Source organism: Rhinopithecus roxellana, chromosome 20 (assembly GCF_007565055.1).
Source record: "Rhinopithecus roxellana isolate Shanxi Qingling chromosome 20, ASM756505v1, whole genome shotgun sequence".
Lineage (NCBI taxonomy): Eukaryota > Metazoa > Chordata > Mammalia > Primates > Cercopithecidae > Rhinopithecus > Rhinopithecus roxellana.
The window spans coordinates 31,349,784-31,421,872 of record NC_044568.1 but is presented as its reverse complement, the minus strand read 5'-3'; the positions used below and the strand labels follow the sequence as shown (position 1 = coordinate 31,421,872).

Below are 72,089 nucleotides of genomic sequence, written 5' to 3'. Positions count from 1 at the left end.
CACTGCACTCCAGCCGGGGCAACAGAATGAGACTCCATCTCAAAAAAATAAAAAAAGTGAATGGGTCCTGGAGCAATAACTGGTGGTGCTGAGAAGTCCAATGTTAAAATTCAGATCACTCCTGTCAAGCAGTCAGATGGAGGTTGCTGCTAAAATTTGCCTCCATCCTTTTCTCACAGCAATCAATTTGCAATGTGAACCCAAGTGAAAAAAACAAAATTGCCTTACTGTACTGCATGCAGCTGCACTACAACACAGATTCTTACCAGCTCCACAAAGATCAGAGATTATAAATGGTCAAAACTGACTCTTTTTTTTTTATTCCTTTGACTCAAGACAGCTAACTTCATTTTCAGAACGGTTTTAAACCTTTGTTTGCTGGTTTATAAAATAATATGTGTAATCCTTGTTGCTTTCCTGATACCAGACTGTTTCCTGTGGTTGGTTAGAATATATTGGCCAGGCAGTGGCTCAAGCCTGTAATCCCAGCACTTTGAAAGGCTGAGGCAGGCAGATCACTTGAAGTCAGGAGTTCGAGACCAGAATGACCAACACTTCTCCTGTTGTCCTTCCCAGCCACTCCCCCACCTCCCCTTTTTCCTAGTTTATAAAACAGGAGAAAAGGGAGAAAGCAAAAAGTTGGAAAGAAACAGAAGTAAGATAAATAGCTAGATTACCTTGGCACCACCACCTAGCCCTGGTGGTAAAATAACAATAATAATAAGAATAATAATAACAAGAAGAAGAATAATAAATATTAATCCCTAACCAAAACCACTGGTGTTATCTGTAAATTCCAATGTATGAGAAAGCACTGTAAAACTTTTTGTTCTGTTAGCTGATGTATGTAGCCCCCAGTCACGTTCCTCACACTTACTTGATCTATCATGACCTTTTCACATGGACCCCTTAGAGTTGTAAGCCCTTAAAAGGGCTAAGAATTTCTTTTTCGGGGAGCTTGGCTCTTAAGATGTAAGTCTGCCGATGCTCCCCGCCAAATAAAAACCTCTTCCTTCTTTAATCTGGTGTCTGAGGAGTTTTGTCTGCAGCTCATCCTGCTACATTTCTTGGTTCCCTGACTGGGAAGCAAGATGATTAACGGACGGTCGAGGCAGCCCCTTAGGTGGCTTAGGCCTGTCCTGTGGAGCATCCCTGCAGGGGACTCCAGTCAGCTTGAGCAACACAGACTGTGAGAGCGCTCCTGTGTAGGCAATTGCCCCGGTGGAACGCCTCTTCAAGGCAGTGCACAGCAGGCCCCAGTGGAGGATCAACACAGTGGCTGAACACCAGGAAGGAACTGGCATTTTAAGTCTGGACATCTGAAACTTGGTAAGACTGGTCTTTGGAACTTCCCCACTCCATTTGAGTGGAAGCGTGGCCTGATCACCCACGGTGTGCCTGTACTGGCACTTTGGTTTTTGTTTTTGACTTCGCTTAAATTGCTTGATACTTTGGTTTTCGTTTTGACCTGGCTTGGATTTCCAGATACTCTGATTTTGGTTTTGATTCTGGTTTGGTGTAAACTGAAATAGTGTGTGTGTGCCTTTTTCACCCATTCTTTGCTCTGTGGTGTGTGCCCCGTGTGAGTGTAGTGTTTTTTCTCAAGGAAACATGGGTCAAACACAAAGTAAGCCCACTCCGTTAGGAACTATGTTGAAAAATTTTAGGAAGGGATTTAATGGAGACTATGGGGTTACTATGATGCCAGGAAAACTTAGAACTTTGTGTGAAATAGATTGACCAACATTAGAAGTGGATTGGCCATCAGAAGGAAGCCTGGATAAGTCCCTTGTTTCTAAAGTATGGCACAAGGTAACTGGTAAGTCAGGACACTCAGACCAGTTTCCATACATAGACACTTGGTTACAGCTGGTGTTAGACCCCCCACAGTGGCTAAGAGGGCAGGCAGCAGAACTGCCAGTAGCAAAGGGACAGATAGCCAAGGAAGGATCCTACTCCACCCACTGAGGGAAATCAACTCCTGCAGTTCTGTTTGACCCAACATCAGAAGATCCATTACAGGAGATGGCACCAGTGATCCCAGTGGTGCCCTCCCCTTACCATAGAGAGAGGCTCTCCACTCTTGAGCCCACAGTGCTTGTGCCTTTGCAAGACAAACATATCCCTAGGTCACCCAGAGTAGACAAGAGAGGAGGTGAAGCCTGGGGAGAAACCTCTCCCTTGGTAGCTCATTTACGACCCAAAACTGGGATATAAATGTCCGAGAGAGCAGCGGTATACTGGAATAGATGGTGAAGAGGCGTGTTTTTGTGTACCAGCCCTTCACCTCTGCCGACCTTCTCAACTGGAAAATCAATACCTCATCCTATACTGAAAAGCCACAAATTCTAATTGATTTGCTCCAAACTATTTTCCAGACCCATAACCCCATTTGGGCTGATTGCCACCAGTTGCTCATGTTCCTCTTTAACACAGAGGAAATGCTTAGAGTGCTCCAAGCAGCAACTAAGTGGCTAGATGAACATTCACCACCTGATTACCAAAACCCCAAGAGTATGTAAGGACCCAGTTACCAGGAACTGACACCCAGTGGGACCCAAATGAAAGTGAGGACATGCAAAGGCTAAACCGATACAGGGAAGCTTTCTTGGAAGGATTAAAGAGGGGAGCACAGAAGGCCACAAACGTTAACAAGGTCTCCGAGGTCATTCAGGGAAAAGAAAGTCCAGCACAATTTTATGAGCGACTGTGTGAGGCCTATCGTATGTATACTCCATTTGATCCTGATAGCCCTGAAAATCAGCGCATGATTAACATGGCTGTAGTTAGTCAAAATGCAGAAGACATTAGAAGAGAACTGCAGAAACAGGCTGGGTTTGCAGGGATGAATACATCACAGTTATTAGAAATAGCTAACCAGGTGTTTGTAAACAGGAATGCAGTAAGCCATAAAGAAAACCGTAAAGAGAATGAACGTCAGGCCTGGTGAAATGCCAACCTGTTAGCTGCAGCAATCAGAGGGGTCCCCCCAAAGAGGCAAGGGAAGGGGGGCCCTGGGATAGAAACTCAGCATGTCTGTCAGAGCTTGCGGCATAACCAGTGTGCTTATCGTAAAGAAATAGGACACTGGAAGAACAAATGCCCTCAGCTAAAAGGAAAACAAGATGACTCAGAGCAGGAGGCCCCAGACGAGGAGGAAGGGGCCCTGCTCAACCTGGCAGAAGGGTTCTTGGAATGAGGAGGACCGACCTCAAGTGCCCCTAAACAGCCTATGGTGAGGATGACAGTTGGGGGTAAAGACATTGATTTTCTTGTAGATACCAGTGCTGAATATTTGGTAGTAACCACCCCCATCGCCCCTTATCCAAAAAGACTATTGACATAATTGGAGACACGGGGTTTTCAGCAAAGCAAGCTTTCTGCTTGCCTCAGACTTGAACTGTAGGAGGACATAAAGTGATTCATCAGTTTTTGTACACGCCTGACTGTCCCATGCCCTTATTGGGAAGGGACTCCCTTAGGAAGCTGAGAGCCACTATTTCTTCTACAGAGCATTACTCTTTGCTGCTAAAGGTACCCGGAACGGGAGTCATTATGACCCTTACGTTCCCCCGAGAGGAGGAATGGAGACTTTTCTTAACAGAGCTTGGGCCAAGAGATAAGACAAGCTCTGGCTAAGCGGTGGACAAGAGTGTGGGTGTAAGACAACCATCCAGGGTTGGCAGTCAACCAAGCCCCTGTACTTATAGAAGTTAAGCCTGGGGCCCAGCTGGTTAGGCAAAAACCAGTACCCGGTCCCCAGAGAAGCTCTTGAAGGTATCCAGGTCCATCTCAAGCGCCTAAGAACCTTTGGAGTTATGGTTTCTTGTCAGTCTCCATGGAACACTCCCCTCCTGCCTGTTCCCAAGCCAGGGACCAAAGACTACAGGCCGGTACAGGATTTGCGCTTGGTTAATCAAGGTACAGTGACTTTACTTCCAATAGTACCTAACCCGTACACATTGTTGGGGTTGCTGCCAGCTGAGGACAGCTGGTTCACCTGCTTGGAACTGAAAGATACTTTCTTAAGCATCAGATTAGCCCCTGAGAGCCAGAAGCTGTTTGCCTTTCAGTGGGAAGATCCAGAGTCAGGTGTCCCTACTCAGTACACTTGGACCTGGCTTCTCCCAAGGGTTCAAGAACTCCCCCACCATCTTCAGGGAGGCATTGGATTGAGTAGTCCAGAAGTTTCCCACCAGAGACCTAGGGTGAAGCTCAACTGTCCTTTACAAATGTAAGAACAGGTTTGTCTTCTATATGTTTTTCCAATTATAGAGGGACATGAGTCATTCAGACACAAGAAAAAAGCTTCTTGGGTGAAAGAACAGAAAAAAATATATAAATAGGAAAAACCAGAGCATGCCCAGCAGCCTTTCCACTGAGTCAGGCACTAGGGATCCATTTTTCATGTTTTATGTCCTTCATTCCTCACAAAAACCATATGAGGTTCATTGTACCATTCCCTTCAGAGATGGAAACTGAGGCTCATAGAGATGCATTGTTATTCTGAAACACAGTAGCTGGCAGAGTCACCACTGTGCCTTGGAGAAAACAGATGCTTGCCTACTGAACAGCTGGTCTGGGAACTGTGGAGTGGTGGTGAAGTCCTGCTAAAAGTTCAGGAAAATGAAAAAAATAGTTCGACCCTGGAAAGCTGCTGCCAGGGACTGCATCAGCTTCTCCCTTGTGCCTGGCTGGGGGGTTGGCTTCATTCAAATCTGTAGGTTCAGGATACATTCATATTTTTACTTGGGTGTGTTGGGGGGTGGGTACAAGAAGGAACATACAGTCAGTGACGAGACCATGAAACACCAGAGGACTGGAATGTGTGGCTCAGACCTGGAGTTTCCCATCCTTTGGAGACTTGTGCATGTGGAGGACATAGATGTTTATGGTGAAGAATTTTTTAGGCTTCCAATGTTGAATTTGATGTGGAGGTAAAGAATAATTAATCCATTAATACTTTCAAGGCATCTTCATCATACTGTATCAGCTGTAGGACAACAGCACTCACCTGTATTAATAATCTTTATGAAGAGCGCTATCCCAGAGAGTTCCCAAAAATCATTCTCAATGTAGAAATGAGAAAACACAGGCTTTGTGATGTCAAATGGCTGCTCCAAAACACACGGGTCAGAATGAGAATCTTCCATGGTGAGGGTTGCATGAAATTTCCTCTAAGCTACCTGAGGCTCAGTCTGTTCCTGACATAGAGGGGAAGAGCATGGAGAAGCCACATTTTCTCTCTGTTTATTTATTTATTTATTTATTTATTTATTTATTTATTTTTGTATTTTTAGTAGAGACGAGGTTTCACCGTGTTAGCCAGGATGGTCTTGATCTCCTGACCTCATGATCCGCCCGTCTCGGCCTCCCAAAGTGCTGGGATTACAGGCTTGAGCCACCACGCCCAGCCGTCTCTCTGTTTTAAAGACAGGGCACAGGGTAAGAAACCCTAGCACAACCCTTTTGACTTAAAAAAACATAACTGGGTTTTCTAACCTCTAAGGGAGAGAAACAGCTACAGCAACCCCACACCTGGCAAAAGCATCCATGCTGGGAAACTCCAGGGTGGGAGAAAGCCTGTCAGAGGGCCAGGGAGCTGAGGAGATAACTCAGTGAACAGAAAACCCAAATAAGTATAAAACAACTGAAAGGTAACTCAAACATAGCAGTTGGAAAAGTGGAAATACAAACATAATTTTCTTTGACATGTGGATACAAGCTTGTCAAATAATTCAAAGAAGGTTAAGATCCAGGGAGTCTGGATCCAAAATGGCAGATACATTCAGAAACTCCTGTTAGCAGTGCACCTGTCACAGCCCTTCTGGAACACAATCCGGCTTTAGCAATTCACACTTTACATATGCCTGTTCTTTCACAGAGTCATTTCTTTCCTGGGAGACTGTCATCTGCCAGGGATTAACATATGTCATGAGCTCAATTGTGTTCCCTTCCCAAAATTTATACGTTCATGTTTTCACACCTGGTGCTTCAGAATGTGACTATATTTGAACACACAGTTTCTTCAAATGTAATCAAGGTTAAGTGAATTCATTGGGATGCATCCTAATTCAACATGACTGGGGCCCTCATCAAAAGAGGCAGTCAGGGAACAGAAAAGCACAAGAGAAGATCTTGTGGACACAGAGATAGAAGATGATCATCTGCAAGCCAAGGAGAGACCTCAGAGAAAACACCCAGCCACCAGCTTGAGGTTGGATTTCTAGCCTCCAGAACTGTGAGAAACTCAATTTGTGTCGTTAAAGCGATTCAGCCTGTGTTACTGTATTATGGGAGCCATAGCAAACTGTCATAGCCTATTAGGACACATGTAAGATGTTCCCTGAAGCATAAGTGAAATGGAAATAGAATTTATTAGGTCAGGTTCCATCAGCATTAAAAGGCTAAATTACTGAGAAAAAGGCTCTCCCTTATGAAATATTATGAAGACATATGAGGGCACAGCTCCTGCCCTGAAGGGGCTATACGGATGAGTTCTGTGAGATGACTAATGCATAGAGTAACGTAAGACTCTTTCTGTGTAACTCCCACTATTTGGATAAAACCCTTCTCTAGTAAGTGTACATTTTTAAATCTTAGAAAAGTGCTGGCAGGGAGGGCATTGAAGCTGCCTGCTGCAGGAGGTATCTGGGGTGGGTAGTTAAAACAATAAACATAGTAGCAATCTGCAAAGATACTCGTAGCCTTGTGTAAAGTAAAAACAACACAAAAGTGTTTTCTTTGATATTCCTACAAGTATATGACTGGCGACTGTGCACCTAAGTTGCTATTATGAACTAATAGATGCCAGATGCCTTTGGGAAGGGATTGTGGGACACTTAATTGAGAAAGCTCTAAAACATTTTCCAGGGAGTCCTAATATTTGGGTCTGGATCTTCCGCCTTCCCTGGTCTTTTTGGTCTCTTTGGAGACCGCACTGTGCCCACTTTCACCCCAGACCAACCCTGCCCATGGTTGTTAGCATGGTGCATCTGCTTTTTGCCAAATGAGATAAAGTAGCTGAACTCATCAAGCAGCTCCTCATGGATCTCCTGCATGGAGCTCTGCAAAGAGAGTGCCTTTAAGCCTGGCCAAGAAGTGTCAATGGCATGCCTGGCTTTCCCCGCAGGGGACACCCCCATTAGAAATTCTGCACCCCAGATCAGGCACAAAGGAACATTTGTATTGATCTCCTGCCAGGGAGAAAACCAGATGACAGCTTGAAGTTTTTGAATAAACATCTGAACAGACAAAGGTGGTCTCCAGCACTCAACTTTCTATCCTGCCAGCCATAATCTGGCGTATAAATTTGACAGACATGTTAGATTCTCAACAGCTGGAAACCTGCTCCTGTTTAATATGTGTGACACAATGACATTCAGATTTTGTGCAATTCTCTGATACGGCAGATGAATAAGAGAATGCATTTTCCCTAGAGGCAGTCAGAGCTAATGACCCTTTCATTAAAGATCTCTATACATGGGAATAACCAATCAGCCACATGCAGAAGGCATACATTTTTTTGAGATGGAGTTTCACTTTTGTTGCCCAGGCTGGAGTGCAATGACATGATATCCACTCACTGCAACCTCCACCTCCTGGGTTCAAGTGATTCTTCTGCCTCAGTCTCCCGAGGAGTTGGGATTACAGTGAGCTATGTGATCTGTACAGAGTGACTGTCTGAGTATGTTAACTGATTCCCTTATGTTTATGTTTCTGTGTGAGATTGTGTGTCTGTGTGTTTTCATTTTCTATTGCATACCAAATATAGTAGTTAGACAGTATACCTTCTGGCCGGGCATGGTGGCTCACACCTGTAATTCCAGCACTTTGGGAGGCCAAGGTGGGTGGATCACCTGAGGTCAGGAGTTTGAGACCAGTGTGGCCAACATGGTGGAACCCTTGCCCAGGTAATTTTTTGCATTTATAGTAGAGATAGGGTTTCACCATGTTGGCCACACTGGTCTCAAACTCCTGACCTCAGGTGATCCACCCACCTTGGCCTCCCAAAGTGCTGGAATTACAGGTGTGAGCCACCATGCCCGGCCAGAAGGTATACTGTCTAACTACTACATTTGGTATGCAATAGAAAATGAAAACACACAGACACACAATCTCACACAGAAACATAAACATAAGGGAATCAGTTAACATACTCAGACAGTCACTCTGTACAGATCACATAGCTCACAGTACACAACACCACAGTCCTGGAATGTTTGTCACTAAGCCAAGACAAAGACCATCACACTACCAACAGCAGTCAGCCTCTTATTTCACACTGATTATGAAGAAGTACAGGAGTGTCAACTACAATGAAGAAAGTCAATAGAAGGAGATGAGACAGGACGTCCTCAAGCAAATGTCTTTTTCATCATAGCAGCCTTACAGTCTATGCATCCAAGAATGGTTAAATTACTTTGCCCAAACAATAATTAAGCAGCCAACCGTGCTAACCCTTCACTAAAATAAATTATCTAGTATCGGTCACTGATACCCCTACTCAGGCAACATGTTTTATCCATTTCAAAAAGATTCCCTGTGGACTAATAATAAAGAGAGAACCTCATGTGATTGTTCTTTATCAGAAAAAAAGAAGTTAAGAAAAAGGCAAAATGAATTTTTAAATCTTTCATCAAAAAACAAAAACTCACATTTTCAATGTGACAAATATAACTTATACTTGCAAATTTGGAAAAGTAAAATTAAATATAAGAATTGTATTTCTTATAAAGTTTATTGTAAGCAATACATAGTTCAGAAAAAAATGAACATAGAATAATTATGGGCACTCAAGTAAAAGAAGACAGACTTTTTGTAATTCTCAGATAGTCTCCAAAAGAAATCAGAGCAACTGAATTGTTACTCACATGCTCCAGAAGTTTACAAACAATGATGTGTTTATATATAAAGTAAAAGCCCATGGATGCCATGAATCTTTTTTTTTTTTTTTTTTTTGAGATGGAGTCTCACTCTGTTGCCCAGGCTGTAGCACAGTGGTGCAATCTCAACTCACTGCAACCTCCGCCTCCCGGGTCCAAGTCAATCTTTAATTCAGTTGCAATTCTTTCAAAACCATTTAAGACCAGAAGGTGAATTAAACCATTTTAAGCACTTGAACATGTGATTTCACTAGGAGCTGATACAGGGATATACTAAGAGTAAACTCTTACCAAGTACTGCTGGTCAGGGTCCTCAGAGCGCAGCAGATGAATGAAGCGGCCCACAAGGCTCTGCTCATCAGCAAAGTCTTCTGGATCAGGGTCCTCTACAGGCTTATCTGGCTGATCTTGAATCAGTGTGGATACCAAATTCATGATGGAATCCCCTTGTAACATGTGAGGCACAAGAAACCCACTGATGTGAAACCATTGGCATATAAAGCCACTGTCAAAAGTGTTTCCAGTTATAAAATTACAATAGAGTATCAACAAGATATTCCTTTTTTTGGTTAGAAAGTCGATACACATGTATGTCATACACACATATACAGATAAAGGTCTGGAAAGATATGCACAAAATGTTAATTAACAGTGGTTTTTCTCTATCTGGTGGAATTAGAAATATTTTATAATTATTTATACATCTCCAATTTTTAATTTATATAATGAACAAGTTACTTGTAAATTTTCTTTAGTATTGAATTACCCTCCCCTCCCATCTCAGGTATCTAGGTCCAAAGTCTAAAATTGTAACACTGTTTCCCTAAAATAGCATGTAGGTATTCTCTTACCTGGTCTTGAGAGACAAATTCTGTTATAATCCAGAACCTCACTAAGCACATAACAACTCATGCTCTTTCTGGACTCATAGTCAAAGTACTCAAAGAGTGGGTGAAAATGTTTTAATTTCAAGACTGTTAAAATATTGTTGTAAGCAGTCAACTTGTATTTTCAAAAGTCTGGTGAGTTCCTTTGAAACTGCACTATTGGTAGCAATACTACAAAAAGAAAAACAGAAGTCTTAATGAATAAAATTAACTTTCTCGATGCACAAATAGCACTTGTTCTATAAGAATTTGAAATTTTTCATTACACATTAAAGGAAATGGGTCAAGTAAATCATACCACCACAGAAGACTGTAACAACTTCCTTTCAAGAGGATAAAAATGCTTTTCTAAACACAAATATATATTCATCTATTATTTTTCTGTTGATACAAAACTAGATACAGTTTTCAACTCATGAACAGATGGTATAGCTGGAGTTAAGACAGCTGCCTAGAATTCGATGACATTTCTCAGGGAAGTATTTTAAGTGGTAGTTTGGTTCCCAGGGGGCGACCAACAAGTGTTGTATATTCACAATGAAAATAAGTAGGAAAAACAATCCATGCAAAACCAGCAATTCAACACAATAGAAAAATACATAAACTATTTCTTCTGCATCAGATGTTGGTGATTAAGGAAAAGCAGGCTGACTGATTTTTAGGTAGTCACTAGTAAAATCATTCTGTAGATATTGAGGCATACTGGACCATTTATTTTTAATACATGGACTCAAGCAAGCCTCCCTCCTTTGCCTCCGAAAGTGCTGGGATTACAAATGTGAGCCACTGTACCCGGCCTCCTCAATTCATTTTTAACTAAACAGTTTGGCCAATGCAACCTTTTTTCTTCAGCATTCTTATTTCATACCATACTAAGTAGATTTTCAACAAGATAATTCTCTCAAACTCTTTGAAGCATAATTAAGTAGATATGGACAGAAATGCATTAAAGTGACAAATGTATTCAACAACCATGATGTAAATAAATAATCCTTAAAAAACAAAAGTACATAGACTTTTTAAGATACTGCATTTTTACTAAAGTTTGAAATACAACTAAGTCTAAAATTCATAAAATTAACTTTTATTTCCCACATCATAAATTACTCAAAATAATGTCTGGTTCATTATCATTATCTGTCTGCTGGAGTCAGAACTACATCCACATTTTGTTATGCCCGGAAGCATCACTACTGACAGAGATGGGTAAGTGACATTACAGGCAACACAGGAAAATCCAGTTACTAGTTTCCTTTAAGAGTGGGTCCAATTAGTATGGAATTTTTGCTGCCCAGGATTGAGCTGATAATTTGGAAAATTTTGTTATCTAAATTCTCAGACTTTAAAATTAATGACTTAGTTTTTTAAAAAACATACAAAAGGTATCTACAGAAATAAGTCTTCACTTAGCTTTCCTGTTTCATGACAATGCTTACAAGTAGTAGGACAGACATTATGTACTACTACACAACATGGCTGCAAAAAAGTCACCTATTGGCCAAGCACAGTGGCTCATGTCTGTAATCCCACCACTTTGGGAAGCTGAGGCAGGCTGGTCATTTGAGCTCAGGAGTTTGAAACCAGCCTGGCCAACCTGGCAAAACCCCATCTCTACTAAAAATACAAAAATTAGCCAGGCATGGTGGTGCATGTCTGTAATCCCAGCTACTCGGGAGGCTGAGACACTAGAATCCCTGGAACCTAGGGGTTGGAATTTGCAGTGAGCTGAGATAGCGCCACTGCACTCTAGCTTGGGTGACAGAGTGAGGCTCAGTCTCAAAAAAATCTAAGAAAATAAAGAAGTGGATGTACTAAACATATTTGACACTTAAAATTTTTTATTTAAGAAAATGTGATAGAATGATTACTTGAACATTTTCAATCGTCTGTATCTTATGGCTACTCTAAATCAAATGAGTTCCCACTGCAAGATGCTTACATCAGGTAAAAAACAAATTTTGTTCTTCAATCTTTGGATTTGTACAATTTAAAAAATAGGTCTGTACAATGTCTTTAAATGTCAATTAAACACACAGAATAAATATATTATCTTCATGTCTCTGGCACATTTAAGTTAAGCCTCTTTCGTGTCTAACCAAGGCAAGTACCTAGTACTCACACTCACAAAGCTACACTATTTATAGTATAATTAAATTAAGATCATTGTTGTGATAAAGATGGAACAGAAACAAATAATTCAAAAAATGTTTAAAATTCATTATTCCCAGGTCTGAGCATGTGTCCTCCGGTGTTGGAAGGTCTTACGTATCAATTAAAGCAATGGTTATGTTTTTCACGTTTACATTCTGGTGTAACTCAACACAGGTCTGAAGAAAAGGATTCAAAGTCGGGAGGTGAAATTCATCGGGAAAACCTGAAAATCAAATGATCAATACAAGTAAAAGTATTTCACATAATATTTTGAACTCACATATGGTAAAGTTCACATTTGTGGGGAAAAAACACTGTAATCTTATACAACTAAATTCAAACACATTACTTCTGAACCTCTCTACTAAACACAAGCTCAGACAGAAATATTCCAGTAAACAAAGTGCACCTACAATTAAACTAAAGTTACGGAGACCGAGAAAACTCAGATGACTCATTCCTACAGTTTGGAGGAAAACAAACCACACTGATACAAAGACCAAGTTATAAGTCAGAAACAGAAAATCCTGTTTTTAAATTATTTTTAGAAGAAGCAAGATTACAAGAAAAAAAGAAGCATAAAAAAATAATTTTAATTTTTTATAGAAATGGCATCTTGCTATGTTGCCCAGGCTGGTTTTGAACTCTTATAAGTCACCTTTTCTGCCCTGGTGAGTCTTCCCTCAGGTTAAGAATCTGTTACTTTGATACAGGATTTTTGACATGGTTGGGATCTGGTTTGAATAAGGCTACTTTAATAAAAGACCATCTATCCCTCCTAGCATAATAAAAGGGCTTTTGTCTGTTCCGGTAAGTGCTTTCTGCAATAAAGACAAAGATCTTTCTGGATTGAGCGCCTTGTTTTGTGCCGAACTTACCTTCTGTCTGTGAAGCATTTATTTTCTGGCTTGCACACCTAGTTTAATATTTTGCTTGATTTACGAATTTTTGCGAACATTTTAATCCTTTCCAAGTTCTTAAAATATATATGACAACTTGCTGTATTTTTCTCCATAGACTTCTCGTATTTTTTAATTAAAAATAAAAAATTTTATTTTTCTTTGCAATAAACTTCCGTTTCCAGAACACAATCAGACTCCGGTCCGCGGGACTGGCAGCCCAGCCCCCAGCCTTCAGGCCCTCCCAGGCCTGAAGGTGGGTCCTTACTGGGGACCCTCCCCCTTTGGCCCAATAATCAATCCATCTGCCGCACGGCTCGGCCCCAACCCCTGCTCTGCAATCGGAGTAGGCGACAGGAGCAGTGGGAGGCCAGGCACAGTAGCTGACACCCCCGAGCCTGCAGGGACAGAGATTCTTCCTGGTGTCCCCGAGGGTGCAGGCTGCAGAGACGCCCGGGTCCTGCACCTGAGCTGGCGGCCTGAGGCAGCTGCACCCGGGAGATCCTGACCCGCCAACTCGGAAGGTACAGGGCTCCCGCTTGTCCCTGACTCCTGCCTGCTCTGTGAAACGGGAGGCCCAGGTCTGCAGCCGTGGTCAGTCGCTGCAGCTGCACCCGAGAGGGCGGATCTTGCCTGTTTCCGGCCACCACTCAAGAGCACAGGAAGGCTCCCGGACCCACAGCCGCAGTTTGGGAGGGCGGGGCTCCTGGCTGATGGGTAGAGCAGGAGGCCTGGGTCTGCAGCTGCGGTCTGGATGGCTGCAGCGCACCAGGGAATTCAGGTTCCAACTCAGAAGGGAAGGGGCTCCCACGGCTCGGTGGAGTGTGTAGCCCCCGCCGCGCCTCCCTTCTGCAGCCGGCGTGATGGCAGCAGCCACTGCCAATATCGGGAGCCAGAGTAGCAGAGCTTGGATTTCTGCGTTTCTGGTATTCTTTTATGGCCATCACCACTCCTTAGTCTAGACAAAAAGGTGGGGGCAGAGCCTGGGTCCTCTGCTGTCCTCTCAGTTTGTCCTTAGAAGAGCCACAGAGATCTTCTAGTCCCCACAGCCTTCACTCAGTGCAGAGGTTTTCCTCAGAACCTCTTCAAGATGGCTTGAAATGTTAGGAGCCACATTTTGCTCCTAAGCTGGAGGTGTGTGCAGCACCTTCCGCCTGTTGGTCCCAGCTGGGCTCCCTTCCTCACAAGCTGGAGTCTGCCAGCATGAGTGAGAACAGGGAAAAGAATCCGCTGCTGTTCAAGATAGTCATTTTCTCTTTTAATGTAATCCCATGTTGACAGATTGTTGGCTTGACAAACGGAAGAAGAGGCATTGGCTTTGAATTTTTATTGCCTATTTTCTGATTCATTAATAAAATGAAAAGGATACAAAAAATGTGAAAGACACATGTAAATATTATTAAGAATAAGCAGTACTAAGACTATTGAGTTTGTTAACTGTGGAGATTAATATAAACAACCTGTTGGTAATATGTTAATAAACTAAGAGGATTAAGTAATTTTTTTAATATAGAGGCTACAAACACTAAGATAAGAATATTTACGAAGTAAAAAAAGAAACACATTTTAAATTTTTTGAAGCATAACCAAATTTCTCATTGTTTTAAGTGTCTCTTTAAACAATTTTAAGATTTAGATATTCTTTCAAATCTCTTTTAATTTTAAAAAGCCATGAAAGGTTTACATGGCCATTATATATATTGTTTAAAAAAGTTTAAAATTAGGCCAATATGTTATGGATTTGGATATAAAATTTGAATATAAGCATGCAAAATTACTGCAGATTATTTATTTTTGCTTACTCAACCGGGACTGAGATTGTAGATACTTCATTTGGTGAATATAGAATATGCCAATAAGAAAACCAAGCCCCCTTAGCCAGGTTTGATGGCTGATGCCTGATATCCCAACACTTTGGGAGGCTGAGTTGGGAAGATTTCTTGGAGCCCAGGAGTTCGAGACCAGCCTGGGCAAGATGGCAAAACCCCATGTCTACAAAATTTACAAAAAGCTGGACATGGTGGTGCATGCGTGTAGCCACAGCTACTCAGGAAACTGAGGTTGGAGGACCCTTGAGCCTGGGAAGTCCAAGCTGCAGTGAGCTGTGTTCTCCCTCCTGCTCTCCAGCCTGGGTGATGGAATGAGACTCTGTCTCAAAAAACCAAAAAATATTGTCATCTAAAACATCAAAGGTTAAATGAGATGACTACATTCACTGAGCAAATTATTTTATGCCCTTGTAAATTTCTCATAAGTAAATTAACTTAGAAAAATATATTCTATCAGACGACATTTTGATGATTAGTGATGACAACATATCAGTGTAGGAATAAATGATCCAAGTGGCTAATGAGCTCATGAAAAGGTGCTCAACATTGTTTTCATTAGGAAATTGCAAAGCAAAATCACAATCAGATATCACTTGCAATTACTAGCATCCTCAAAGCATGTATTTAACTTACTCATCCTCCAGATTAGAAAATAAAGTGCAGCTTATGTTCAAAAAGTACAATTCATACAGAGCAAGGTTTAAAAGTTCTCTACTAAATGTAACCTTTCAAAGGTTTGTGTTGATTAGTACACATTCAGACACTGCCCACCCAGTGACTATAAAAACTTCATTTTTGTTTTCAAGTCTTCAGATGACAGATTGCGCTGGAGTAGATGCGATCTTGCTTGCCTAAAGACAGCTGTGCTGGCCAGGGGCAGTGGCTCAGGCCTGTAATCCCAGCACTTTGGGAGGCTGAAGTGGGTGGATCAGCCTGGCCAACATAGTGAAACCCTGTCTATACTAAAAATACAAAAAATACAGCTAGGTGTGGTAGCATGCACCTGTAATCCCAGCTACTCAGGAGGCTGAGGCAAGAGAATCATTTGAACCCAGGAGGCGGAGGTTGCAGTGAGCCGAGACCTTGCCATTGCACTCCAGCCTGGGCAATGAGCGATACTTTGTCAAAAAAAGAAAAAAAAAAAAAAAAAAAAACCCAGCTGTGCTATGGTTTTGTGTTTTTTAATCTCAAAAGTTAAATGATTCGAGAGTGGTTTTGCTAAACAAGCTGAAGCACACACTCATTCCATTAAAAGGTAAGAAAACAGTTCTGAGGGACAGCAGGCTTAAAAGGCCCAGGATCACTGTGTGAGACCACAGGTTAGCTTCCCCAGTGGGACATATGGACTCCAGCGCTGAATCTTTAAAATTCCACTCCAGTCTTGGCCTTATCCCACCCACCAACCGGCCTCAAAAAAGTAAGAGAGGAAAAGATGCCCAAACGCATTTACCTTTCCTCCAAAAGTCAGAGACCATGCAGAGAGTTGCCTTTTCAAGGCTACTCAGCCAGTTCCTCCCTGTTGGTGATGCCTGGAAAGCGATCTTTCTCAAATGCTCAGAGGAGCAAGGTGGTCTGGAATCAGCGGACAGTGGTTTGCTTTCTCCTGCCTCCTTGAGGGCTGCATTTCCCCGGCCAGGGCCGAGGTTCCCGCTGGTGCTGCCTCAGCGGGGTGATCTCTCATTCTGCAACCAGATCTGGACCCTGGGCTCCTGAATGCCGATCGCTTGGGCCAGCTGTTCTCTGCTGGTGATGCCGGAGTACGAATTCAGCTCAAAGCACGCTCGCATGTCATCCCTTCGGGTCGCAGTCCAAAAGAGTCTCCTTCGCCTTCCTCCTCCTCGTTACCTCGGGGAGAGGGTTGTCAGAAGCTGTGGGGAGAGCCATCGCGGAGAGACCTTGCCAGAATTTCACAGGACAGACACGGACAGAGAGCGGCCCGCCAGCTCCCTTGTGCCGCAGTTGGCCTCTGCACTGAATGCAGAATGAAAAACAGACAACCACCCGAATTTCGGCTCTTTGCTCTTCGGGGAATTGACTCATTGCTTGGGAGAAGGAATTCGTCAGAATCGCTCAGGTCTAGCGATTTGGAGGGTCGGTGAGCCCCCTGCGGGCCGACGCTGCTGTGGGCCAAGCACTTAGCCCGAACTGGTCGCCCAACATATTCCCGTTGGGCGGGATCCTGTTGGTCCTGGAGGCAGAAGACCGCTTTTCTATCTGCCTCCCCTTCTCTATTTCTTGCTTGCTTTCTCCCTCTGTCCCTCTGTTCCTCCGTCCATTCCTCCCCCACTCACTTTCTTTCTCCCTCCCTCCCTTTCTCCCTGACTTCGCTTCTCCCTCTTTTTCCTCCCTCCTCTCCTCCCTCCCTTCCTTCCAACCTCCCTCTGTCCAACCGTCCTATCCTCCCTCCATCCTTTTCTCCTTCGCTGCCTCGGTTCCTCTCCCCATCTCTGCCTGCCTTCACTCCGGTCTTGAAAGGGCAGCACCCAGGTTTGCACGAGGTCTGGGCTCCATATTTAGCTGCCAGGCGCTCCTCAATGATGGCGAGAAGGCTGGCGGGGCACGGGTGGGCGCGTAACGTTGGAGCAGGGAGGCAGCGGAGGCGAGCCGCGGAAAAGACAGCCGACCTGTCTGCTACCCGGTCCCAGTGTTTCGCAGGACCGAGTTCTCCCCCTACCCCACTGAAGAACGCGGGACGAAAAAGGAATGAGACCTCTGCCTGGGCGGATCCCAAAGCCTAGCCAGCTGCCTGAGGTCCCGCGCATGCGCAGTAGACGGCCCACTTGGGTGTATTGGGGCTGTCTCTGGGATCCCCTGGATGCTCAGGAAAGGATAACAGCTCTGCTCTGTGTGTAGTCCGTCACGGGACCCAGAACTCAAAGATTCTACACAGGTCAGGTGAAAGAGAAGAGAGGCCTCTCGCCTCTCCATACCGAGCCTGATGTTCACCCCCAAAGAGTCCATCGCTCTGCCCCACCCCACCCCAACCCCGGGTCCTAAAACTCCTGGGGCAGGGCCCGGTATTCTTCATCGCTTAGGAGTGGTTCCAGCGGGGTGGGCTTTTCCACGTCCTTCAGCTGCCCCAGTGGCTCTGGATCTAGAAGAGATTATGCCTTTTGCTGAAACTCTGGGGTCGACAAGAGCTCCTCTAACAGGCTGGTGATGAGCGCAGCGCTCTGGCTGTTGGAGCGGTTGGGAGGGCGCCTGGATGGCTTGCATCTGCCCCTGCCACGCGGAGGCCTATGCAGGCATCAGCTGTGGAGGTGGAGGCGCCTTGGCTTCGGGTTCCTATGTCGCCCTGGCGACCTGGGGCCCCTGGGGCCCCACCACGGACTCAGGTGGAACGGGTGGGGCACAAGTACACCTTACCTCTGTGACTCAGCTTGACCAGGCCCAAGCTGTCCCACTGAGCACGGCCCCAGCAGGCCGCCGTGCTGTGGGTCCTGGTCCTCCTGACATCTGGTCTGGTGCAGAGGCCACCGAGGGGTCTGAGGGTGGGAGACCGCCACTTCCATAGGCGCCAGGACATCGAATCCAAAAGACCCGAGTGCCAGGAGCAGTTGGGAGATTCCTTATGCCTGTGAAGCCTGGCTGGGCTGGAGCAGAGTGAAGGCCCTTGCTGCCTGGCTCAGGAAAGCTCTCTGTGGGAGAACCCAAGGCGGGCTGTTCATGTGGGGTGCGGGAAGCCGCCTTTCCCAGGCCCAGGTGTGGGGAGAGTGACACCTGCCCAGGGGCGCGTTGCACCAGCCGCCTGTATGCGTGCGTCCCCTGCCACCCTGGCCTGGAAGCCTGGCCCTTTGATTCTGAAAGCAAATATGAATCCTAGATTCCGGGGAGGCCCGTCTCTCTGGCCAGTTCCTCCCTGGTGGTAATGCCTGGAAAGAGATGTTACTCAAAGACTCAGAGGAATAGGGTGGTCTGAGATCAGTTGATGGCAGTCGCTTTCTCCTGCCTTCTTGAGGGTTGCATTTCCCAGGCCAGGGCCGAGGTTCCCACCGGTGCTGCCTCAGCTGGTGTGATCACTTGTACCTGGACCCCTAAAGGTTGAGGCCTAGGAGACTGACTGACAGGGGAGGTCCCAGTAGTGGGATCCTCTGCTCAGTTTCCACCCCAGAGGGTCGGGCAGAACTGCTTTGGCAACAGCTGATGCAGACCGGGGCTCAGGCCCTAGTCTGCCAGTCACAGGCACTGAGCATCTCCTCTGTCTTATGGGCCTAGTGGCTGGCTGGGCCCTCTGGTTCCTGCTACCTCCTTGCAGGTGCCCTGACAGTCACCTCCTTCCTGAGAGTTACTGGTGCTGGTGAGAGGGAGCAAGATGGAACCCCCCCATCCCTGTCTCCCAGAGGACAACTGCACTGGTCCCCCAGGCCTCTGAGCTCCAACTGAGAAGCTGGTGATTCCACCTTCCCATCCTCACAGCCCCTTCCCTGCCAGGAGGGAACCAAGTCTCTCCCAGGGAGACCACAGGCTGGCAGCAAGAGACCAAGGGCAGCTCAGCTGGGGAAAGGGAGCATGCCCAGCTCACCAGGGTGCCTCGCCTGTGCGTCTGCTGTGCTGCCAGGGCCCCGTCAGGACAGCTCTGGTGTTTATCCTAACCAGGTGAAGCGGGAGCCAGGCTCTCCCTCCATCCCTGCCTCTCCAGGCCCAGGGACCCCAGCAAAGCCTGTGCCTCTCCATAGCCCCCACCAAGGGTTCTGGGCCTCACACAATGACCAGATGGGACGAAGGGGCAGGCCTAGGCAGAACCCCTCTCCTACCCCTTCCCCAGATTGAAAAAGAAATAGGTCATTCCACATGTCATAATTTTGTATAAATATGTGTAAGAAATTTATTGAAAACCTAGATGAATTAGTAAATTAATTAGATACAATCAGATATAAGATTAACATACAAAATTAAATTGTACTATTGCATAAAATCGGTTATTCTAACAATTAAATGAAGACAAAATTTCCATTGGTAAAAGCATCATAAAGGAAGAAATACTCAGAAATAAATGTAACAAAATAAATGCAATGACTTTATGGTGAAAAATTATTCTAAAATGCTAAAAGTAATCAAAGAACTGAGTATGTTGAGTGACATCAATATTCAAGAATAACAATACTGACTATTAACACCAAAATACTAAAAGCTGGTTCTATAGATTCAATGCAAATTTGCTAGTTTTGTCAATAAAAATTGTAAAGCTCTTCCTAAAATGTATGTGGATATGCAACCAAAATAAAATAAATGCAATTTCTTAAAAAAGAATAACAAAATTTAATGACTTGCCCCGCCAATATCTTTTTATTTTTGTTTTTCAGCAACAGGGTCTTTCTCTGTCACCTTGGCTGGAGTTCAGTGGCACAATCACAGCTCACTGCATCCTGGAACTCCTGGGCTCAAGCAATCTTCCCACCTCAGCCACAGGAGTAGCTGGGACAACAAGTACATGCCACTCATCCTGCTAACATTGCTTTTTCTTGTAGAGATGGCATCTTGGTGTCTTGCCCAGGCTAGTCTCAAACTCCTGGGATCAAGCAATTATCCTGCCTCGGCCTCGCAAAATGCTTCGATTACAAGTGTGAGGCACTATGCCCACACAATCAATATCAATCTTTATTGCAGTGTTATAGTCTGGTACTAACATGAGTATAATAGAACAGAAGGGCAACTAATAAACATTAATTTATGGTAAATTGATTGTGTCTCAGATGCGAATAAATTGCAATAGGAAAATAAATGTCATTTCAAAAAATTTTGCTGGGAAACTAAATATCCACTTTGCAAAAGGATAAGGTGGACCCCTAACTGAAACCGCAGCTGCCCAAAACTACTCAAAAAGAAGAATCTATCAAAATGTAAGAGGTAAAACACAAAATTCTTTGGAGAAATCATAGAGTTAATATTTGTATTCTTGGATTACATAGATATGTATAAGATATTACACCAAAGGCACAATTTTTTAAAAAACAGATGAATTATACTTTATTGAATTGGAAACTTTTGTTCTTAGAACATCAAAAAGAAGATGAAAAACTATGCTGCTTAATGGGAGAAAATATTTTAAATTGTATATGTGATTTGGGTATATTCGAGTTTATAAATAATATTTTATATATATATATAAATATATATATATTATATATTTATATATATATAATATATATATATATAAAACTCTTATCAGTCAATAATGAAACAACTATTGACCAATTAAAAATGGACAAAATATTTGAATAGACGTTTTCCATAGAAGATACACAATTTGCCAATTTGCTCAATTTCATGGGTTGCTAAAATAATACAAGTCGAACCACAATTAATACTGATTGACACACCCACTAGAATGGCTATACCAAAGATACAATGACAAATGTTAGAAAAGAAGTGGAGAACATGGAACTCACATGTGCTGGAAATAGGAATGTAAAATATTGCGCCACCTTGAAAACAAAAAAATAAGAAATAAAAATGTGGCTATCCCACAAAATGTTGCACATGAAATCATAGGACACAGAAATTCTAACCCAAAGTTAGTATGCAAAACGAGTGAAATTCCTATAATCATACAAAGACTCTTATATGAATGCTCATAACATGTGGTAATGTCCATGCGATAGAACGCTACTTGCCATCCAAGAGGAGTGATGTAACGATGCAAGCCACAACAGAAATGAAACCCAAAAACATTAGGCTAAGTGAAAGAAACCAGACCCAAAAGACCACATAATTCATGATCCTGGCTATTAGAAGCTCTGATAATAGGCTCATCTATAGAGACATAAAATTGATTGTTGTCTAGATCTGACACAGCAAAGGTGAATGCAAATAGGATGCATTTTCCTCTTAAAAGATACAAATACTCTAAATTTAAGTGGTAATTAAGCTCGCATGGCTCTACAAGTATACTAAATAGCTTGGAGTTGTATTTAAAATATGTGATTATATTATATAAAATATACCTCAGTAAAGCATTTTTAGCAATCAACATGTCAACATACACTAAGGTTGTTTTAGACTTTCAGAAACCCAAGTCACAGATTGTAAAAATGAAGTCTATTTCTTGTCCACTTCAAAGCATGATAAAGAAAAGGGAGGCAGCAAGCCAACACGCAAAAGTTTGGTCACCGATGCAGGGGTATTAATGGGCAGGAACCATGTGATTCGTTTAACCAGGTCAGAGAAGCAAAGGAAATGATAGTCATTTATTGAAGACCACTCTGACTCGCAGATTGTTAGCAATGTGAAAGCTGTACTCATAGGGTTGGGCATATTTCTTATCAAACACAGCTCAAAAGAGCCATCTCACAGAAAGGTTATCAACGACTCTCCTCTCCGCAGGTGTCTGGAGTTTTACAGTTGTCTACCGCCAGTCCTAAAACTGCATCGTACTCATTCATTCGAAACCCAATGTAACACTCCAATTCAACACCAAACCCCACATTTCATGACTACCACATTCAATAATTTGCCTTTTTTCTTTCTTCAATTTTTGGCCAGCCCTCTGCGTTCCCTCTGTTTGTAGCCCTACCTGGCGCCGCTGGTTCTGGAGCAAAATTGTCCACCTCGGGAGCTCGGGCTGCTGGTCCGTGTTCCGCACCGGGTGCCCTCGTTGTCCAGCGCAGGAGCTGTGGGGCTGGCTTGGCCCTTGCAGGGCACAGACGGCCCCTGACAGTCCCAGGAGCCCGCGGTCGCGCCCCAGGGGCTCAGATCTGCCCTGGAAACTGCGCCTGGCAGAGAAGGAGCAGGGGGGACGCCCGTCCCACCCTCCGCTCTGCACCGTGCGCCAAGAAAACCCAATTCCAATTCCGAAATAAAAGGATGCAGAGGTGTGCCACTAGCTCCCTCCCTTCCTGCTGCAGGCCCTAAAGGGGTGGCCCCGCTATCCCCGAGACTCCAGGAGCTTCCCCACCCAGGAGTCCCGCGACTTCTCCGAACTGCCTTTGCCAAGCGCCACGTGGGGCAGGCAGGAGCCCAAGTCTCCTGGCCGAGTCGAGCGTGGCGGTGGAGCAGGTGAAGCCGGTTTCATTTCCTTCCTCCGGGACCCAGGAAGGTCTGGCAGGGAAAATACCCTGCCCCTGGTAGGGGCGACCTCAGGAGCTCCAAGCCACTATCTCCCAGAAGCCCTACAGAAGGGCCCTGCAAGACCTGACCTGCTGAGGCCCCTTCCTTCCACCCTTTATCCTTCGGGGGACCCGTTATTCCCCTGCGAGCCCCACGAGGTTATTCCTGCGCACCCCGCAGTGGCCTCCGGCCTTAGAGCACCCTCGAGTTTTCCCAGCCCAGAACGTGGGGACTCCACAATTATTCCCCTCCAAAGACTCCTCCCATACCTGTCTCCTGGCATCAGCGACGCTGACACACCACACGGAGACCTCCCAGGATGCCCCCTTCCCGGCCTCAACCACCTCGGAGTCTCCACAATGACTTCCCCAGGTCGAGGGCTTACTGAGACCCTGCACAGCGACCCCGACGCACAGGATAACCCTCCAGCACTCCCTCAGACATACCGCCCACCCTACAGTGGAGACCAGGTCCCACCCTCCACTCAGGCGATGGCTTCCTGCAACCACCCCTAAAAAGATGCTTTCCTGGAGACCCGCACAGGGCGGGTTACATAGGGGCGACCCTATGAATCCCTCCCCAGACATCCTCGGGCCCTCTCCACAGGGAGACCGCATAAGCGGAGAACTCCCCTGGAGAGGATCCTCAGACACCATCCTCACCGCCACCACCACAACCAGAAAAACCCAACGGAGATTGGTGGCCATGAAACCCGTGTCCACACACGCACTCATCCAGACCGCCATCTCCAGGACCCCCACTCATGGCCACCTCACCCCATGGTGACCTCAAAATGCTCTCCCTGCATTGCAGGGAAAAGAAAGGGAGAGTCCAGCCAAACTTCCTGAAGGAGAATCCATTTTCCTTTTATTTATTATGCATTGGAGCTCAAGTGCAGAGTAAGAAGGGTTTTATAGAAATTTTTAAGTTCTTATGTATAGGTTTGCATGGAAATTTAAACATTTAATGATAGGGATAATAGATAATAAACCCATCCTAAATACATTATCACTAGGTTTCAGCAATTCTTATTTTGCCATTTATTTTCAACTATCAACTCCAAATATCCTAGTAGTTAGTATTTTAAATCATATCATTAATTTTGGAAGAATTAAAGTAAGTATATCTAACAGGTGAAGATAAAAAAGAAAATATCATTATCACATCTAATACAATTTTTAAAAGATCAATTTGTGTATTCGCCAAAGAGTAGACTCTACAATCACTGAAGGCTTTGCATGAAATGTTTTCATAGGTTTAGTCTAATATTTCATCTTCAGACACAAAATGTCAATACATGAAAATATTAAATTACGTATAAAGGGCCATAGATTATGGTTGGAAGAGGAAGTCGCAAATCGATAGTGGGATAGTCCATACCACTGCACTGTGAAAGTAAACGCAACAAAGAAAATAGGGATTCCTATTGTTCCTGATAAAAGGAAAGGAAAGGTAACTCCCAGAGAGCCACTCCCTCACTTTGCCATATTCAAACGTCTAGAACAAGGCACAGGTTTGGCCATACCCAAGGAAAGATGAGGATTCAGGGTGTAACAAAAGACAGCAGGGATCATGGGGCATCTTAGATTTCTGCCCCCAACATCTACCCTTGCACTAAAACTTGATCTAACATCTAACATTGGTGGGGATCTGGTCTTCTTGTAAGAAAAAAAATAGTCTTAGAAAGTGTTTCCCTTATAGTCTCTGAGGCAGTTGATCCTCAGCACTTTCTATTTTGGAAGCCAGAAAATTCTTTCTTGATTGAAAAGGGGGGCAGTCCTGTGCACCACAGGATTCCCATTGTGGACTGCATGTCAGTGGGTGCCATCAGTTATTACAACCAATGTCTGAGCAAGCTTCCTCAGGATGCAGAAGCCACTCCCATGAGAACCGCTGCTCCTCTCCATATGTGAACAGACTGACAGATGCAGGCAGCACCAGCAATCTCTTGAACCACTGCAGTGCACTGGAAAATGTGAGTTGTGGTGTTTCCCTGTGTTAGAATTATTGAGGGGTTTTTGTTTTGTTGACAAGTGCTGAGACCATACAATGCACCAGGGCAAAATTAGCTGGGAAAATGATCTTCTGATAACATTTTGAACCCAGATGTTCCTCCTTTGTTGTTTTCCTGGAACTGGGTAAATTCAGTTTTCACTTCTGTAGCTCCCCTAACAATCCCAAGGCCTGGTCTTCTGCTGCTTCCCTAGGTGGTGTGACCATTATCAGTCTGGGGGAAGATGAGCTGATTTCATCTCTTCCTTTATAACCATGACATGGGGGGCCTCATTTCACACACACAGATTCCCTCCAAAGACAAGATGAGCAGGCCTGAGCTACCCTGGTGCTTGGAGTAATGACAGCCTGGCCCCGAGGCCACTCTCTTCCCACCATTGTTGACTTTTGGGCCATCATGCATTCAGTGCCTCAGTGGACAGAGAACCAAACCCATGTGCTTTCACAAATCTGGAGCCAATTCTAAAGTTTTTTGAGCTCCAGCTCAGCTCAGACCACTGACACCTGCTTGAGAGTATGGGTGACTGTGGACACCACTGGCACCTGCTTAAGACTGTGGGTGACTGTAGACTCTGAGTTGGGATGTACTGCATCCATGTGACACTCTTCCTCCCCAAGAGTTGTTCAGGAAGGTGGTGCCCTAGGAATGCCATCTGGAACCAGTGGAAGAGGAAGGGCAGGAAGCACCTGGCACCCACTGTTCATACCACCATGACCCATCCACAGTGTGGTAACTGGGAGATGTTTCCTCTTGATGGAAGATATTTCCTCTTGATGAAAATCCTAAACACTAACAATAACAACAAAAAACAAAAAAGAAAAAAAGAAAATCCTAATTTTTTTTCCAGCAGGACAAGTATTTTCTTGTCTTTATAGTTGAGAAGTTCAGGATCTTATAAGGCTAATTTCTCTCTTTAAGATAAGATGGCATTAGGGCACCGAATACCAATGAAATTCATGCTGATAGCCCTTTTCACAGCAGCGGCATCTTGATGCAAGTCTTTGTATTCACACGGCCGTGACATAGCCTAGGAAAGTCATTCAAAGAGAAAACAGGTACAATTTTTAAAAGGGTTCCAACATTTTTAAAAAGGCATTGCTGATGAGAAGCCACACATACAGATTTCTTTAGATGGTTCCTTTGCAGCTGCTTTGGCTGAGGTTTACACTGCCAGGTCCTGAGGATGCTACTCCCTGCCCATTCACTAAGGTGAACTCCTTTAAGGGCTACGAATAGATTGCCAGAGCCAAGAGGAATTTATTTTATTAAGTTATTTTAAAATTGGGCTCATTGTTTGATGATACTGTCACATAAAAATAAAATAGGACTCCCAAAGATTTCAAGAGTATTGTGACAAGCACCTAACAACAATATCATCTGTTACCTGTGCACTTGTTCCTTCGACATAATAAACATGCACTTGCACCAAAACATCAATTTACTCAGCAATTCAAATTCTACCCAATCCTGATAGTTACCAAATACTCAAAGCAAATTTTAATGAGGCAAGTGTGTGCTGGGCTGTCTGGGAACATCCAAGAAGTCTCATGACTGGAACACCAAAATATGCTACTTTACTTGCATATGGTGGTAGAAAAGTGTATTATTCTAAAGTACCACCAAGATACCAGAGAAAGTGGCAATTTTAAATATGTCAATTTCAGTGGTAATTTTCCTGTATGCTCACCAAGAGTCATAAGCCATAAGTCATACATTGCCCCATGAAAGTTACCATTTTCATTAAAAACCCACGTCCTTCCTACCCAGTATTTGAAACACTGGCACCTTATACAGTCTAAGTACAAGTCTCTCAGCCACTTCTGCTTTGTCTAATAAACTCATGGGACTGCACTGTGCTATATACAGTAGATGATAACATGAATTTGCAAACTGCACAAGTAAAAGACAGTCAAGAGCGGTAAGTGTACTGTGTGTGTAGATATAATTAGGAATACAATTGCATTTATTCACATATTGTTATGTGAATGGGTAGAGGTTAAAAATAAAACCCATTAAGAACAGACTAATTTTAATTAACAATATGGTCACTGCAGAAAGGATATAAATAAATTCTTAAGAATATGGATCCTTGACCAGGCATGGTGGCTCATGCCTGTATTCCCAGCACTTTGGGAGACTGATGCGGGTGGATCACCTGAGGTCAGGAGTTAGAGACCAGCCTGACCAACATGGAGAAACCCTGTCTCTACTAAAATTACAAAATTAGCTGGTGGTGGTGCATGCCTGTAATCCCAGCTACTCAGGAGGATGAGGCAGGAGAATCGCTCAAACCTGGGAGGTGGAGGTTGCAGTGAGCTGAGATCGCACCATTGCACTCCAGCTTGGGCAACAAGAGTGAAACTCTGTCTCAATAAACAAACAAACAAATAAATAAATAAAAGAATATGGATCCTTGTATAAATCATAAAAGAAATATGTTGCCAAAAAATAAGTTTTTTGGTCTGTTAATTTTAAGGCTTTCATTTTCCTAATGGCTACTTAATATGATTTTGTCACAGAGGCTGGCTTCTGTGGCTGATGGTAAACTCTGCTAAGTGACTTCACATCCTTACCTTCAGTCTCTGGGCTTTATCTTTGTGAAGAAAATGAAATAGAAAATACACGTCATGGTCATTTGCCAAGGCACGCAGGTCAAAGTAATATTTTACATAAACACTGGCAGACACATGTATATTAAACTCAAGTAGCTCCAAAAAACACTTCTCCATCTTGCTCCTGGGGTAGAAGAAACACAATTAAACCAACATAGGACAGTTCTAGTCAAGTGAGTTATCTTTAAAAATATCCTTCTGAGCTACTAGGATGCTCTAAATTCTGTTTTGAAACAAATAAAGGCTGCCTGGTTGGGTTCCCACACTAATGTCCAAGAAAAACACAGCTGCTTGGGGTCTCTTCTGCATCCCAGCACCCCAAGTTTGGGATGAGGGAAAGGTGGAAGCCTCTTCTGCATTCATGCTGCTGACTCGGAGCTCATTCTTCAGAGTTCCCTTAGGGCAGCTGCACAACTCAAACTCCATGTTCACTCATGAGCCCCGCAATAGCAATCCCATGAGAGGAATGACGGGTGCCATTTATTAGCTCTGAAGGATCTCCATGCATTTTTACCAGGACAACAACAGGAAGGGGCTTACTGAAGAGGAGATGCACCAGCAAGAGGACTGGGCGCATCACCATTGCCACAAATGGACCCATGGAGAACCAGCCTATTATCTCAGAGGAGGAAAAACACTAAAGCTACAGGGAGGATTCATCCCAAATAAATACATAAGCAAGCTACGTTCCATGGCAACAAGAATCCCCTTCCCTCTGCTCCAACACACAAGGCTATGTCAAGGGGGCATAATGCAAGATTCTGCTCACCTTAGTACTATGAAGAGGTGAAACTGCCACTATGACAGGGCAAGGATAATCTTTAATCTTCAAAGTTTGAAAGGCAGAAAAATCAAGGAGAGATATTTTGGCTAGACTAAATCCATTTTATGATGTGATTTCTAGTAGGGCCCTGGCCTTATACATGCAGTGTTGCTCCTAAGTTGGGAATGTAACCCTGAAGTGCTCGATGAGCATCTGTCACCCCTGGACAGAATGGGATGTGGGGAGTTGAATGCAGTGGGAGAGGAAAGGGCTGGGAGACGTCCTCTGCCACAGGGTCATCCAGCAGCCCTCACCGAGGCTAAATTAATAGGGACACAGAGTAAATCTGGGTGCTTTCAGAGTAACCTGTGTCATGAGTTAATTGCTTAAAAATAATCAGTATCTGAACAACACATTTGGTTTCTTGGGCTGAAAGCTTTGATATTTTACCTACTGGCTAAGTCAACAAATGCTTGATGTTTTCCTGTAAGGGGGACAGTTAGACCACGAGCCAAGATGTGGTGATCTCATTTGCTGAACTTAAAACCCAGCTGAACCTACTTCCAAAATTAATTTCCTTTTCACATGTCCATAAGTCTATAGAAATGTAAATCAAATAATATTAGAATAGACAGCTGATCAGGACCTGACTTACTACAGGAATTAATAGCACTTCATAATCCCTTTTTATTTTCTCCACTAGTACATTGTAACTGTGTAGAAATACAGTACTTCACAGAATTAACATGTCTCTTAATAGAGGTTTACTCACTGAAGAAAAGCATTCTGTACATAGAATATGCATCTTCTGGGCTCTGTGGTTTTTTATAATGGCCAGATGATTGAAGAGCATAACCTTTACAGACACAGCAAATTTTCTGAATAGTGGCTACTCAGTTTAACTTACTCTTTAGAAAGGAAAGATATTCTAGGAAGACATACAGATGTTGGAAATTTTTAAGAAAAATCCGATAGACACCAATTTTTAACTATTAAATTTACACTCAAAATGGGACCATTGCAAACAGTCAACAGCAGGGGACTGAGACAAATGTCTATTAAATGCTTTGACATATGCTTTTCAACTTCCCAAGATCATAAACAGAAGCAGCCTGTTCAGAGCATAGCTCCTGGTGTTTCTCCGTTCACACAGCAACAGCACTGTTTGGAACTGGTCTTCTTGGAGCTGGGCTCTGCCCCACTGCTCCTGGAGCTCACTTCTGTGGAAACCTGCACAGATCCCTGCATGCGCTCTGATCTTGTGACTAGAACTCAGAGCCCCAGCCAGCTGAGCTGTCGGTTTTGAGAACAATTCAGCTGTTCGTGATTACAAATTTGAAACTGCCTTTGCAGAAATTGTAACTGAGAAAATCATGACAATGAAAGAGAGCTGATCTAACTGACTTTATCTTGCTTCTAACCTCCAAGCTGTCCTTGCTCATTCCTAGGCAGAGGCCAAACTAACTTCAGGAGAAAGATAGTTTATAGTTTAGCTTGGAAACCAAGACAGTAACAGCCCTTTCCCAAAACAAACCTGCTTCCTGCCTGGGGACCGGACTGCCTTTCCAGGACTAACAAATTAGCCACAAGATTAGAAATTATGGTTGAGGAGTCATGTGGCTGAAGCCTGCAAGAGTCTGAACCTCCCCATATTGCTCCTGGGAATAGCATCACTATTGCTAAACCTAAGACCAGAACTTGAGATATTTTGCAGACCCTGTGCTGGGATCAGATGGCACCACCTCAATCAATAAACTTCACTTATCTGGTTTTGTGGCCCCCCACCCAGGAGCCGACTCAGTGCAGGAGGACAGCTTCAACTCCCTCTGATTCCATCTCTGATCTGACCAATCAGCAATCCCCTCTTTCTGACCCCCTACCCACCAAATTATTCTTTAAAAAAACATCCCAGAGTCTTTGGGAAACTAATTTGAGTAATAGTAGCACGCTGGACTCCCATACAGCTGCCTCTGTGTGAATTAAACTATTTATTGCAATTCCCTTGTCTTAATAAATCAGCTCTGGCTAGGCAGCAGGCAAGGAGAACTCAGGCAGTCACAAATCTTGCTTTCTTCAAGGAACCAGTTTACAAAAGGATGACTATGATCAAAGTCACTTTAGCATTTGGAACTTCCAAAGTACTTCCGTTTGTTTCAAATCCATTTGCTGTCACACTTTTTCCTAAAATGGCTGTCAGAAATATCACCATGATCACTTCATTTATACTATTAGCAAAGTGGTGGCAAAAATGGTTTTTTGTTTTTCTTTTTGAGACAAGGTCTGGCTCCTTCACCCAGGGCTGGAGTGCAGTGATGTGATCACAGTTCACTACAGCCTCAACTTCTCAGGCTCAGGTAATTCTCCCACCTCAGACTCCCAAGTAGCTGGGACTACTACAGGAGCCTGCCACCATGCCCAGCTAATTTTTAAAAAAAACATTTGGTACAGACAGAGTTCACTGTGTTACCCAGCAGGACTTCAACTCCTGAGCTCAAGCGATCCACTCACCTCAGCTTCGCAAAGTTCTGGGATTACAGGCATGAGCCGCTGAGCTCAGCCGCAAAGTGGTCATTTTTGAACGTAGATATACTCTGAGGTATACCTACAATAGACACTATATCTTCAATTGTAGACATACACTGAGGTGATTGTGAATGACAGTCTTATCTGGAGTCATAAGTAAAAGTCACAACACTAACTCGTGCCAATGCCTGGCATGATCTTGATCTGCTGCTGCTGCTCAATGTAAACAAAACTGCTCCCTTGTCTTGCACAGATGCAGCCTGCACAACTGTCCTCACTGTCTAGTGGGCATCCAGGAAGGCTCTGCTGGAAATGCCTCCCTGCTCACCCTGCCTGCCAGCTCCAGGGCCCTTCCCTTCACAGCAGTCATGAGGTCATATTGGAAGGGAGCCCTGGTGAAGCTGTGTTTCAGTGTTGTGTTTGTGAATCTGGGAGGAACCCCATGACTCTGTAAGGCTCCTCACACTCTCATGGGCAACTCCAGGCCCAAAGAGTGCTGCTGCAGATGTCTGAGTACTCATGGAGCCTTGTGAGTGTGGTGGGCATGGGGTGATGCCCCAGAATGCTTCTCACACTGCGGTTGGTGAACACAGGAGCTTCTAACTCATCAGACCAATTTCCAAAGACATGCAACACTCTCAATGGGGAGGGACCAGAGCACAGGAATCTGTGGCTATTTAACTTCATTTCTCAAGGTTCCTATAAAAACAGATCTTCAGATAAAAGGGGGAAGAAAGGACCAGCAAAAGCAAATACACAATGGGTGACTGAAGTTAAAGCCATAACTTTCCCATAGTCCAGAGGCCTTATGACCTTAACAGTGGCTAATTATATCAAAGGCCAGATGTTTACCCCTTAAAAAGGGACTGAAGCTGGCAGGCAGCTTCTCAAAAGCCATAAAGATATTTACTCTACCTTATCATTCTGATAGTACACTTGGAAGAGGTTTGCTAGAAAACAATCAGAAAAATACTTTTCAGTTTATCAAGCAGGTTATTACAACAATAACACATCAAGACCTACCCATTACTGCTGGAAAATACAAACTGTTACACTAAAGCTGGATAGAGAGAAGTTTGTGGTCTTATACCTATTTCCTTTATCTGCACAGTAAAACCTATAAAGATATTTCTTACAGTCTTAACTTAGAGAGCAAACGAGGCATGGAAAATGGTTACAAAGATCACCAAAATCTGACAAACTCACATGTTCTCAACTGCAACGTCCTGGGGATTCTGGCTGTCATCCACACTCCACAGACCACGGTTTCTCCAAACCTTGGAGGCAAGAAGCATGGCTCCATGGATAATCTTTTTCCAATTAGTAGGACAAAGATCAATTTTAGCACTAGTTAAAAGTCGTTCGATGTACACCTGCAAAATAGAGTGCTGGTCTTTGATTTCAGTTCAGTGTAAGTGTGGTGATAAGAACATTTAAGAATGAAAGATTTCTTCTGGTTTTGACCAGAAAGTAAGTGCCTTTTACTCTTATGTTCTGCAGAGACTTTGCTCAGACAAAGCAAGAGGCCAAATCACAGTCATAGTCAGATACCTCTGCAGCCTACTCTGCCCATGGACATTTCCAGCCCAATTTTGGTCACAGGGATGACTGGACATTCCTGGGCATGAAGAGAGGCACCATCAGCACCTTCACACTCATGAAAGGCAGCACAAACTCAGGCCCAGTGCAGATTAAGGTTGTTCAGGAAACGCTCCAGTGCCATCCGTGTGCTGTGTCACACCTGGCTGGCAGGTAGATAGGAATTTTACAGGTGTGCCATGCTTGAATATGTAACACCCAAGTGATACTGTCTTCTCCTTTTCACAATAACTAACCCACTCTTGGGACACCAGCTGAGGAACTGTGGGTCAAGAGCGCTTCCCAATGCCTCCTGTGCAGACAGCATGACAAGTGCAGGTCTCTGTGGCTGAGAAATAATCTCCATATTCAGTGCTTGATAAGGAACTCATGTGTATGAAAGGAGGGTCCTGCTCACAGCCCCTATTTTCCACGTCTCCATAATCACTTCATGAAAATTCATTTCTTGTCCTACAGTATCTGAAATTCAGTCAATTCGGTTGGCTTGAAGGCAGAGACAGTTGTTGGCCTCTGTATCCCTGGAGTTCCTCTACACCTGCCAAGCAGTTTGTGAGACAATCTCAGGAAGTATTTTCTATCTACCCAATCTCTATCCTATAAAGAACTGGGTGAGGGACCAGCTGAGTGAAGGTGGCAGAGGTGAGCTGGGAGGCATTGCTATCCCAGAGGGTGCTCTGCAGAAGAGTATGTCTCCATGCTACTTGATGTCTTTGTATCAAGACCAAAGGAAAACAGTTCATTTTAAGAGAGTTCATTTATTGTCTGAGGGTTATCAGATTGGTGGCTCAGATCTGGCAATGTTCTCCAAACTCAACTGTGTTTTTAAAATCAAATGGCTCTTGAACATGATATGTTCTTATGAGAGATTCTGCTCCCTTTCCCCCAACTCTGTACTATCGAGTATCCTAGGAATGACCCTCCCTCCCCGAGTTCAACTCCACAGCACTCATTAGAGAGCACTTAAACAGCATTGGTGAGCCCTCAACTTCCTGTCACCTTTACTAGTAAGCTGGACCTGCTGACACCAATACCACTTGTCCTCCTGGGTCAGTGAGGAAGTTCCTTTTTTAACACCAACTCTTCTATCAGCACGGTGGATCCCATCCCACTATTGCAGAACACTGTTCCCCAAATCACCTCTTCTTGAAGACTTTCTCCCTCTCTGGCAGAGATTTCCCCCAATACAAATGTGTTTCCTGTTCCCATCCTGCTCCCCGCAGCTCCCCAGAAGTATCCTCTCATTTGCTCACAGCATCAGGCCCTGTTGCCAGCTCCTCACCTCTCATCTTTCCTTAACCCACCTCACCCACCCCCATCACTCTCCTGAGACTCCTCTTGCCAAGGTCCTCAGAGTCTTGACACCTACAAACCAGAGCCCTTCACCCCAAGGCTCCACTCCCCAAGCTGGCCCTAATCTTGTCCAAGGAATTGTCATTGGCCTAGCCCCTGGGGACTAATACTTACATGCGAGTTACCCTGTTCCAATCTGTGTGCAAACACTCTGTGCCCACCTTCACTGGTAGGCTGCCTGCTTCAGATTCTGAGCCGCCATGGGTCACGGCTCACCTGTATCACTCTAGTTGCTTCTTGGTCCTCTTCTCTGCCCCAACCTTCCTCCTAACTGTGGTCTACTCTCCTCAAGCCATCACCATAACCTCTTAAATGAAGAACACTGCACTCCACTGCTCAAGATCTACCATGAGTCCCCTCATCAAACTGGAATAAAACCTGAACTTCTTCCCATGGCCTGCAAGCCAAAGGGCTCTGTGAGCCATGGCACTGCCTGTGCAGCCTCACCTCTTCTGTTCTTTCCTTAATTCCTGCCACCTCACAGGCCCCTGCTGTTTGTTCCTTGAACACACATGAAACATGTTCCTATCCCAGTCTTTGCTCTCATTCCACTGCCTGTCATGCCAGAACTCCTTATTATCCTCGCTTTATAGTCAGGTCACTGTTCAAATGTGACCTCTCTAGAGAGGCTCTTCCTCATCATTCTCAATTAGTGAGCCCCTCCCATCCCTCTCTCTTTATCCCTCTTTATTGTTTTGCTATATTGGAATCTGTTGAAGGAGAAACCAGAAATCTCTCCTGTTGCCTTTAATAGCAATTATTCTGTGATAAGAAAAACAATGGCATCATTTTAAACCATAATGATGATTAAATTCAAATATGTGTATTTACTTTGCTTGTACAGGTTTCTCTTAAAAGATCTGATGATAATTTTAGGAATCTACTTTTGGTTAGAAACATGGCCATACCCTGAGTAGGAGACCAGTTGTTAAAGATGCTTTATAGATAAGAAATATCTTACCAAAGCTACGATTGCACGTGGAGCTGTTAGTTTTGTGACTTGAAAAAGAGTACAGAAATATTTGAAAATACAGTTGCGTTTGGGATCATCCTCGAAGGATTTCCCTGGAGAATTTCCTTGCTGAAAGAAGAAAAAAAGGCAATATAAATATCCACTCAAGAAAACTTTTTAAGTACTCTTAAGATGGCAGTGTTCCCATTTGTGCCAACATGTCCCTTAAAATAATTTTGATGGCATAAAATGTCTTTTAGTTTTCAAAAATATAAACAATGGGATCTTAAAATATTTTTGGTTTCCTGTAAACAGAGATGCTGAGGTGGTCCTGTCACCATCATATGTCTGAAGAAGGAAGTTTTAAAATTTTTATAGCATTTAAACTGATTTAAATTTAAATTGTTTTCTAATTCTATTCACAGAGATTGTGCATATTTGTCAGGACTATTTACAAATGTTTATATTGTTTGCTGCTATAGAAAATTATCTTTTAAAATGACACATTTTGTTATCTGGATGGTATATTCACTCCCCTTAGCGCACTAATTAAACAAAGCTGCGAGTCAGCTCTTACTCCAGCATGCCCACTTGAAACACTCCTTATATAAGATGATTAGACACAACAGAGATGAGACTTAAAGGTGGGTGATTTTGACTTCAGCATGAACTGAACACAACTCTATGAAACAAAAATAGAATCTCAAAGAAAGTGTCACTTACTGAAAGTGGATGTATTGGCTCATCAAAAATAGCCAGAGATCTATTTGCGTATCTATAAAATAAGAATGTGCATTTAAGAAATTAATTTGGGAATTGTCAACATCTTAGTAAAGTATCTGCTGGGAGTAGGGCATGGAGGGTGGAGAGAGATACCTCATGTTTGCTTTGGTAATATTCGTTCACCAAAACAGTTTTTGCAAATTTTTCTCCTGGATCCTGGCCTTCAGAGAGTTTCTTGACCTCTTTTTCTTCAGCACATAGTGTCCTGAACTGTGAAGTCTTTTCTACATGGATGATCCAGATTTGCCTTTAAATATTGGCCCCCACTAACAGGCAATGGTAATAAACTACATCTGTTTTTACCCCCCTACCCTCATGCTGGAACACAAGAACACTTTATAAAGCAGTAGTGGTTGGCAATAAAGTTTTTAGAGCTTTTATTAAATGTGAATGAGATTCAGATTTCTCAACTATTTCTTTATCATACTTTTGTCATATTTGTTTAAGTAGTTTGAGTTACAAACTTAATTGCCTGTTTAATTTAAAAGAGGCCAGTCTTTAATGAACTTTAAAAATCTAACACATTGCTCACTTAGGAAACCAGTGGTTCTCCAAATGTGGTTTGTGGACCCTGAGATTCCCTAGGAGACCCATGATGTCAAAACTTTTTTTTTTTTTTTTTGAGACAGGATTTTGCTCTTTCATCCATGACGGAGCACAGTGGTACAAACATGGCTCACTGCAGGCTTGACTCCCTGGGCTCAAGCGATCCTCCTGCCTCAGCCTCCCAAGTAGCTGGAATGAAATGTGCACACCACCATGCTCAGCTAACTTTTAATTCTTTTTTGATATAGATGGGGTCTTGCCACATTACCCAGGCTAGTCTCAAACTCCTGGTCCCAAGTAATTCTCCCACCTTGGCATCCCAAAGTGCTGGGGTAACAGGTGTCAACCACCACCTATGGCCCCAAATGTTCTTATAAGAAAATTAATTAAACCTGAGAAGCTGCTTGAAAATAAAATATAAAAATAATTTATTACTTTCTAAAAGTAGTAAGACATCGCTTGCTTTCTCACTGTTCAACACTTGTAATAATTACATAAAAGCAAAAGTGGGTAAAACTGCTGGTTTCTCAGTATGAATAAGGGCCATGGTACCGAATTATACTAGTATTCATTCTGCTCTTCACCACCCTTGCAGTTTTTATTAAAGTAGCCAGCTTCACTTAAGAATGTCCTTGATGAAACAGTAAAAATTAATGGTGTTATTAAATCTTGACCTCTCTTTTTAGTACTCTAAGTAGAAAGTTCACATAAAGCACTTCTGCATGCTGAAGTATGGTTAGGTTAAAGAAAAGCACTTGTGATTTAACTGCGAGCTGAACAAGCCAGTTTTTCACAGAGCACCATTTCTATTGAAAGTATGACTCACTGTCATTCTGAAAAAGAAGCCAAGTGAGTCTGTCATTTCAAGGAAAATAACAAGTACTTGTTATCCATAATAAATCTAACGCTTTCAAGCTAAAAATCAGGACTTGGAAGACTCATACCTACTACTGTGAGCTTGACAGCATCTCAATCTGTGAAGACATTTTTATAATCGTGGTGATACTAATGAAAGTGAGTTTTTACACTATACATAAACATGAATTAATATTTTCCAAATAGCCAATGCATAATATAAAAGCCAGTAAAGGGAAAGATCCATTCAGTGTACAAGAAAGATCAGTGAGTATTAGTGGAATGAATTCATTGATATGTACAATCCCATTATAACTATTTTAATAAATCAGTGCCTGTGGAGTTTTGGTGTGGTTAAAAATACCCACAATTACCTGAAAGCTTTAAAAATACCCCCTTTTTTTTGTACTATATATTTGCATGAGGCTAGGTCATCTTTTTAGTGCTTCTTTACAATAAATTTCAAACAAGACATAAGCAAATACACGGTGGGACCCTCAATAATTTCAGAGTGAACAGCGTCTTACAGACCAGCCCACAGATGACTCACTTTCACACTGTGAAATATGCACTCTACAGCTTATGTCTATAGTTAACACCTAACAGCGTGTGTCGTATTATACAAAGTGATGAGCTGGAGTAACAAGGCAGGTTTTCAAAGAGCTCACCTGTGCTTTATGTTGTAATATATTGCCAAAGTCACACTGTGGAGGGAAAAAAAATATTTTTAACTACTGATTTTATCACTTGTTTGGCCTGAAGATATGTTTTTAAAAGGGGGAGGAAGGAACGCTCCCAGTGGCCCTGAAATCCTCTTGTTCAAAGTAGTACTATATGAGCACTTTTCTTTTCTTTTAGCTCTCTGGATTTATAGCAAAAATAGGAGAACCAAACTGCTAGGCAATACGCTGTTAGAAGACGTTTCTGCCGATAGTTAGTACATATACATAATTACATATTTTCCCTGTCATTTGCTCTTCTATCCATAGAACCTGTAATCTTGTGCAAGTCACTTATATCCATGTGTACATATGCTTATATTTAAGCCATAAAGTAATGTTTTACTTTTTAAGCGGCTAGGCCCTGCATTTCAACTGATTAAGTTCACCACCACCTACTCATCCGTTTGTCATTATTTCCCTAAAAGCACATCATCAGTGTGCTTTATACCAATTAAAGTAATTTAAAATAACCTATGCATAGTTATTAGCAGGAAATTTATTAGTAAACATAATGCACACAAAAATCAATGATACTTGTAACTATCCTGAAATAAGCAGCACTAAACACACAGTGTAACACCACATCATACAATATTCATGACAGATATTTCCACATTCGTTTAAACAAAATATTAGTGAACAAATACAACTCTTCAGATGCATGTTACTGTGGTCCTAAGTCATCCTCGATGTTGTGTGTCAGCAAACAGGGGCTTCTTCTGGATAAGTTCTGTGCTTCCATTTGCCCTCAGCATTTAAAATGAGGCTCAGAATAATTTGAGAAGGCAAATTTGAGTTGTAAAAAGTAGGCCTTACAACATTATTAGCATCTAAGATGGATATTTCTATAGTGCCTCAAACAGTTTCATCTCCAAATTGATTTTAAAATCACAGGATTTGAAGTTACATGCTGAAAACACCACTGAACCTTACATGACACTCCATGAACCACCCATTTTCCAAATAAGAGAACCAAGACTTCAACCTAATTTGCCCAAGGTACCCACATAGTGCTTTTGTGAACTGCAGATGTTCACAAAATCCTATGGTATGGTTTCAATTTAAGCATATGCACACATACATAGAAATGACTCACACAGTCGAAAGGCTCTATGGGCAGAAACAAGAGCAAATGACAGGGAAAATGTGTAATTTATACCATCACTCCTCCATGCAAAAGAAGTAGTGGCCCCCATGTTTGCTGCACACTGGATCACCCAAGGAGCTGTAAAAACAGCCTCACCACCAGCTGGAGATATTGTGATTTAGTTGGCATTGGACATGATTCGGGCATCAGGGTTGTTGGTAAAGTTCCCCAGGTGATTCCAATGTGCAACAAAGTTTGGGAATGACTGAGTTAGGGTTAAGGTCAGAATCATCTGGGATGCTTTTATTCATATAATGGTGCCTCGCATACTTAAGCATTTTTCTAAAAGGCTTGTGAGTGGCCAGAGATGGAGGGAATGTGGAGCTGGGAAGATGCATGTGTTTGCAGACATATATTTTGAAGAAACATGTATACATGATTCTAATATGGCCCAATCATCCCTCTGAGAACAATGGACTAGTAACCATGAAAAACATTTTTCAAAATCTTTCCAAAAAGCCAATTTGCTGTATTAATTTGCTGAGTAAACCATTATTTCATCAAAAGTAAATATACCAAATGATCCCTTCTAAAATTTGAGAGCAAATTAAAACTAACTGTACTTCAAAAATAGACTTCTAGGCCAGGCATGGTAGCTCATGCCTGTAATCATAGGACTTTGGGAGGCTGAGCTGGGTGGATTGCTTGAGCCTAGGAGTTTGAAACCAGCCTGGTCAACACAGCAAAACCCTGTTTCTAAAAAGAAAAGAAAATTCTATTTTAAAAACACTTGTAGGAATTAGGCTATGCTGGAAGAAAAAGCAGAACCTCTACTTGTTTGAGCAAGGTGAAGCTTAAAAACTCCTTTTGAATTGTATACTGAAACATCAGAATCTTTTGAAATCAGAAGAAACCAGGGACTCTAGCCAAAACAGAGTGGGTTTTTACTTAAGGCTGAATACAAACATTAAGCGATGACTCCATAGAGGCCAAAGCTCAGGGCTTTAAACAATGGTGGAGTCCAGTTCCTGCTGAAACACAATTTGATCTCAATAATTGTTATACATGAGAGAGGTAAGTGATATTATTATGAGCATAACTTTACCATTTATAATTAAAGTAGTAGTTACTGACAAATTAGCTTAAAAAGGTAGTACACTGGAAACAAAATTAAGCTTGTAAGCTAGTCATGGTTATTGACTGGAAAGTTGCTAGGGATAAGGACATTAATATTCTAAGGGAGTACCTCTCAAACTGTTTTCCCGAAAATCAGCACTCATAATCTAAGGAGATGTTAATAATGTTCCCTGGATATCTCCAATGGAACTGGGCTTTGTTGTGGGTTTTTAAATAAACTCGAACCCATCGTTCGAGGGTGCTTTGAAAAGGCATGTCTGATTGTGGCCTATGAAGTGCTCATGCATGATGGGAACATTTAAATGCAGATACACTACAGCACCACTGGAGGACAAGCCGTTGCTTCTTCCAAGAGTAGTTTCCAAAGTAGCACCCATGGTCTTAGGCCTCTAGTCCATAAAGAACTAATGATTTTTCCAGAAACATCCAATAAAAGGCACCTCTCCTTCCCATTAGGTTCAACACTGTCATAACATAAATGCATCAAATGAATAGCTATGGTTTTTCTGGGGTTGCTTATTTGGTAACTGGCTTTCTCTTCTACCACACAGTGTCTAAGATTAAAAGAGAAACAGAAAATTCATATTTAGGTCCTGGAAATCCATATATCATTGAAATCAGTTTCTTAAACTGCTTGCTTAAAAGGGCAACCAAATGGCTGAAATGATAGAGGATGGCCGGGATGCTTTTAGCATATTGGGGTCTGTCACTCAGCCCTTGGCAACCTCATCGTACTCACCTTTCCAGTGTGTGTCTAAGATCAGGCTTGCTGACTGTGCTGTTATCTAGCAATATGGTGGAACATGAGCTGTATTTTCTATCAAGATGCCATGGAGGTATCTGAAGGAGAAGGAAGATAGAGGAAAATGTATACAGCAGGCTGAACCTACAAAAGTGTGGGCTTTTTACCTTAGTAAAAATGTCAAACAATAAAGCATTAAGGTATTTCTTATATCCCGTGACCTGCCTGAGTGTGGTATCATGAGCAGCTCTATGGGAAACTCACTGGAGGTGTGTAACTTCTGCAGATGATGTTTGAGAACTGGGTTATAAAATTCTGCCCTTACTATGATACCAATCATCAAACCTGGAAAGCCTCTATTATGAATTCCCTTTATAAATAATGGGAAAAGTTTAAAATAAGATTTCCTGTTTTTTTTTTTTATTATTATGCAGTAAAAAGCAGCTGAGATTTTCTATTTCTTTTATTCATTAACTACAACAAAATGTCATACATTAAATAAGACTGGCACAAGAGCATTTTTACTGCAGTAAATAAAGACCTCATACTACATTCACTAAATTACTAATCCTAAGTTACTCATTCAAGAGACAGTGTGATGGAACCAGCGTTTTAGAGTCAGAGACTCTGTGTGCCAGGGAGGCTCAGTGACCAAACAAGTCAGGGGCCATAGGTTTCTCTGGGCCTGTTTCCTTGGGGGAAGATAGAAAAAGTACTGCTTTAAGATGCTCTCACATCTAAAAATCAGGTGATGGAAACAACTTTGGGAATTTAACTTTCACTTCATGTTTACATAAGACTGCTGTTACATTACTCAAATGAGAACTTCCAAGAATACTTTGCATTCATTTCAAAAGTTGATTGATTTTATACTGTAAGTTATTTGACACACATCATGGCACTGTCCTTGTACTTGTGGCACTGTTCATGTACCTGTGGTCTCCCACAAGTACATGAAAGACAGGGTAGGGAGAAGATCTAGTGGTTGTTTATAAAAGTACACAGCATTTGAAAACTGCCTGTAGTCATTAATCAGAAATATCCATACAGTCTAACACCATTTTGCTTGTTTCAGATGCTTTTTACTATAAATTCACTTATTTCTTAACAAAAATTCCAGATGTTTTTGAACAATATTACTATTTGAAGGACCAAATTCTCCTTCAAGGTAGAAATGTTTTAACTCTAGCTAAACTCTTATGTCTCTTAAGCGATTCTATTAATGTGTATACTTTACATTAACAGTGTATGTGTCAATGAATACACTTTGATTGTCTCAAAAAACAAATATAACATGAAAAATGAAAATGGACTCATTCAGATACTTCTATTCAAAGTGAAAGAAGGTATCCCTTAAGGTCACTACTATTAGGGGAAATACAGCATAATACTACATGATAATAAAACTTGATTCTGAAAAAAAGTCTATTTATGAGAATAAAAAGAACAGGAAAATAATACACCAAAACACAAACTAATTGGTACAGCTTTAGGTGATATCTGTCCTCATTTTCTTCTATTTAACATTTCTTATATTGAACATATATTGGATTGTTGATTTTTTTGAGAGGAAGTCCTGCTCTGTGTCCCAGGCTGGAGTGCAGTGGCCTGACTTCAGCTCACTGCAACCTCTGCCTCCCATGTTCAAGCAATTCTCCTGCCTCGGCCTCCCATGTAGCTGGAACTATAGGTATGTGTCACCATGCCAGGCTAATTTTTGTATTTTTAGTAGAGATGAGGTTTCACCATATTGGCCAGGCTGCTCTCAAGCTCCTGGCCTCAAGTGATCCCCCAAAGTGCTGGGATTACAGGTATGAGCCACCGACATGGTGACTCTCAGGATCACTTTTTTTCTCCCCACTTTTTTACAACACATGTTTCAGATATTTTTAAAATAATTAATGACTTTTAGCTAACTTAAAAATTTCTAACACTTTGTGCACTAACAAAAACAGCTCCATCTATGTTGCACAGCAATGGGACCACACAGCATGTATGGAGTTTGAATAGAATTTTTACACAAGGCCTGAGTGGAAAAGTGTAATATGCTTATTGTAGGTGTAAATAGAAATTGTCTGAATTAATGTCATAATTATGCCAAATTTAAACTTAGATTTACACTTACATATAGGTTCTAAATTTGGATTAAATATGATGTATTGACCAGAAATTTACTTTCTCTTATTTCTGAAATCTCATTAGTATTAGTCATAAAATAAACATTATACACAGGACCAGGAGACAGGATTGATGGCAGATGATTCTGAGTCAATGCTGCAAGGTGAAAAGCAGACAGAGGAGTGGCAACTGACATGGAAGCACAACTTTGGAGCTGACAGGGAGTGACTTGAATAGAAACAAGCAATATTGTTTGTTTCGAAGAACCCAACCCAGGCTCCAAACTCAGAGGCACATGGTACCTGGGAAGGTAGGGTAAAACATACAACAGAAGCCAGCAAGGTCATCTGTAAATTTGTGCCTACAGCCCCAAGTCCACCTCTCCTCTCATAAGGAATTTGGATGTGTATTATCTGGATATATTATACCTGAGGGTATCTGGGCTCAGATCTTTTATTCCCAGGACTAAAACCTGTGAAATGGGAACAAATTGAACACACAAAATGAAACTGCACCTTCCTTCCCAAACCTGCTTCTGGAAAGCCAGCAGCCAGGCTTGCACTGCCAAGGCAGAAAATTGGGAGACCCTTCTTGGAAGAAAACTGAAACATCATACCCTCACATAATACACTGATGTCCCCCATATGAAAAGCTGGCTCGACTTCCAAATCGCCACAGTGAGACCCCTCAGGGAACAAAGGTCCTGCTTCCAATTAGAGAAAGTCAAAAACCGCCACATTTGAGACATTTGAGGGAAGCCTCCAATGAGAGATCAAAACAATAGGAGAAAGGAATTCCTGGGACCAGTAAAAATTCAGGAGCAAAACTGTTTTAAAAAATATTAAAATATCGTTAAGGAGTTAAAAAAACATCAATAGAACAGTTAGTGCAGAAAGTCAAAGAATCTCTAAGAAGCAGAACAAAAGACAAATTGGAAAATAGGAGAAATTAAAGATCAATACAGAAATACTGGTCTAGGAGGCCCAACATCTGAATCATAAGAATACTAAAATAATAATAATAAAACAGAGAAAATAGGAAAATTCTCTAAAAGAGATAGTCTGCAGACTTAGTGGCCACAATAGAAGGTCCCCTCCAGGCTTTATTATACAATTTCAGAATCCTAGAGATAGAGAAGGTCCAAAAAAGCTTGAGAAATGTAAGAATTGGTTACGTATGATGTATCACACAATGGTAACAGTTTCAAGAACAGTATAATGAAAACACAATAGAAAATTGTCTTCTGAGTCATGAAATTTAGTTTTCACTCTAGAATTTTACACTCTATAACAAAGGAGGGGTTTTGAGAGAGGCTAGAACTCTATATATGTGTGTCCATGAGCCTTTCCTCGGAAACTGTGCTCCAGCACCACTGGGGAGTAACACAAGACAGAGGGCAAGGCACAGTATAGGACCCAGGGATCCAACATGAGTGGTAGCAGAAAAGTTTGAAGAGGGCTCCCAGGCAAACAGGCTCAGGACAGCCTAGGGAAACATAGACTATCCTGGAGGAGGATAACCAGAGGCCAAGGAAAGTCACTTCAAGAAAAAACATGGAACATATGTTTTAGTAAGTAAAATATTATTTTTTGATAGGCATGTAACAAATATTACAACACTTGGGGAAGAAGAGCTGTTAAAAAAAAAAAGGCAAAGGAATACAGTCAGAAAATTAATTCCACACACAAAATAATGAAGGATGTGAAAACAAGGAGCCAACTGGGGTCTAATGGTCGCATTTGGCTTTATGAGCTATCACAGGCTAGGAAAAAGGGGGTTATCTGGGGGAAGTGCAGAAGAGTTTACATTTAAGAGAAAGAATGAAGCATGTACAAAGATGAGGCACAGTTAGAGTACTTTATGACTCAGCAGTGAATAATATGTGCTTTGTCATAATCATGTAAATACCAATTAATTATTTAATAAAAAATGTGTTAGAGGTGGGAGAAAGAAACAGGGAGGTAAATAAGGTTGCAGTGGAGTGAGGAAGTTACGCTTTCACGTGCTATGACAAGAAGTCAGCAGAAAGTGTTGAAGAAAATGGACTTAGCTATTCTTTATTTGATTTGATTTAAAAAGATTAATTTTTTTTTTTGAGACGGAGTCTCACTCTGTCACCCAGGCTGGAGCGCAGTGGCACGATCTCAGCTCACTGAAACCTCCGCATCCTGGGTTCAAGCAATCCTTTTGCCTCGGCCTCCCAAGTAGCTGTGATTACAGGCTTGCACCACCACACTTGGCTAATTTTTGTATTTTTAGTAGAGGCGGGGTTTCACCATCTTGGCCAGGCTGGTCTTGAACTCCTGACCTCGTGATCCACCAGCCTTGGCCTGCCAAAGTGCTCGGATTATAGGTGTGAGCCACCGCATCCAGCCAAAAGATTAAATATTTAAGGCAGATCTTTATTTCACAACCAAATTATGTAACTTAAATGTCAGACATCCTTAAAAATGGGCACAGTAAACCAAAGACTTTCCTGTATAAATCTGATGCTTAGGAAAATAGAAGAGATTTAGAAAATCCACCAAAAAAGGATCATGCTAACAGCACTGGCTCCCTGTTAAATTTTTAAGGAATCTTGACAGACTTTTAATTCAAACAATTGATTTCTTAACTTTTCAAAGGCTTACTTACATGATATAGGTGAGAGGTTCTCTTTTCTTGCACTAAGAATGAAAAAAAAATCAATTCTGGCATAAACACCATAGAATAAACGTAGTTGCTAATCATCTGATTATCACTATAGAAAATGCAACAAAATTCCATTTTAAATAATTCTTATCAACAAAATTAATAATTTAAATAATCTGGCATGATTAATCTCATAAAGTAAAATCTAAAAACATAGTTTTATTTTTGACCTAACAGATATTCTATTACATAAACCTGAAAGAATCCCCATGTACATGAGGAAAGGCAAAACAAATTAGGGAACATATGTGCCCTGCAAATCTCATATTGAAATGTACTCCCCAGTGTTGGAGGTGGGGAAGTGTTTGGATCATGGGGGCAGATCCCTCATGAATGGCTTAGCGCCATCGCCTTGCATCGCCTTAGCGCCAGAGCAGGATGAGTGAGTTCCTGCTCTGAGTTCATGCATAATCTTCTTGGGTTTTTGTTGTTGTTGCTGTTGTTCTGAGACAGGGCCTCACTCTGATGCCCAGGCTGGAGTACAGCGGCGTGATTATGGTTCACTGCAACCTTGACCTCCTGGGCTCAAGTAATCCTCTCACCTTAGGCTCAAGAATAGAAGGGACTGCAGGTATGCACCACCACACCTGACTAATTTTTAAATTTTCTGTAGAGACAGGAGCTCACTATGTTGGCCTAGGCTGGTCTCAGACTCCAGCCTCAAGTGATCTGCCTGTCTCAGCCTCCCAAGTACTGGGGTTACAGGCATGAGCCACTGCACCAGGCCTGATCTGCTTATTTAAAAGCATGCGGCACCTCTCACTCTCTCTTGCTCCTTCTCTCACCGTGTGAAAAATGACTTCTTCACATTCCACAGTGATTATTAGCTTCTTGAGGCCCTTGCCAGAAGCAGATGCTAGCACCACACTTTCTGTACAGCCTGTAGAACTGTGAGCCAATAAAGCCTCTTTTCTTTATAAATTATCCAGTCTCAAGTATTCCTTCATAGAAATGCCAAAATACAGGACAGATGAGAAATTCAGTTAATAAAAAATTTACCTATTGTACATCTGAACCCCTAAGTAGTAGTGTTTTCTGATTCTACATTTACACATAGTTTACTTTCATTACCAGGATCCAATAGCTGACAGCTCTAAGAACCAGTTTCTGACCAGGAGCCAATCTCCAGATGCACTAGAATCCCTGCAAGCATCCCAAATGAATTATCGGGCATCTATTAATATATTACTGAAAAAATAAATGGGTCTTTACACAACTGAAAAGTAGCCTATCTTAAATTCAAATGTTAAAATGAGTGTGCCAGCCTAATTGAACATGGCATCCTCAGCACACAAAATCATTTTGTTCTAACACAGGTCCGAAAAATAAAAGCTACAAGGGGGAATTCAGCCACGCTTCGTTCCCTACAATGCCTCCTCCTTTGAAGTTGAACTGGTCTCATGGACACACATTTCTAACTGCTGAAGAGATGAGGACAGGGGGTAGGTTTTCTTCCACTTTCATACACTCTATCTGTGAGAAGCCCATGGCTCCAGAAGAAACTGAGAAATACAACAATCCTAACTGGAAGTTACCAGCTCAAGACAGGCAAAGTCCACACAAACTATGAAAATGCAGGGGAGAAACCCATTTTGTATTGTGCAGCATTCCCTCAGATGTTATTACAAAACCCCCACTTCTTGTATTGCTACTGTTGAAATTAACCAAAAAACATGATGTATGGCTTTTTTGAAAATAAAGTAAGATTTCACAGAATGTTACAAAAATAAGCAGTAGTGCAGAAAAATTCTACAGTTCGAATTCTCTTCCTAAAACAAGCAGGATATGGATACTTTGCAGTACTTTCACACACTAAGGCTAACCTGGAAAACAGCACAGGCCATGTTTACATTTCCATTACATTCAAGTGAAAAAGTTCTGAGTAGCATGAACATGGATGTGATAGGCTCATGTGGTTAGAGCATTGTGCCAAAAGGAGGCCAACAGCACAGATTCAATCTAGAACAACAAATTCTTTTGATTTGTTCAAGTGAAATCCAAGCTGTAGCCTAAATCCTATCACGCATCATCAAAATGTACTCTTTGGAACAAGGGAAAAACGGCAAAGACCTATGAAGAAAAAGGTGTATATCCATAACTACTACACTAAATCATGTGGCCAATTAATTGCATTGATAAAAATGTTGCCAAAGGTGTAAACACAAAGTCTGCAAGTTTCCATGAACAGTGACAAGGAAATTATGTCACATATTAACATAAGACAAGTAAATATATTAAAGATTAAAAAATTGTAACTACTATCTAAGTTCCTCTAAATACTTTCTGTAATACACAAAACAGAAAGTTTGTAGTTTTTTGCTTGGAGGAAGAAACAATATTGTCTTACCACTCATTTGATATTTTCTCAGGAAGAGTGTGCTTTCCCTTGGATGATCAGAAGCAAAATCTGTAGAGGAAGAAGAAGGAGCAATGTAATAATTTAGATGAGTAGAAAAGATTCTTTTTAAAGCTACCCATCCATTTTAATCACTTTTAACAGTCTTGAGAAAAGTTTTTAGTAATAAATGTAAAGACAATAAAGGCCACAATGTCCCAATTCTACTGGAGAATGCAAAAATCACAGAAGTTCTCCACATATGTGGAATAAAACCAGTCTGTGTCTGGGACTTCTTTTTAAATCTTGCACCTAAATAAACTGATGCAACTTGTAGATGAATCATACACATGTCCTCTTCCTTCTTCTTATCAAATATACCCACCCTCCTCTATGCTGCTATTACCAGCACATTTTAGGGAAAGTCTCAAGCAGCAAGTGATGCTGTGGTCAATTACTGTCAGACACCAGCTCAATATGTCAAACATGTTAAAACAAAGAGCTATTTTGGGCAAAAAACACTTTTTTAAAGAGACAGGGTCTCACTCTGTTGCCTGGGCTGGCGTGGTGCAATGGTGCGATGGAGCCAGCAAAGCTCACTGAAGCCTCACACTCCTGGGCTCAAGAGATCCTCTTGCAGCTGAGACTATGGGTGCAAACTACCACATCTGGCTAATTTTTAACCTTTTTTTTTTTTTTTTTTTTTTTTTTTTGTAGAGACAGGGTGAAATGAGACATACATGGAAATGTGCTATAAATCCTAAAGAATGATATAGTCTATTTTGGACTCTCATCCAACACTACCCGTCTACTACCTAGTGTGTAAAACCACTCAGAGGCTTACCTTACACCACCAAACAAGGAACAACATTCACAAGTACTTGCATGCTTTGTGTAGAAAGGTACAATTCATTCACATACTATCTTTGTTCATTCTTTCACGATTTTTGAATATTCCGAGAGTACAGTACTTTCCAGTTACAAAGGCACATTCATCATGAAGCTTAATTATTCTAACGTTTAAATAAATTAAGAGGCCAACCAAAGTTTAAAGAGAAGAGCTGTGAGACACTTCCTCTATAGAAATGAAATCTGTAGCATACATTTTCTATCTTGAAAACTTAGTTTTCCGCCAGCCTGGGGGGATGAGAAAGGGGCCAGAAGTGGGCACTGGGGTAGAGGAGAGAAACCACCAGATGCTGCAGGGAAAAAGAATGAGGGAGAGGGTGGGCAGGCACGAAGCAAGGCCAGTCCTCCTGCCTGGTCTCTGGGCCTAGGAAAGCTGGCTAGAGGCAGAAGGCAGGAGCCCAAGGCTGTGGATGTCTCTAGTGGGGACCTTGGGTCAGCGGAAGCCAGAGGCGCGCCTGAGGGCAAACAGTATCAGTCGCCTCCTTACCTTTGGGCATCTCCTGGTCGCCGATGTGCTGCAGGTCATGGCCCTCTTGGGCTCCAAAATCAGACTGAGCAGACTCCACAGCAGTGGGGTGTGGTGCTACTGCCACCTCCGCCTCCGTGATGTTACTGCTGCAGGGCGGTTCCATCCACTGCATCCTGGCCTGGCTTTGCTTGAGGCTGGCATTGGGGAGCAGCATGTTCCATCTGTGGCACCTCCGCTCCTGTCTGCCTTGGCCTGCACCTTTGCTTGACGATGCCTCATAGATTTCAGCGCTGCAGGACAACTCCCCAGACTCCCTGTGCTGGGCCTGCTTGGGGCTGGCATTGGGGAACAGCTTGTTCCATCTGCTGTGCCTCCCATCCTCTCTGCCTTGGCCTGCACCTTTGCTTGAGGATGCCTCATAGATTTCAGCGCTGCAGGACAACTCCCCAGACCTCCTGTGCTGGCCCCGCTTGAGGTTGGCATTGGGGAACAGCATGTTCCATCTGCTGTGTCTCCGCTCCTCTCTGCCTTGGCCTGCACCTCTGCTTGCCACCGCCTCATAGATGTCAGAGCCGCAGTACAGCTCCGCAGACCCCCTGGACAGACCCTGCCTGGGGCTGGGGTTGGTGCCCAAGCAACAGCTCAGCGTGTTCCCCATGAGGTAGCCCAGCTCCTCTCCAGCAGCTTGGGCCTTCCCTTGCTTCCAAGTCTGCAGAGCTCAGCACTTCCACCTCTTCCCAACAAAGGCACGCTGGCAGGGCCAGCCCCTGGCTATGGGGCTGCACCCCACTAGCAGCCCACACCCCGCCTCTGCCGCCTACCCTGAGCCGACTTGTCTGCAAGGGTCTCTTGGGAACCTGCTTGCTTTATTTAGAATGGGTCTAGATGCAACAAGCCTGAGAGCTGTGATTGCGGAGAAGAGAGTACACAGGGAGCTCCTCCTTCTTCCACTGCTTCCCACCAACTGAACGAGGTTGCCCTGCCAACTACCAGAGCCCCCTCCTGGTTCCCAGGAACCAATCAGGCCCAGAGTCCCCTTCACGCGCCCCCAGCCCCATTGTGATGTGGGAGCCTAGGCCCGTGGCTCACCAGGCCCCGCCCTGCTGGCAGCCCCGCCCCCACCTTTCATTCATTGCTGGCTGCTGGGAGCTTTCAGGTTGCTCCACTGTGAGGAAGTTCCTAGAGATCATCACTTTACAATGAATTATACTAAAATTACTGTAACCAAATCTGCTTCATGCATTATCTGACATCCAAAGAACGCCCTTTCCCCTGTGGCCTGTGAGGTTTTTAGAAACTAGAGAGAGACCCAGGTGTTTTCAGAAAAAGTGAACTCTGTGGTGTCAACTTATATTTTCAATACATATATAGACTCAACATATATATATTCAATTTACATTTTTGGAAAATAACACATATTCAATCAAACAAGAGTAATAGGGGAAATTTCCTAAAATTTATGCATTAAGTACATCACATTTTTCTAATTATCACTTTGATAGAGCAACTTAGGATCTATGGTTTCAGCAAACGAAGAGGCTTATATAAAAGAAAACCAGGCCAGACGCCATGACTCGTGCCTGTAATCCCAGCACTTTGGGAGGCCGAGGAGGGCGGATCATGAGGTCAGGAGATCAAGACCATCCTAACACGGTGAAACCCTGTCCCTACTAAAAATAGAAAAAATTAGCTGGGTGTGGTGGCACACGCCTGTAGTTCCCGCTACTCGGGAGCTAAGGCAGGAGAATCGCTTGAACCCAGGAGGCAGAGGTTGCAGCGAGCCTGGGTTGTACCACTGCACTCCAGCCTAGGCAGCAGAGTAAGATGCCATATCAAAAAAGAAAAGAAAAGAAAGCCACCACGTAATACAATATTTTAAATGTCATTATCATTGCTAATTTTTTTTTTTTTTTTTTTGACAGAGTCTCACTCTTGTTGCCCAGGCTGGAGTGCAATGGCACCATCTCGGCTCACCACAACCTCCACCTCCTGGGTTCAAATGATTCCCCTGCCTCAGCCTCCTGAGTAGCTGGGGTTACAGGCATGCGCCACCATGCCCAGCTAATTTTGTATTTTTAGTACAGACAGGGTTTCTTCATGTTTGTCAGGCTGCTCTCGAACTCCTGACCTCAGGTGATCCACCTGCTTTGGCCTCTCAAAGCGCTGGGATTAAAGGCGTGAGCCACCGCGCCTGGCCATTGCTCCTTTTAATTAGCAATTACTAAGTAAATATTACTGGGGACTGCTTTGTGACTATGGCAATTTATGTAATCTTTCTCATCCTTGGTTTATCTAAAAATGTGAATAACACAAATTTTATAAACTTGCTCAAAAAATTAAATGAAGGGAAATATAATACTCCTTCCTCCAAATACTGAACACTTACAAAATTACAGGCATTGTGTCTAGATTTATACACATGTACCATATGTAAGCCTCCTAACACCCCCATCTTTTGTAGGTGAGAAAACTGAGGCTCAGAGAAGTTAAAAACACATTCACTATCGTATAGTAATGAGCGATGGAACTGGCATTCAATCCAGTTCTGTGTGACCCCAAAGGTGGTGGATCATCTTAACAAAGACCAAGTTATACCTGGCACATGTAGGTACTCAAAATATGCGGATTGCCTTTTTCTATCCCCTCATGTGTGAATTTCAGTGGCTTTCACAACCTCAGAACAACCCTACACACCCTCCCAGGTTGCCTTTCAGTGGTTCCCTTCTTCTTGGGGATGATTAGGAATCTGCATATTTTGACTACTTCTTCAATCATCTCCTTATAAACATGTGTGGATAAAGCAATGAAATTTTCTAGGCCATAGGTTACTAACTGAATTAATTGTCTAGCTTATTCATTGCAAATTTGTTTGTAATACAATTTATTACATGAAAAAAATCACAGGATCCACTGAATTTGTGCAGAAAGATCCCAAACTCAACTGCAGGAACATCTTACTGACTACACAGAAAAACCAGCCTGGACACACAAAGCAAGAGTCCCTCCAAAGGCCAGGTGTGGGTGGTTCTTGCCTGTAATCCCAGCAATTGAAAGGCCAAAGTGGTGGATCACTTAAGGCCAGGAGTTGTAGTCCAGGCTGGCCAACACAGTGAGACCCTCTAGGGAAAAGTGAGGGTTGTCTGAGCTCTTTGTGTTCCAGAGGCCATTTTCCAATCACTTTTTTTTTTTCTTAAAAGGTTGGAGAGTTCTCAAGAACAGTCAGATTCACCTGAGTCCCGTGTGTTCAGCTAGTTTAGAACATCTCCTTGTTCTCTTGGGTGACCTGGCTAACGGACACTGCCTGCTGTGCAGGCTGCTGCAGTGCTTTGTCCAGGTTGACAATGGGAGGACTATTTTGAGCTTTTTTGCATCCCAGGGTACCCAGAGGGGCGGTGCAGCAGCCAAAACTTCCTGGGATGTGGGAAAAGCCTGTGTTCTGAATGATGGAAATCTCATTCTTCTTTACAGCAAGTTCCTGGGAGCCAGCAGCATCTTGGTTCCAAATATTGGGGTCGCCATTCATTATTCGGGCTGTCAGATCCTTCTAGAATGTTTCAGAGAACTTCAGGCCATCACCCCCTAGCAGAGCCATGGACTGTTCCACCGAGGCAGCTCGCCTTGGGGGAGGATGTGGGAGTCGTTTTTCCACATGTGAGTGCCAAGTGTACCTGGAGGTTGCCCTTGGTGGTGCAGGCCCTGCTGCAGATGGCACCGCTGACTGGCTTCTCCCCCGTGTGGGTGCCCTCCTGGATCTGCAAGGCACCCGCGGCGCGACAGGGGAGGGGGCAGCACCGGCGCGAAGCCCGGGCCCACCCCTCTCTTAAGTCCAGCGGTGTCCTGGATTCCCCCCGCAGCAGCAGGCCCTGCCCGGCATGATGGCCTCGCGGTGACCTTGAGCTCCATCTGTGATCATGGTGGGCCCGGCGCTGGAGACAGGGCACGGGTCAGTGGAGGGCCCTCCTCTCCGCTGAGGAACTGCAAGCTGAAAGGGGACCTTCCTTGCCAACCGGCGGAGGTGGCGGGGGCGGTGGTCAGGTCCCGGGTGCCTAGTGGCCACGGGCGGGCGGGCGGGCTGTCCAGCCTGTGGATCCTGAGCGCTATTCCCTGGGCTCCTCCAGGTTGCCCAGACCGGGGACTTGGGGAGGAAGCGCTTGCCCAGCACCAGGGCAGGTTCTGTGCCCCAGTCTTCCGCAGCGACAGGTTCGGCGCTGGCCCTTGCAGCGCTTCGCCAAGGAGACAGCTACAGGAGACATTGGCTGTGGCGCGATGCCGACCAGCGGGCGAGGAAGACGCTGCCAGGAGGGCTGAGGCAGAATAGAGCTTGGCGGGCTTGGCAAGCTTGGCGGCGAGCTCAAGAGGGGCCCTAGCCCCAGCGCTGAGGCGCAGACGCCAAAGAGGCTGCAAAGAGGCGCTACCCGCGACGCTGGAGGCAGGGGAGGGGGGTCGGTTCCGCGCTGGGAGCAGCCAAGGCTAGGAGTGGGGAGGAGCCGCTGGGGAGTCGGGGGCGCTGGAGGTGGCGCAGGTTGGGACAGGAACCCGGAGCCCGAGCCCGCGTGGTCGGCAGCGGCCCCTGCGGAGAGGCAGAGCGCCCGAGCGGGTTCAATGGGGGCAGCTCGCTCGGCCAGGGCGGACGCGCTAGGGGCTGAGCAAGGGCGGCAACGGCGGCGGTGCCTGAGGGCCCTGGGGCTGCGGATCTGCTACATGAGCTGTCTCTGGGGACCGTGCCTGCGTGGGGCCAGGAGCCGCTCCAGAATCCCGTCACAGCCACTCTGCCGCCTGCCTGCAGGCGCCCTGGAGGAACCGCGCGGGCGTCACCTGGTGCTCAGCGCGGTCTCCAGCTCCTGCTGCGCTGGGCACTGGGACCGCCGGCGGGGCCCAGCGCAGGTCCCCCTGAAGTCTCTGCTTCTACAGGCTCCGCATCCTTCTCCGCCGGCGTCGCCTTGCCTTCCTGTGCGGGCTCCTCAGAGACCACGCTCTTGGCCTGGTCGCTAGGCGAGCTGGTAGGAGAAGGTTCCGGATTCCTAGGCGGGTGGGGCCCTCGGCTGTGTGTAGTGAGATCAGCCGGGGCGGGGTTCCACGGCTCTTCTGCTCAAAGAAGTCCAGTGGCTGGAGCTCCGCACAGTTTCTCGCTCTAGTTCTCTGGCCGGCTGCTGCTCTCCACCTGCTGTCTGGGTCGTGGGGCTTCCCCCAGTGGCCTGCTGGGGAGTCCCTGCAGGGGGCAGCAGCTCCTTCTCCATCTTGAGGAGTGGGGCTTGGCCTGCTTGCACCCGGACAGGCTGTCACTGGTGCCTTTCAACCACCTACACACACCCATGTGCACACACAACAGCTCACCCTGTGACATGTGCATGCATCACACACACACATATGTTCAGACACAAGCTGGTTGTCTGAAAGATTAAACAACTCAGACAACTACCAAGAAAAAAAGAGTAGTCAGGGAACATCTCTGAGTTAACAGAAGGGAAGATAAGAAATCAGGTTGCTAGAATTGTTTACCTAATAAATATAAACCAAAATATACATATTTTAATACATCCAATGTTATAGCAAAATTCTACCTTATGCTCCAGCATCCCTGCCTTCAGACCATCATTCAGAACATGGTGACTCTCCGTTTACGCTGAATTCCAACGGTACTGGAAATTTCTCATTCACGGCAAATTGGAAGCAGCGATCACAAATCTCACTATCTATATTAAATAGTCACACTGTCAGGAGATTGACCTTCAGTAGAGACGGAACTATTTTATGTCAGAATATGGTATACTTCTGACATGATTTTAGTTCATAATGTTTAAGAAGCAAAGAAAAGCCAGCAGTTACAATTCTTTAAACTTGATTACTTCAAAAAATATATTCATCCTAGAAAATTCCCTTGTATGGATTTCCTCAAAATGCTGAATATGTGAGACATTGCTTCATTTAATTCTCCTTCTTTCTCTATGTAATGTATTTTAGAATTCTACCTGTTAATTTATTACTGTTTTATGTTTTTCAAATTACAAAGAGCTATCAGTAACCAGTATTAAAGAGTATTCCCCAAAAGGCTACACAGCCATCGCTAATCTTTTAAAGAACAATGATTCACTAACAGATGGTATTTTGACATTCCTGTTGCTCTATGATAATTACCTTAAAGATACATTTCTGGGTATCTCATTATCATTATGGATAAATGGTTCCAATTTTTAGTTGAGTTACTCCACCTCATCAAAAAGTGAAAGATAAACGAGGAAAATTATTTCATTTTAAGAAGGTTAAAGAGGTTACTTGCACGTTTAAAGAATCATTTGTGCTTTATGCAAGTTTGTTCATACAGAAAAATCAGAACAATATTTGTTAGGGAAGATGATGATAATGCCATTACTCATGATGACACACAGTGATGGTGAGAAGCAACTGAAACCAGAAAAAGACTGGAAAAAGGGCGAGGGGACACCACTCCTTAGTTTACACTTGGCAATAGAAGCTTATTAGCTGAGCGTTTATCCTTAACTCATCATCCTGAGACTTTTGTTTCTATAAATCAAAATATACTATAATATATTGGTTCTAAACACCCGTTAAAACAATCACACTAAATAATTAACATAATTTTTAAGAAAAATGGGATAAGTGAAAAATATGTGAAGGCAATTTAAAGAGAAATATGACAGTCTTATTAAATGACATACTTATTTTATAAAGTGTTATAAAATATTCATCTTAACTTGTAGTATTTCTGTACACTTTTACTTGACGTATTTTGTTAAGTCAACATGTGAATCACAAAATACATAAAATCTCCTTTCTCTTAATGATTTTACATTGACATGATTTTATTATACTATAGGATGAATATTTATGCCTTTACCCCAAAATTCATACGTTGAAACCTAACACCCAGTGTGATGGTATTTGGAGGTGGGTATTTGGTAGGTGATTAAGTAATGAAGGTGGAGTTATAACAGTTATCTAATGTGATATAACAAATTTTCCTAAAATTCAACAACTTGGTTGAATAATTTTATTATCTATCATGGTTGCCATGGGTCAGAAATTTGAGATCAACTTGGCTGTAGAATTACGGCTTGAGATATCTCATGAGTTTTAAATCAGATATTAGTCAAGGGTGACATCACTGAAAGACTTGACTGGGGTTGGAGGATCCCCTTGTAAGATGACTCAGTTACATGGCTATTGGCAGGAGGTCTGTGTTCCTTTCCGCCTAGACCCCTCCCTGTGGACCCCTCTGCTTGAGTATCCTGCTTGAATTTCCCCCAGAGCTGGGAACCTAACACTCCTACTCAATTTTTTGAAATAGTTTTAGTAGGAATCTTACTAGATCTTCTTTATACACCTGGTAAAATTTTGTTGTGAATTCATGTGGTCCTGGGCTTTTTCTAGTTGGTAGGCTTTTTATTACTGATCAGTATCAGAACTCATTACAAGTCTGTTAAGGAATTCAATTTCTTCCTAGTTAAATCTTGAGAGGTTGTAGGTTTCCAGGAAATTTATCAAATTCTTCTATGTTTTCTAGTTTGTGTTTGCATAAAGGTGTGTGTGTGTGTGTGTGTGTGTGTGTATGTTTTTTAAATCTCAGGATTTTTGCATTTCTGTGGGGTAGGTGATAATGTCCCTTTTGTCATTTTTTATCGCGTTTATTTAGATCTTCTCTTTTGAATCTTGGATTTTTTCATTGGTCCAACTGGCCATCTATTAATCTTATTTATTCTTTCAAATTATTTCCCATTATTTTCAAAGATTTTCTAGATTTATTCCTTAATTTTATTCTTTACCCTAAAGTCAATCAGGAGCAGGTTAATTTCCATGTAATGGTATGGTTGTTAGAGATTTTCTTAGTACTCGTTTCTGTTTTATTGCACTATGTTTTCAGAGTGTGTGTGGTATGCTTTTGGTTTTTAAAATTTTGCTCAGGATTGTTTTATGGCTGGATGTCTGTTCAATTTTAGATTATGTGTCATGTGCAGATGAGAAGAAGGTATATTCTGTTGTTTTGGGGTGGAGAGTTCTCTAGAAGTCTATTAGGACCATTAGGTAGGTGTTAAGGTCTCAAATATCTTTGTTAGCTTTCTGCCTCAATGATCTGTCTAATATTGTCAATGGGGTATTGAAGTCTCCCACTATTTTTGTGTGATTATCTAAGTCTCTTTGTAAGGCTGTAAGATCTTGGTTTATGAATCTGGGTGCTCCTGTGTTGGGTCCATATATATTAAGGACAAGTTTTTTTCATTATGTAATGTCCTTCCTTGTCTTTTTTGTTCTTTGTTGCTTTGAAGTCTGTTTTCACTGAAATTTGAATAGCAACCCCTGCTTTATTAGTTTTCCATTTGCTAGGTAGATTTTTTCTCCATCCCTTTATTTCAAGCCTATGGGTGTTATTGTATCTGAGATGGGTCTCTTGAAGATATAGTTGGATCTTGCTTCTTTACCCAACATGCTACTCTGCCTTTTAATTGGGGAATATTTAGTCTGTTTATATTCAAGTCTGTTTTGTGAGGCTGAAAGTAACACCCAGCATTCTCAAGTTTAACATGGGAGGATTCACTTAGCCATGAGTTTGCTTATGTTTACAGTTCAACCATTTTTCATTTACAATCACTGTGTGCACAAATACAACTGTAAATGTAAGTCATTTATGTGGAAAATAACTCCTGTTAGCTGTGCAGTCTGAAGCCAGTTATTTAAGCTGCCCATACTTGAATTTTGTCATCGGCAATTTAGGAGCACAGTACCTACCCCCACTGGCTGCTGAGAGACTAAATGAGATGTGTCTACACTGCCTAGCAGATGGGGAGTCTCAAATGATAGCTCTAAGACAGTAAGAGGAAAGAGAGTGGGAGGGACCCTGGTTGTTGTCCACTCACTCAGACGTGTGGGCAGGCTGCCTCCCACGACTCCCTCTCCCTCTGTACATCCCTGGCTGCAAGTGGTCCCCAGTTGAGTCCCTCTGCCTTGTCCCCTGGGACCTGACTGCAGAGACCGTTGTCCCTTGCCCCTTGCGAGCTCTAGGAGTTTGGCAGATCTAATGAAGACCTGGTTTTCAGTTCTGCCTGCTCTAAACCTTGATTTCCTCGCATGATGTAAACCTTGATTTGACCACAAGTTAAAACTGAGTCATCAAATCTGAAGCTACGCTGTGACTGCCAGCCAGAGTTCTTAGAAGATTTCACAGCAACGTGAAAGCTCTTCCAACCTGCCCCTGCTTCTTAAAGTGTCTGCTAGACAGAGTGACTTCCTTCCAAAGTCCATGCCATATTCTGCTTTTCCCTGCACAGCCAGCAAGAAAAAGCCAAATTAAAAGTCCCTCAGGAGAACGACAGTGTGGATAGATCGCTGTTTGGGAAACAAGGTCAGTCTGTGGTATTCAGAGTGGCACATTCAGCATGTCAGACACGCCAGGTGTTGCTGCGTTCACTTGATGATGATTACATGAGGAGCAGCATTCTGAAGGAAGGGTCTGCCCAGCCACCTGCAGCTGATTCATTATTTATATACAATTAAAGGTCAGGGTTCAAATGAATGCTGGCATCTGGGAAAAGTCATTATTCGTGTATGGATCAGACTGAATATTTGTCATTTCTCTGGTGACCTCACATATTACCTGTGCCTTGAGACTCAAATTACGTTAAGCAGAAGAGATGCTTTAACTCTTTTATTTAGTTTAATTGTTGATCATATTCCACTTTTTTGGATTACCTGGGCTCTTTTAAAATTAGCTGTTGCTTCTTCTTCATGTATTAAAACAGGAAAGAAGGGAAATCTCCTTTTAGAGCATACTGCATACTAAAGATGAATGCAAATGTTTTGACTATGATTCTTAATGACCCACTATTACCATAGTAGAAAACTCAGTACATTAATGCAATACCTCTTTTCACATCATTACTCCTATTGGAACTGTTACCAGGATAATAGCTTGACGTTTAGCTATAGATTTAGGTAGCAAAAATGCATTCTGTCTCCCTGATACCTCTATTCACGTAGCATATTGACTGTTTGCAGATCAATGCAATGACAGTCTTTTGGCCTTGTTCTTGAGGGCTCATCTGCTGTCATAACGGAGAGAATAGGATTTCATCTTCAGTAGGTAAATTCCGGTTAAGTGTCTCTTTTAAGTTTAGATGTAATCCATGAACTAGAATGTCAATTATGTGTCCAGTGGAAATATTTATTGGTATAGGTATTTTTTGAAAAGCCTATTGCTGCACCTTCAAAGATCTTAGACACAGACCCAGAAGACAGTGATTTTCTTGGCTTCTTTCTATTGAAACCAAGTAAGTTTTCATTGAAACTAGAAAAAAATAACCAAACACAGCTGCCCTTTTAGTGACTGAGAGAATATTTGAGCTCAAGTTTGGACTAGAAAGGTCTGATCTGAACCTCCTCACGATGTAGGAGCAGAGAGCCCATAGTCTCCTTTGGCTTATCTTAAACTTGCCTGTCTGCATGCATGGGAATCATACAATGTAGTGTAGTCCAAATCCGCTTTGTTAATTTGGAGCCATGACTTTCTAATGTGTGCTAATTTGGACACATGGATTTCACAACCCAAGAAAAGTGGGATTGCCATGGAAATTAACTGCATAAATAATATTACAAGGGGTGAGATATTTATCTGCTAAGACAGTGGATTCAGCCATTTTGAAGTACACAGTTTTACATAAATAAATAGGATGCTAAATGGAAATATTTTGTTCTGTTTATTAAAACAGGACTTCAAGAACGTTTTGGAAATTATCTGATTAGTAAATGTTCTTGTGGACATTTGAAGGCAATAAGACCTTGCTTCTTTAAATAGATCCTATTAATTAAAGACTTCCTGCTAATTCAGATAGACCATTTTCCCTAATTAGTCTCAATTTGTAAGCTAATGTTGCTTCCATTAGAAACAAGACTGGAAAATATGTTTGCTCATTTATCAAATGCTTGAGTTCCTCTTCAGAAAAAGGCACTATAGTAGGTGCTTTGAGGGAGAAAAAAGAGATGAAGACCCTGAAGTTACTTAGAATCTAGTGGCAGAGATTTGAAAGCATGCACACCCCCAGGGATAGCCTTTCCTCATCACCTCCCCACCTTGCTCTCCCGGTCCCCCCATATCATACATTGGGCAGCCTCATTGATTTTCTCCCTAGTCATTAGGGGGCTTCAATGGAACCTTTCCACTAAGACTCTTATCAAAGCCCTTCATCTTCCTATCGCTCCCCAGTCCCACTGTCACCCTGATCACTTCTCTGTCCACATGACAGATGGCCTAGTCTATGTAGTTGCTGGGCCTCATCCACGGTGACATTCACCTCTGCTGCATTTCAGCCCTGCACTGCTGGCCACACCTTAGCATCCTCACAGAGGCTGCTCCTCAGCTGCTGCTGTATGCTCCGGTATCTCAGGGGACAGTTCTTCCAGCTCCATGACCTCTGCTTGCCAACCCATTGACATGTGCGTTCCCTGATCTCTATAGATATCTCCAAGCCCATGAGCCTTTTTCTGTCTTCATGTCCTTCCGTCCTTCCTAGATTTGGGGGGTGAGGAGAGAGGAGGGAGTGGAGAGGTGAGTTCATTCATGCTAGGTCACACCTTCAGCATCTTCAAGGGATTATATCTTTGTTCTTCTGCCTAAACTCTCCAGCAAAATCCTGAGGCTAGACCAGCCCTGTCATCCATAGTCCTAAAGGAGCTGCAGGGGACCGAGGTGGAAAGCCTGTAGCCTGTCGCCACACTGCATAGCCCTACCCCATAGCTCCTCTGCAGTTTGGCAGCCGTATTAGTTGTCTGTGGTCCCCTTCCTCTCCGATTCTTCTGAGAGGATCCCTCACCTCCCCCACACCCTCCATTCTCCAGAGCCCCTCACCCCTGAGCCCACTGAGGCCTCAGGAGTGTTTGCTCCAGCCTAGAACCACTTCTGAATCAACCATCTTTCCTTCCCATGGGTTCAGAAAAGGAGGTTTCCCTCCTTCTGTTAGAGGAAGCCCCTCCATATCGATTCCAGATCCATCAGCCTCAGTCCCCCAGGGTGGTAACTTTGACCATCTCCTCTTTTTCCCTTTATCCTGTTTTCTCCTGCCAGACCGCTGCTCCCTCAGCCTACAACCCATGCCCAAGTCCCTGTCCCTCAGCCCTCCTGTTTCCCCTCTTCTTCTGCCTTCCCCTCTGGGCCAGGTGTCCTTAGAGTGGCCACCCATCCTGGCCCTTACTGACCTTCAGAGGGCACCAAGCCATCTCTCCAACCCTCCTACCCCTCTTCTGCCCTGCAGCCTGCTGGTCCCTCCTTTTTATTAGAACCACTCACTGGCCTTCCCACCACTCTCCCTGCCCCTCCTGCCTGGCCAGCCATGCTTGAGCCCTTCAATACACTCTTCTGCCTCCACCTTCTCCTTGGCAGTGTAGCATGCCCCAGGGCTCCCAACCCAGCCTATGCCCTTTCCACTCTCTGTGTTCTTGCTGGTGAGTGTTCTCTCTCTCACTGTTTTGTTTTGTTGTTGCTGTTGTTGTTTTTTGAGTCAGAGCCTTGCTGTCTTGCCACGACTGCAGTTTAATGGTGCGATCTTGGCTCACTGCAACCCCCTTCTCTCAGGTTCAAATGATTCTCCTATCTCAACCTCCTGAGTAGCTAGGACTACAGGCACATGCCACCATGCCTGGGTAATGTTTTGTATTTTTAGCTGAGATGGGGTTTTATCATGTTGGCCTGGCTGGTATCAAACTCCTGACTTCAAGTGGTCCACCCACCTCGGCCTCCCAAAGTACTGGGATTACAGGTGTGAGCCACCGTGCCCAGTCTCTCTCACTGTTTTAACCACCACATGTATGTCTGTGCCTCTTAAACCAGTGTATTCAGCTTGGCCCCTTCTCAACGGCAGATTTCTCTGTCTAAATACATTTGACCTCCTTGTCTGCAGGTTCTGTGTCCACAGATTCAACCAACTGCAGATAGAAAATGTTCAGAAAAAAAATTCAATGCAACAACAAAAAATAATGCAAATAGGCTGGGCACCCCTCCACTGCTGTTGTATGCTCCAGAGTCTCGGGACACAGTTGTACAAGTTGCTTAAGGTCTCGCTTGATTGCCCAGGCTGGAGTGTAATGGTGTGATCATAGCTCACTGCAGCCTCGAACTCCTAGGCTCAAGTGATCCTCCTGCCTCAGCCTCCTGAGTAGCTGGAACCACAGGCTTGTACCACCACTCCCAGATTTATCTATTTATTGATTGATTGACTGACTGGTTGATTGATTGATTAACTGAGACAGGGTCTCACTGTGTTGGCCAGGCTGGTCTCAAACTCCTAACCTCAAGCAACCCTCACACCTTGACCTCCTAAAGTGTTGAAATTACAGGTATGACCCACCATGTCTGGCCTATATCAGGGACTTGAAGATCTGCAGATTTTGGTATCTGCTGGGGGTCCTGTAACCAGGACTATATCTGCCATCTCCACATGGGTGCTCCACAGACACCGCAACCTCAGCATGCTCCAAACCAAGCCTGCGATGTTCTTTCAGCTCACACACCTTCCCTTTCTTCTCTTTTTACCACATCATGCGATTAACCAAAAAATGCCAGTTCTCTGAGAGGCCCTAGATGCTTCACTAGCTCAGACTTTCATAGTAGCTTCCTGAAGGGGAGCTCCCGCTTCACTCTGGGCTCCCTGAAATGTATCCACCACACTACTGACATCGATCTCTTACTGCACAATTGGATTGTTTCCATGTGTTTGACAGTAGATATCACATATAACTGCTTTTATTTTTCAAGTTATTTCCTTAAGATAAATTTCCGGGAGTAAGATTACCAGTCCAAAGGTATAACAGTTTTATGTCTCCCATTAAATATTACTCTTATTTCTCAAAAGAGTTTTGCCTGTTTGCACCAACGGTAATGTTTAAATGTACCAATTTTATCAGTATCGCATATTAGCTTTCTAAATTGTTTTTCTAATTTTAGTAGGTATAAACTGTGTTTTGCAGTTCTTTGGTTTACATATTAATTGAACATTTTTCCTAATATGTTTTATTAAACATTTTTTGCCCATTTATCTACAGGGACTTTTGAAGTTATTCTTTTATTTGAATGAGCTCTTTATCTGACGGTAGATAGTGAACCTTTCTGGTCACATTTAGTAAAACTAGCTTTTCTCATTCTGATGAAATGTCTTATTTTTCATTCAATAGAAATTTTACCTTTTTCTGCAGTTGAATCTGTCAATATTTTCTTTTGCCTTTTTGTTTTTTAAGAGAAAACTTTTAAAACATTGAAATTACCAATATTTTAAATACCAAGGAGGCAACGTGATGTGATAGCCTACCAGATCTTGACCTTACAAAAAGCAAGTTGAAAAGATGAGTTTAAAAGTGCTCAGGAGGCCGGGCATGGTGGCTCAAGCCTGCAATCCCAGCACTTTGGGAGGCTGAGATGGGTGGATCACGAGGTCAGGAGATCGAGACCATCCTGGCTAACCCGGTGAAACCCTGTCTCTACTAAAAAAATACAAAAAACTAGCCGGGCGAGGTGGCGGGTGCCTGTAGTCCCAGCTACTCAGGAGGTTGAGGCAGGAGAATGGCGTGAACCCGGGAGGCGGAGCTTGCAGTGAGCTGAGATGGCGCCACTGTACTGCAGCCTGGGGGACAGAGCGAGACTCCCTCTCAAAAAAAGAAAAAAAAAAGTGCTCAGGGATGAGTATGAGGCAGAAATGTCACCCCCAGCGCCGCGTGTGCAGCCACAGACGGTGCACAGCCTTCCCATGATTATTGTCCTGGCTCCCTGTGTCCTGCCATGGATTCCCCTTAGCTCCCTTTGTGCTTAATCGGGGAGCTCATGCGATGTACAAGGGGTTGACCTTGGAATAGAATCTTGGTAGAATTGGAATTTTCATCTGACACCAACTGCATTATTATTTGAGTACTGATTGAGTTAGTAGAAATCACCACGAGAAATATCATCTTTTCATGTAATTTTGCATTCAATTTTGAATTGACAACAAAAAAGGTGAACTCTCTTAATACATTTGCTAAACCTTGTCATAACATCAGCAGACCCTTAGGAAACATTTTCTTCTCTGCTTATAAGACACATACACATAGATGTGGAGCCAGTAGAAAGAGCAGCTTCCATACAAACTACTTAGTGAATATCGCTGGTTTCATTTTGAAGCACAACGCGTTGGACCTAGCCACACCTGCCAATCTCCATCTTTACCAAAGAAATATAATAGACACACTGAAGATATATCATGCAGAACTGACATCATTTAGAAATATACTTTTTTCTTTTTAGAATATATTTCTGGTTCATATCTGCAAATTTTACTTGTTAAGGTATTTAACAATATTTTACATTTTTTTTCAGTCTTCACAGAAAGTACTGTAGAGCTAACCATGTGGATAAGCTTCCTGGCCCAAGAGATTGGGTACAGATTCTATAGGATCAAATTGAACTGGCCAGAAGGAGGTTTAAAAGACGCTCAGGTATGACTAAGGTGCAAAAAAATAATTGGAGAAGCACTTATGAATTCTTAGACTTTATAAAGTATAATACTTGGCTCTAGGTTATTTCAGTGGCTTGTCTTTTGAAGGAAATACTGTGTATAATATGCTGTGATTTGATCTCTTAAAGTCTTACTCAAATAGATTTTGAAACTCACCTTCAGACTAAATAGCAAAAATTATGTCAGGACATTTGCTTTGAATAGCACAAGTGAAAAAGATTGCTAATCTCATTTGTGGCCTAATGCTCTTATATATGAAAACTGGATCTCTCTTTTATGATTTGCTTCTGTTTGCCTATTGATTTTTATTTGTTTGGATCTGCATGACTTTATAAAAGTACAAGTTGCTTCAGGTTAAAAAAAGAAGAAGAAGAAGAAAGAATCTCTTCTACAAGCAGTTAAAGGGATTTTAAGGCGGGTGGTGGTGGTGGTGTGCAAGTGTGCTTGCACAGATTGTGTGTGTGTGTTTAAAACTCTGGGCTGGAGCTCTGGAATTATTCTTCCATGAAAAGTCAGCACCAGTTGAATTGCGACTGTTCAGATTTGGTCACTGAAGTCTCAGCTTCCCCAAAGTGACAGTGGGGGCCAATGTAGTAGTGAAGAATCCCTGTGTAGTCAGCTTTCTCCTACCAAATAAGAATGATTATATCGAGGAGGCCACAGATCTCTAATTTCATCTAAATTAGTGTAGCCATTATGAAAAGCAGTATGGAGTTTCCTCAAAAATTAAAAATAGTTGGGAGGTTGAGGCAGGAGAATTGCTTGAGTCCAGCAGTTCAAGACCAGCCTGGGCAACATCTCCAGATGTTTTGTGGAGATAGAGACCCTATCTACACACACACACACACACACACACCACTTAAAAATTAGCCAGACAAGATGGCACGAACCTGTTGTCCAACCTACTTGGGAGGCTAAGGTGGGAGGATCGCTTGAGCCCAGGAGTTTGAGGCTGCAGTGAACTGTGATTGACCACTACACTGCAGTCTGGGTGACAGCGAGACACTGTTTCTTAAAAAAAAAAACATAATGGGGAAATTCTGTAGAAGGCTGTTCTCAGGGACCCAGAAAGACTTTGCTGGCAGTGGATTACATGACTGAGTAAGAAACACAGTTTAAATGTTGTTCTGGTGCCTTCTTCATGCTGCATATTTTACACATAAACACACCTTATTTTCCTTCTGTCATCAGATGCTGAGAGCGATTATTGTGAGTTCTGGTCTCGATGCCCTTTCCCTGTCCCACCAGCAAAGAGGCACGCACCCAGTAGGGATATGCTGCCACATCCCTCTTCTCTTTCCCACAAGCAGACTGGCCAGGGAACACATCCTGTAACCATGTCACATTTCTATTAATAATTCATATCACAAATGCCCATTTTGCCCATTTCTACAGGATGAGATCCAAGCCATAGCCTGCTCCCCACCCCTCCCCTCCTCGAGGAGCCTCCACTCACTTGGAAGACTGCACACTCCTGCCCCTTAGACATCAGAATATTTGATGTTGAACGTTATAACTGTTGACCGCTGGTTTAGATGATCTGCCCAGATACTTGTGATTGGCACCATGGCCCTTCTCTTCTGTGTTCCTAGCAGAAGTGTCACATAGATATTGCACAACTTAAACCTTATTTATCATATCTAGCTCCATTCCTGGAATGAGGTAGAGACTCTGACTCCACAAGCTAATTGGCTACCACTTAAGGAAGCCTGCACTGCCTAAAAAAAAAAAAAAAAAAAAAAAAGTAGTGCCCCACACAGATTTGAAAGGCCATTATGTCATTATGTGAATCCAAATAGAAATTCATTTGGGGCTCTCATCTCTCATCACATGGAATAATCTTTATAATATAACTCCAATGATTCCTTTTCCCTGGTATACATTTTTTTTTTTTTTTTTTTTTTGAGACGGAGACTCACTCTGTAGCCCAGGCTGGAGTGTGGTGGTGCTGAGCGATCTCGGCTCACTGCAAGCTCCGCCTTCCGGGTTCACGCCATTCTCCTGCCTCAGCTTCCCGAGTAGCTGGGACCACAGGCGCCCATCACGACGCCGGGCTAATTTTTTTTTTTTTTTTTTTTTTTTTTTTTTTTTAATTTTTAGTAGAGATAGGGTTTCACCGTGTCAGCCAGAATGGTCTCGATCTCCTGACCTCATGATCTGCCCGTCTCGGCCTCCCAAAGTGTTGGGACCACAGACGTGAGCCACCGCGCTCGGCATTTTTATCATTTTCATTAGATGATTTTTCTCACAGCTGAAATCATAATATATTAATTTTGTTAGATCTCAGAGTAAAGATGTCATTGCTGTTAAATGTTTATTGGACTTGCTCAATCTTTTCCAAACTTAACAACTTGATTGTCACCAGGGAAGAAAGATTGTGAGCTCGTTGTTGCAGATAGATGTTATAATTAAATTTGAATAATAAAACAATGCTTTTCCTCCTTGACTCTCGGCCCCTATTCATGCAGCTAGCATGTTCTAATTTATATACAATCATCTATTTTTTTTTTTTTTTGGTTATATGTGTTCTGTTCTTACTAAAGCACATAAAAGCATAGGCCCATTTTTTCAAAGGGAAGATAGCTGAATCACAGATGGAAGATCAGTTTATACCCCACACCGATCTTGTTATAACTAAATGAAAAGCAATTGTACATGTAAAGAAAGTGGCTAAAATATAGAATGAACTAGAACTCGAAGATTTAAGAAATTAGCTCATATTCATGCATGTGGTATCTCTGGACTATTAATAGCAAAGAGATGAAGAGCCCAGACATTAACCAGATTCATGTCCTTGGCATTGTTATTTACTAGCTGTGTTACCTGGAGTGAGCTTCCTAACCTCTGTCTCACTTTCTCACTTTCTGCATTTGTTAAGATGGGCAGAACAACAGACCCACCTTGTAGAGTTTCCTAAGGATTCAATGACACATTGCATGTCAAGTGCTCAGCAAGCCTTTAATAAATGGTGGATATTTTCATGATTATGATTAATATTGAAGGATTTTTAAAATCCTAGGCAATGAAAGAACTACCATGCAGACCATCTGTCTATTCCAACTCACTCAAACCAATTAGAAAAAAATGATGTCTTCTAAATATAAACATATGTTCATTATTTTTCATACATAAAATAATTTCTAAAAGCCATAGAACAAAATTTAAAACACCTAAAGCCTTTCATCCAGAGGGAAACGCAGTTCACATTTCAGTATGTCCTGTATTTTTTTTCTGTAAACCTATTCCAGAATTTTAATCACACCATTTATCCCATGGTTTGACTGAATATTTTTATGTTATTAAATATTCCTCTACAACATCATTTTTGGTGGTTGCTAATCTTCTCCAACCTAGATTGGTCTTGCATATTTCATCCCTTCTCAGTGATTTCTTTTTGTGGTGGATCTAGCAGGTCAGCAGGCAAGGGGTCTTTCACTAATGCCAGTGAGTGTTCATCTGAGGACAAGATGTTGGAGGATGAAGGAGACAGGGGAGCTTTGTAATGTTTCTAGCTATAGCTGAGCCCTGATTGTGTTTAAAGCAACAACTATCAAAACAAGTATGTAGTACTGGTTTAGCCTTCTACTGACTCAGTGTTACAACACGGTGCCAAAGCTGACCTCATTCAACAGCCTCACAAGGGCTGCCCCACACACATTATGCAGTTAGCATGGGCCTTCCTGTGGGGACCACAGACTCTGGGCCTTGGAGGGCACCACCAAAACTATCCCAGGGGCCATAATGTGATGTTTTCCCCTCTCCCCACATGTTAAGGGAAACTAACAAGCCCATCCATTATCAGGAGACACATGAGAACCTTTTTTTTTTCATTTAACGGAAGGTTTTTTATGACTGAAGGATCTACCTTTGGAAAACTCCCAAGGAGATGGGTACATTTATCAGAGATGAGGGAAGGTTTGCATTTTAAAATGTGGAAATGGAGAATGTTTTGAAGCCACACTTGTTCCTTCTTCGTGACCACATTGATGCCAGAGTTAGATTGGCAAGTCTAGGATCTGAATCAGTCATCTCCAAAGAAAGATTAATTCTCAAGATTTCCTAAGCTGCCCCCCAGGAGTGGTTCCGGCCATGCCAAGTGCAAGTCTACAGCAGGAATTCACTGACACATCCCCTCTATGACCCTATTTAAACAATTCACCCTACATGCTGGTTCGATATTTAAGCCTATGTAAATAAGTAAAAATAAACAGAAATCATCAGTGATTACTGGAATGAGGCTCATAAGATTTAAAAAATTGTAATACAGGAAAGTTTATTTTATATCATTATTATCAAAAAATATTGTATTCAAATAATGATATTAACATCTATAATATGAACCAATGATAGCTGAAAAGGGAGAAGAATGGTGAAAACTGTTATGCACACTGCAGTTTGGAAATTTGTATCACTGTTTTCAGTCAAATGAATGTGCTCCCTGAAACTAATGAGATTTGTGTTTTATGTTTGTAACCAGCAGAGATTGCTGATGGTGATGAAAGACTGGATGGCATTTCTCTACCACCAACAGGTAAATAAAATGTATTTAAATTTTCATCACCCCATGGAAAATGCAACCCACAAAAATGTTTGCATTGAAAATGAGTTTAACGTTAGACATGCAGACGCTTGAGCAAACTGCTTCTGCAGTGGACCCAGGCCCTGGACATTGGAGCTTCTCAAGGCCTCAGATGCAGAGATGATTTCATATTGAATAGAAAAGCATTTTTCTCATACTCTTATTTTCATAAAAATCTCAGAAGAGCAAATCTTGAGAACTAAGTATCCCAACATTTTGCTTCCCCAAACCTTTGGACATTACACAATATTTTTAACATGAAATGAGATTTCACTTTAAAACAGGGACCAGTAATTTTGTGTGATCAAATTCATGGCTAGGCTATCCTCTCCCACCTCCTCCAAACAGCCTTGGAGCCTTGAGCAGTGGACACTCAATGAACACTGTGTTTTAATTGAGTGATTTGAACAAGTCCAGCCATCTGGTGTGAGTGGCACATTCCTAATTCCAGGACCAGATCGGCTGAAGACTCCCTTCCATGGAAGCAAAAGCTGCACACTGTTGTATTAAGCCATAAACATAATTCCAACTTCATATTATTTGACTCTCAAGTAATGCTTCTGACCCTGGCTTCCTACCGGTGTATGGGTTCATATCTGAGAGCCAGAGGGGCAGGTGACTGATCAATGAGCCTTGTGGAAAACAATGTATTCCCTCCATTGGTCACAGGACTCTACTGACTGTCCTCAAAAGGATATCTGAAGATTCTCTGCCCACAAACCCAGGTACCCTCAAAAACCCTCTTACTGAAAAAGCTCAACCGAATGTTTTTTCCTCTAGATTTGGGGTGGTCTGTTTGAGTTAAATTCAGCAAATTTTAGTGGAGTATCTAGGCTGTGTAGGAACTTCACCAGGCCATATATTCATGGACAGCACATATCCCAAAATGGCAAGGAAAGCCATGTTCACAGGCGTAGGATAGGCATGTGTTAGTGAACTTCAGAGCTTCAGAGCAACAGGAAAATTCAGCCATGTAAGTGACACATTGCTTTCTCTGCCACTGAGTAGCTAAACAACAGATCGATGGACAGATAAATGAAATGAGCTACATAGTGCAAAATGACCTGCTTACATCAAGTTCTTCCTGTATATAGTCATTATATAAAAGTGATTTCTCCTCTTATTTGGCTTTGTTTTTACATTTGTGAATTAAGAGAATTAAAATACGTGATGTCTGTTGTTCCTCCCCAATTTGTCGTTCTCTGAATATCAGGGCACTCATATCAGCCTCATTCTTATCACCCAGGTCCAATCCTAGCGGATCTATGAAATCCTAGTCATAACAGACCCACCCTTCAAAAGGCCCTTCAGGGGAGCACCATGCCTTTCTAGCTGTGCTTCCCAAGTGGTCTCCCTCTCCCAAGTGCCCCACCGCCCCAGGCAATTGCACGGCCTGTCCTCCCCATGTCACATGACACAGTGAGCTTTTCTTATTTGAAAACCATTCCCTTTGAAGTTTATATTCACCTCCAAGTGGTGAGTACAGAATGCCTTTGTATTTTCCTATCTGAAGATGGAGACATGTTTCCAATGAGAAAACTGAGCACAGAGGGTGCTAGAAGAACCTCATGGAACTGAAAAAAAAAGTCAAGGAATCTGAGAATGAGAAGGAACTTGACAGATCATCTAGTCCAATCCCTTCTTTTTATCCAGTCCTTTTATTTTACAGGAAAAAAAAAAAAAAAAACCTGAGGCCCAGAAACATTAAGTGACTTTCCCAAGGTCTCACAGCTGGTTGATGGCCTGGCCGGAAACCAGGTCCCTCGACTCCCAGCCATGATACCGTATAGATTTCTCATACCTAAGCCAAAGCTGGCTTTTCTCTGCACATTTCTTAGAGATCCCAAGAGATGATGGATGTGCTATGCCTTTAGGAGTCCACTTCACTGTCTCAGTCTTTACTGTTAAAATGTTCATCGTCAGTTGACCTGGTTCACTGCAGCTCAAGTTCTTCCAGTCTTTTCTCAAACTTTACCAAGGCTGTGAGGTCATAATGAAGACAATAGTATAACACACATGCAGGTCTTTTTACTAAACTATTGATAGATATTTGATACAAATCACTGAGCAGCATGATAAATAAAAACGTTTATCCCTTTAAGAATTCCACCTTTCTTGCACATGTGGTATCATCCTTGAACTTGAGCCTCATTGGTCAGAACCACAGGAGTGACCAAGGGCTCTGATACAGACTCTCATTACCCAGTTTATCTGAGCTAGCAACAGTTAGTTCTTTCTAAAGATTCAACAATGCTTTCATTGCTTTTTAAAGTTTTTTTTTTCCTCCTTCCAAATTTGTGTGTTTGGGGGAAGGGCAGAGAAAAGGGTTTAAGTCCTTAAGTGTTTCTATGAACCAGAAGTGACTAGGGCAGGGTTACAGGCAGAAGGTAGGATGACATTTGTTTGGATGCATTATATGTAAGCAACCTTCTATTCATCATGTTTTAACAAAAATGGATCCACTTCTATAGTGCATCCATTTTATTTTCCCTTAACCCTATTCACTAAACCTTTTGGAGCAACTACCAGGAATCAGCCCTGTGTTAGGTGCTGGTGTACAAATGCCCTCAGACTAGTGTGAGAGGCAGAAGGAATTACATAGATGCTATAGCACAGATGTGTGGAAAGGGCCTGGGGCTCAAGAAAAGCCACCCAGGAGCTAGCGACAATTCACATTAAAAAAGTATAGAGAAAGTGAAGTCAAAACAATGCTTTCTAAAATTTAAAATGGGGCTTCCAAATTTGAAATGGGGGATGTTCATCTGGACTTAGCAATTGTCATAAATTGGCATTTTACATACTTTTCTTTTAAAAAATTAATAAAAGTGTAAGAAAGAACATTTCAATTGCTGTTACCACCCACAGACAACCATTATTGGATGATTTTTTGCAAATGTTTCTCCATTTTATTTATTTATATAGTGGAGATCAAACATGTAAAATTTTGTTTCCTAAATTTTTCTTTGTTTTTACCTAACAAGCATTTTTCCACTTTATGGCAAATCTTCATATGCATTATTATGATGATGATGATTATTACTACTGTGAGATGGAGTCTTGCTCTTGCCCAGGCTGGAGTGCAGTGGTGCCAAGTGCATTATTTTAATACCTGAATGATACT

The 72,089-nt window shown here is 42.8% G+C and overlaps 2 protein-coding genes and 1 pseudogene across 2 annotated transcripts; 1 reads left to right on the top strand and 2 right to left on the bottom strand.

Annotated features, from left to right (window-relative positions):
* The window catches only part of LOC104655425, a 922-nt pseudogene extending 769 nt beyond the window's left edge, over positions 1-153 (top strand).
* Positions 154-25,624: 25,471 nt separating this feature from the next.
* Positions 25,625-47,035, bottom strand: LOC104655450 (putative cyclin-Y-like protein 3). Its single transcript, XM_010354877.2, has 7 exons — positions 47,015-47,035; positions 40,380-40,480; positions 35,234-35,285; positions 34,520-34,639; positions 31,816-31,982; positions 27,285-27,447; positions 25,625-25,738 (listed from the first exon to the last, which is right to left on the bottom strand). The coding sequence occupies exons 1-7, from the start codon at positions 47,033-47,035 to the stop codon at positions 25,625-25,627; spliced, it is 738 nt and encodes a 245-aa protein (XP_010353179.2).
* Positions 47,036-53,267: 6,232 nt separating this feature from the next.
* Positions 53,268-54,141, bottom strand: LOC115895180 (putative uncharacterized protein MGC34800). The gene is given in 4 exon segments (XM_030924439.1): positions 53,268-53,306; positions 53,308-53,337; positions 53,339-53,794; positions 54,025-54,141. Coding segments are annotated over 4 exon segments (642 nt in total).
* Between the last annotated feature and the right edge of the window lie 17,948 nt (positions 54,142-72,089).

Excerpts from the sequence above, each read along its gene's own strand:
- LOC104655450 (XM_010354877.2), bottom strand. The coding sequence starts at position 47,035 with ATGGCCTGTGCTGTTTTCCAG. Across the intron at positions 31,983-34,519 it reads CACGTGCAATCGTAGCTTTG|GTGTACATCGAACGACTTTT; the intron begins GTAAGATATTTC and ends TCTATTTTGCAG. Across the intron at positions 25,739-27,284 it reads ATAAAGCCCAGAGACTGAAG|GCTATGTCACGGCCGTGTGA; the intron begins GTAAGGATGTGA and ends TGACTTTCCTAG.